General features: G+C 41.1%; 2 protein-coding genes and 1 long non-coding RNA gene across 3 annotated transcripts; 1 reads left to right on the top strand and 2 right to left on the bottom strand.

The window, feature by feature from the left end:
• Nucleotides 1-355: 355 nt before the first annotated feature.
• Nucleotides 356-32,489, top strand: ints4 (integrator complex subunit 4). The gene is made up of 24 exons (XM_051957513.1): nucleotides 356-508; nucleotides 1,354-1,548; nucleotides 1,932-2,049; nucleotides 5,139-5,245; nucleotides 6,030-6,144; nucleotides 6,353-6,435; nucleotides 6,529-6,579; nucleotides 8,029-8,117; nucleotides 8,385-8,505; nucleotides 8,748-8,819; nucleotides 8,937-9,111; nucleotides 9,652-9,857; nucleotides 9,950-10,092; nucleotides 13,977-14,092; nucleotides 14,350-14,483; nucleotides 19,195-19,361; nucleotides 24,291-24,384; nucleotides 24,633-24,713; nucleotides 27,166-27,296; nucleotides 28,791-28,850; nucleotides 30,773-30,932; nucleotides 31,022-31,165; nucleotides 31,409-31,529; nucleotides 32,167-32,489. Exons 1-24 carry the CDS (start codon nucleotides 455-457, stop codon nucleotides 32,340-32,342), a joined length of 2,913 nt encoding a protein of 970 aa, XP_051813473.1. The 5' UTR covers nucleotides 356-454; the 3' UTR covers nucleotides 32,343-32,489.
• LOC127536655 (uncharacterized) lies at nucleotides 6,829-7,537 on the bottom strand. Its single transcript, XR_007945734.1, has 3 exons — nucleotides 7,232-7,537; nucleotides 7,106-7,195; nucleotides 6,829-6,853 (listed from the first exon to the last, which is right to left on the bottom strand). It is a non-coding gene; the product is annotated as an uncharacterized LOC127536655 (long non-coding RNA).
• On the bottom strand, nucleotides 32,486-42,838 carry aamdc (adipogenesis associated, Mth938 domain containing). Its single transcript, XM_022217838.2, has 4 exons — nucleotides 42,562-42,838; nucleotides 40,902-41,033; nucleotides 40,465-40,560; nucleotides 32,486-33,339 (listed from the first exon to the last, which is right to left on the bottom strand). Exons 2-4 carry the CDS (start codon nucleotides 41,031-41,033, stop codon nucleotides 33,199-33,201), a joined length of 369 nt encoding a protein of 122 aa, XP_022073530.2. The 5' UTR covers nucleotides 42,562-42,838; the 3' UTR covers nucleotides 32,486-33,198.
• Nucleotides 42,839-72,089: the final 29,251 nt, after the last annotated feature.

The raw sequence follows: 72,089 nt of genomic DNA on the forward strand, positions 1-72,089 counted from the left end.
TGTTCTACTGAGAGTGTTACTGTGTGTTTTGGCTTAAGTTCAATGTCAAAAATAAAGCAAAAATAAAAACATTAAAGCCAAAATATTAATGAGTGCTGGGCAGAATATTAATTTAATAATCAATTAGTTATCAAGATAAAATCTAAATCTTCTCCAAGTCATCCTGCTAATTCTGATTCCAAACCTCTGAAAGATAAAATAAATGTTTATTTAACAGAGAGTTTACCAGATAACTGAAGAATGGGGGTTTGAATTCTAACTAATTCTCCCGAAACTGATACAGAAGTTTCATGAAGGTTGAAACGCAGACGTGCTGATCTAAACTCCACCTGCTGGGGGCGCTGATGATGCTCCACTAAACCACGAAGAAGAAGAAGGACGGGAATCGCGAAGGGACAATTTAGTGTCGGTGCGGCTGAATGGGAGCTAAGCTAAGCTAACTGTTTCCTTTAAAATGGCGGCACATCTGAAAAAAAGGGTTTATGAGGAGTTTTCTAAAGTTGTCCAGGTGAGAAAATATAAGTGTTTAAGTTGGAGAATCAGATTAAATCAGATTAAAGGCCAAAGTTACGCTTCGGTAGCTCGTTAGCTGATGCTGAGCGGCTAGGCTAACACGCTAGCTTATTCTAAGCGGCTAGGCTAAAACGGCTGATTAAAATCTGCTGTTTGACGTTTGGAGCCTGAGTGAAGCTGCTGGTTGTTGTTGAACCAGATTAACTCCGTCTGTGTCACGAGTTAGAGTTAAATCAGCGATTAGAAGAAGATAAAGATCGATTGTTTTATTCTATTAAACGCTAATCCGAGGCTTAGCTGCATGAAGACACTAATAGACAATAAAAATCAAACCTGGTTCAACTTTTTATCCAACTGCTTCTGTCAGTTTTCATCCTCAACTAAAGTCCTGCAGAATACCTCACAGCAGTTAATCAGCAGATGATATTACAGTTAATTTTACATTATTATTGTGTTTAGATGCTGAATGATGGTTTTAGTTTTAGTTTGTATGTTATTCAGCTGCACTTTAAATCTGCAGATATAATAAGTTTAATAGTAATAAATACAACACATGTAAAAGTACAAGAAATTAAAATTAAACAAGATGAAATTAAAAAAACTATAAAAGAAAATTAAACATCTTTTTGACCTGAGCTAGAACATTGAAATGTTCCTCGTTTTTTTTAACATCAGCTGATCTCTGATCTGTGGAATAAAGTGTTAAAAGTTCAGAATGTAGAGAAGAACCAGAACGTGCAGATTTAAACGGAACCGACAACATCTGAAACAGACCAGAACAATCAGTAAATTAACAAAATGGGTTAATTCAATGGTTTTATGTGTTCTTCGTTCTCACAGGTTCCTCATGAAGAAGCTCCGGCTAAAAAGCTGCGTTTGTCCAAACCCAGCAAATCTGCAGCGCTCCACGTGGACCTCTGCAAGGCCTCCAGCTCCACCGACGCCCTGCAGTACCTGCTTACGTTCTCCAGGAAACCTGTGGAGGCAGAGAGTGTGGAGGGCGTGGTCCGCATCCTGTTGGAGCACTACTACAAGGTAAGGAACCCTCGGAGAACTCGTGTTTCACTACTATGAGGTAGAGAACCTGGAACATTGCGGGTCCTTCTCAGGTCTTTTAAGTCTTTCATCAGATGTTCCATGTTTTTCTCCACGTTCTTAGACTTTATTAATGATAATTATTACGTTCTCTGTGAATCTTGACATTCTCCATCCAGTAAATGTTTGTGTTACTCTATTAATGATAGTTCTGTAGAGCGGTTCCACTTCCTGTTTATCAGACCTTTGGTTCTTCCTGTCTTTTTAAATCTTCTGAAACTCATCAGCGTTTCCTGTTACCCAATCAGATTCATCGTCTGTGAAAACTACTTGGTGATGAAACTAATGATGATGATGTTGTTGTTTTCGTTGTCGTGTCCTAGGAGACGGATAACTCTGTGCGGCTGAAGATCGCCTCTCTGCTCGGTCTGTTGTCTAAAACTCCAGGATTCACTCCCGATTGCATCGTCGATGACGCCATAAACACACTTGGCAGCGAGAGTAAGAAACATCTGGATTCATTCACATTAGAGTCTAACATCTGGATTCATTCACATTAGAGTCTAACATCTGGATTCATTCACATTAGAGTCTAACATCTGGATTAATTCACATTAGAGTCTAACATCTGGATTCATTCACTTTAGAGTCTAACATCTGGATTCATTCACTTTAGAGTCTAACATCTGGATTCATTCACATTAGAGTCTAACATCTGGATTCATTCACATTAGAGTCTAACATCTGGATTCATTTACATTAGAGTCTAACATCTGCATTCATTCACATTAGAGTCTAACATCTGGATTCATTCACATTAGAGTCTAACATCTGGATTCATTTACATTAGAGTCTAACATCTGCATTCATTCACATTAGAGTCTGTAACATCTGGATTCATTCACATTAGAGTCTAACATCTGGATTCATTCACATTAGAGTCTGTAACATCTGGATTCATTCACATTAGAGTCTAACATCTGGATTCATTCACATTAGAGTCTAACATCTGGATTCATTCACATTAGAGTCTAACATCTGGATTCATTCACATTAGAGTCTAACATCTGGATTCATTCACATTAGAGTCTGTAACATCTGGATTCATTCACATTAGAGTCTAACATCTGGATTTATTCACATTAGAGTCTAACATCTGGATTCATTCACATTAGAGTCTAACATCTGGATTCATTTACATTAGAGTCTAACATCTGCATTCATTCACATTAGAGTCTAACATCTGGATTCATTCACATTAGAGTCTGTAACATCTGGATTCATTCACATTAGAGTCTAACATCTGCATTCATTCACATTAGAGTCTAACATCTGGATTCATTCACATTAGAGTCTGTAACATCTGGATTCATTCACATTAGAGTCTAACATCTGGATTCATTCACATTAGAGTCTAACATCTGCATTCATTCACATTAGAGTCTAACATCTGGATTCATTCACATTAGAGTCTGTAACATCTGGATTCATTCACATTAGAGTCTAACATCTGGATTCATTTACATTAGAGTCTAACATCTGCATTCATTCACATTAGAGTCTAACATCTGGATTCATTCACATTAGAGTCTGTAACATCTGGATTCATTCACATTAGAGTCTGTAACATCTGCATTCATTCACATTAGAGTCTAACATCTGCATTCATTCACATTAGAGTCTGTAACATCTGGATTCATTCACATTAGAGTCTAACATCTGGATTCATTCACATTAGAGTCTGTAACATCTGGATTCATTCACATTAGAGTCTAACATCTGCATTCATTCACATTAGAGTCTGTAACATCTGGATTCATTCACATTAGAGTCTAACATCTGGATTCATTCACATTAGAGTCTAACATCTGCATTCATTCACATTAGAGTCTAACATCTGGATTCATTCACATTAGAGTCTAACATCTGCATTCATTCACATTAGAGTCTAACATCTGGATTCATTCACATTAGAGTCTAACATCTGGATTCATTTACATTAGAGTCTAACATCTGCATTCATTCACATTAGAGTAACATCTGGATTCATTCACATTAGAGTCTGTAACATCTGGATTCATTCACATTAGAGTCTAACATCTGCATTCATTCACATTAGAGTCTAACATCTGGATTCATTCACATTAGAGTCTGTAACATCTGGATTCATTCACATTAGAGTCTAACATCTGGATTCATTCACATTAGAGTCTAACATCTGCATTCATTCACATTAGAGTCTAACATCTGGATTCATTCACATTAGAGTCTGTAACATCTGCATTCATTCACATTAGAGTCTAACATCTGGATTCATTTACATTAGAGTCTAACATCTGCATTCATTCACATTAGAGTCTAACATCTGGATTCATTCACATTAGAGTCTGTAACATCTGGATTCATTCACATTAGAGTCTGTAACATCTGCATTCATTCACATTAGAGTCTAACATCTGCATTCATTCACATTAGAGTCTAACATCTGCATTCATTCACATTAGAGTCTGTAACATCTGGATTCATTCACATTAGAGTCTGTAACATCTGCATTCATTCACATTAGAGTCTGTAACATCTGCATTCATTCACATTAGAGTCTAACATCTGGATTCATTCACATTAGAGTCTAACATCTGGATTCATTCACATTAGAGTCTAACATCTGCATTCATTCACATTAGAGTCTAACATCTGGATTCATTCACATTAGAGTCTGTAACATCTGGATTCATTCACATTAGAGTCTAACATCTGCATTCATTCACATTAGAGTCTGTAACATCTGGATTCATTTACATTAGAGTCTAACATCTGGATTCATTCACATTAGAGTCTAACATCTGGATTCATTCACATTAGAGTCTAACATCTGCATTCATTCACATTAGAGTCTAACATCTGGATTCATTCACATTAGAGTCTGTAACATCTGGATTCATTCACATTAGAGTCTAACATCTGCATTCATTCACATTAGAGTCTGTAACATCTGGATTCATTCACATTAGAGTCTAACATCTGGATTCATTCACATTAGAGTCTAACATCTGCATTCATTCACATTAGAGTCTAACATCTGGATTCATTCACATTAGAGTCTAACATCTGCATTCATTCACATTAGAGTATAACATCTGGATTCATTCACATTAGAGTCTGTAACATCTGGATTCATTCACATTAGAGTCTAACATCTGCATTCATTCACATTAGAGTCTGTAACATCTGGATTCATTTACATTAGAGTCTAACATCTGCATTCATTCACATTAGAGTCTAACATCTGCGTTCATTCACATTAGAGTCTGTAACATCTGGATTCATTCACATTAGAGTCTAACATCTGGATTCATTCACATTAGAGTCTAACATCTGCATTCATTCACATTAGAGTCTAACATCTGGATTCATTCACATTAGAGTCTAACATCTGCATTCATTCACATTAGAGTCTAACATCTGGATTCATTTAAACTCAAACTCATTTTTCTGCATTTAGGACAGTAGTCCAGAACTGATGCTACAAAACACCGAAACTAAAAAATCAGCTGATTGTTGTGTGTTTAGTTGTGTTGTTGTGTCTCCAGAGTCTCACCAGGTTCTGGCCCAGCTCCTCGATACTCTCCTGGTCATCGGATCTCAGCTCCCTGAGAGTCCAGCGGTGAGACTGAGACTCATAGAGGTGGCTTATAAGGTAACACAGACACGCGCACACACACACACACACACACACACACACACACACACACACACACACACACACACACACATGTTTGTACTTCTATCTTAGTGAGGACATCCATAGGCGTAATGCATTTCCTAGAGCCTTACCCTAACCTTAACCATCACAACTGATTGCCTAAACTTAATCCTTACCCTAACCCTAACCAAACCTCAATTCATACCTGTTCTCTAAAAACAAGTCTTCACCCTCAAACATGGCTGTTTCAAAGTGAGGACCGGCCAAAATGTCCTCACTTTGTAAAAATGTCCTCACTTTGATAGTTAAATGCAGAAAATGGTCCTCACAATGTAGCAAGTACAAGAACACACACACACACACACACACACACACACACACACATACACACACACACACACACACACACACACACACACACACACACACACACACACACACGTCTGTCTTTCTATCATTGTGGGGACTTACCATTGACTCCCATTCATATCTAACCCTTACCCTAATCCTAACCTTAACCAACACCAAATCAATGCCTAACCCTAAAGAAACGTTTTTGCACTTTTACATTTTTTAGAAACAACATGGCCAAGAAAACGCTGTTGCCACCCGTGGGGACCTCATTATAGGTCCCCACCGATATAGCAAATAGTCAGGTTGACGTCCCCACCGGTATAAATAAACAAGCCCACACACACTAATGTTGTGTATTTCTACTGAATATATTTATATGCTGTAGACTCCTTCAGTCTGATCTTCTGACTGTCTCCTCTTCCAGAACCTCTCCGACTCGTCTTTTGGGGTGAGGACCAAGTGTCTCCAGCTGCTAGGCTGTCTGGGTCTGCTGGAGGCTCCTCTGGGTAAAGACAGTGATGGACCTGGACCTTCTCTGGGTTTGGAGCTTCACTCTGTTTAAAATGAAACATTAATTATATGTGATGAATACTGAGATGAATATATGTTTATAAAATCACCAACATGACACCATTTATCAGCCAGAACCTGCAGAAACAGAACCCTTCACCTGGTCTCTGAAATTCAGAGGACAATGTGATCTTCTAGACCTTGGTGATGTTTTGGTCTGTTCTGTTGCTCCAGCAGCTGTGAGGGACGTTCAGAGCATCATCAGTGATTATTTTGGAGATCAGGACCCCAGAGTTCGGACTGCTGCCCTCAAAGCCATGGTAGGACTGACCAGAACACGACCTGAACCCGGCCAGAACCACAGTCAGCAGATGATCGCCAGTTTATGAATTCTGTCTTCTGTTTGTGTTCAGCTGCACCTGCATGAGAGAGGAATGAAGATACACCAGATCATCTATGATCAGGTACAAACTGTTAATACAGATAGATGGAGTGGTGACAGGAACTCTGCTGAGATCTTTCAAGAAGCTAGTCCTGTTGATGCAACTTTAAACCTGAAACCAACCTGCTGTCAGTCTGAGTTACTTCAGATACCAGGAACTCTCACTGCATCTAGACCTCTGTGAACATCTAGACCTCTATGAAGATCTAGACCTCTGTGAACACCTAGACCTCTATGAAGATCTAGACCTCTATGAACACCTAGACCTCTGTGAACACCTAGACCTCTATGAACACCTAGACCTCTGTGAACACCTAGACCTCTATGAACACCTAGACCTCTGTGAACACCTAGACCTCTGTGAACATCAAGACCTCTGTGAACACCTAGACCTCTATGAACACCTAGACCTCTGTGAACATCTAGACCTCTGTGAACACCTAGACCTCTATGAACACCTAGACCTCTATGAACACCTAGACCTCTATGAACATCAAGACCTCTGTGAACACCTAGACCTCTGTGAACATCTAGACCTCTGTGAACACCTAGACCTCTGTGAACACCTAGACCTCTGTGAACACCTAGACCTCTGTGAACATCTAGACCTCTGTGAACACCTAGACCTCTGTGAACATCTAGACCTCTGTGAACATCTAGACCTCTGTGAACACCTAGACCTCTGTGAACACCTAGACCTCTGTGAACACCTAGACCTCTGTGAACACCTAGACCTCTGTGAACACCTAGACCTCTGTGAACACCTAGACCTCTGTGAACATCTAGACCTCTGTGAACACCTAGACCTCTGTGAACATCTAGACCTCTGTGAACACCTAGACCTCTGTGAACATCTAGACCTCTGTGAACACCTAGACCTCTTTGAACATCAAGACCTCTATGAACACCTAGACCTCTGTGAACACCTAGACCTCTGTGAACACCTAGACCTCTATGAACATCTAGACCTCTATGAACATCTAGACCTCTGTGAACACCTAGACCTCTACGAGCATCTAGACCTCCATGAACATCTAGACCTCTATGAACTCCAGGTTCTGGTTCCACATCATCATTTAGTCTAAACATCTAAAAACTTTCCTCCATCAGGTTCTACTAAAGTTAGTGAAATGTGGACCAAAGACTGTATTTTAGTAGAAACATGGATCCATCCAGATATAAACACTGACAGGATCTTTATGGAGACCATCCTGGATTGGAGGTTTTAGACTTTCTTCCATCTTCAGGTCCAATAATGAAAGTGATCCTCTGCTGGATCCATCCCATCATTCTGGTCTGATCAAACTTTTCTGTTTGAAGTTTTATGTTGATACTGACCTCAAAGTTCAGATATGTTTCAGGGCTGTAGGTCCTAAACAACAGATGAACAAGCCATGAACAGAATCTGAGATGGAGGAACATCTCTGCTGTCTGAGAAGACCCTGACTGATTCTGGTTTTTCTGTTTTCAGGCCTGCAGGCTGCTGTCAGACGACTATGAGCAGGTCCGATCTGCAGCGGTTCAGATGGTTTGGGTTCTCAGTCAGCTTTACCCTGAAAGGTGAGAAGATCCAGATGTTCAGACTGATGTTCTGATTGACTGGATCTCTGAAAAAACAGAAAAAATCAAGTTTTGCTCAATGAAAAGCAGAAACTCTGATCAGATCTTCTCATGATGCTGCAGGTTTTAATCTTCATATTATTACTTTTCTTCAAATATTAAAATCACTCAGTGACACTTTCCATGTTGAAGTTATTTGCTAACTAGTTAGCTTAGCATTAATTAGCGTCAGCCTGAACTGTAGTTTGTTTTTTTCTGTCCAATCAGCATCGTGCCCATTCCGTCGTCCAATGAGGAGATCCGACTGGTGGATGATGCTTTCGGTAAGATCAGCCACATGGTCAGTGATGGTTCCTGGATGGTCCGAGTCCAGGCGGCCAAAACCTTGGTGAGAAACAGAACCGGGCTTATGGTCCACATTAAAACAGGTTCCTTAAACTAGAGCTGATCTGACGACAACAGAACCTCATGATTTAATGTGAAATAAAGTCAGTTTGTTCACAGGGATCCTCAGATTTGTTGGAAACAATTTTATAGAGTCATAACTTTAGTAATGAAATTTAGTTAATCTTTGAAGCTGTTCATCAGACCTCCTGAGAAGAACTAAAATAAGAACCTTCCTGGTTTCAGGGTTCCATGCTGCAGGTCAGTCCTCACTTTCTGGAGCAAACGCTGGATAAGAAGCTGATGTCTGATCTCAGGGTGAGTAACAAAATTTCTTACAGAATTTCGACAGTGATCTGGAGGAACATCTCCTCACGTCTGTCAGGTCCATCACGTCTACGTTCTAACATTAAATGTTGTTTCTGCTGCGTCCAGAGGAAGAGAACAGCTCATGAACGGGCCAAAGAGCTCTTTGCTTCTGGAGAATTCTCCTCTGGCAGGAAGTGGGCCGACGATGCTCCCAAGGAGAAGCTGGACACCAACACCGTCAACCTGATCGCCTCTGGAGCCTGTGGAGCCTTCGTCCACGGCTTGGAGGATGAGATGTTTGGTACTGGAGGCCCATGATAAGGATCTGGTTCATTTACAGTTGAAGGATCATTACCTGAAAAAAATCAACCAGAACCTCCTCAGAACCTCTTGGTTCTTCATCTTCATCTAGTAACTCCATTAAAGATCAGAGTTGCACCTTCAGACTGTGAATATTTCCAGAGTTCCAGGTCCTTGAAGTCCATAGAGGTGGGTCCAGATTTCATGATGCATCCCATAATACTGATGCTCAGAGTTGGTTACAGAGAAAACGACCCTGGATGGATGTAAAGCTGGTCTGGTGTCAGTTTTTATCAGAACGCGTTAGAGTTCTGGTTAAAACTGACACCAGATCAGTCACATTCTGAACCCTCCTCTATGGACTTCAAGGACCTGGACCTCTGGAGGTGTTTGGTTGATTTTACATGAAAGGATCTGGGAAGCAGAAGATTGTCTGTTCATCGTCTGTACATTAATATATGATGTCATAGTTTGGATCTTCTACCCCTGGTCGCTCCAGGTTCTCTTCAGGGTGACCTTTTTCCATGTTCTCCTCCCTCAGAGGTCCGTATCGCGGCTGTGGAGGCTCTCTGCCAGCTGGCTCGGGCTTCTCCCAGCTTTGCAGAGAAATGTCTGGACTTCCTGGTGGACATGTTCAACGATGAGATCGAGGAGGTCCGGCTGCAGTCCATCCATGTCCTCAGACAGATCTCCACCCACATCACCCTGAGGGAGGACCAGCTGGACACGGTTCTGGCTGTTCTGGAGGTAAAACCCAGCAGAGAACCAGTGAACCAGTAGACCAAAAAAAAAACAGTAGAGCAGTAGACCAGTAGACTGATGGACCTTCTGTCCTCCAGGATTCATCTCGAGACATCAGAGAAGCTCTCCATGAGCTGCTGTGTTTCACCAACGTCTCCACCAAAGAGTGCATCCAGCTGGCCCTGCTGGAGCTGTTGAAGAACCTGAACAAGTACCCCACGGACCGGAACTCTGTCTGGAAGTAAGATTAATATTATTAATCTTTATGTTTTCATGTCTTCCTGTTTTCATGTGCCACCAATAGACCTTTTCCCAGTGACGTCAGAGTCTGGGACACGTACCTTCCTTAGCAACGCACGCCGCCATTAAAAGAGGGGGCAACAAAGTCCTTAGCAACCGTGATTTGACCGCCGAAACCACGCGGTTTTGACCCGGAGAAAAACGTCTGGTGATTATTTTGGAAATCTTGAGCCAAAAGCCAAGCTGCGGTATAAAGAAAAAATAGAACTGGTTGGTTTGCAGTCATGTCCGTACCAAATTGCACTGGGATCATGGGAAAACGACCCTACTACGTGTCCAGATCTTCATTGGCACTCCATTTACGAGTACCTTATCAACAGCCCAGGCATCCACACAATGGAGAAGATGAAAACTTATAAAAGCCTGGACTCAAATGTTTTCTTTGAGGTATGCTTATATTTATACGTTTTTGTGCATACAGGTCAATGTCAGAATGATAAATGCCTTGTAAGATATGGCTACACCAGCTCCGCTATGCTAAGCTAATGTTAAGCTAACGGGGTGAGCCATTACACCTTTTAATTTCAAGTGGAAGTAGTTTATGTATATTAGTTAGATGTGCATTATCAAAACTAAGAGTCAGATACCTGTAAATGAGCTCTACCCACCCTAGGCCCAAGGGTATGAGGTGCTAACAATAATGAGGACAATGCTGCTGATTACAACATAGTAGTTAGCAGAACGAAAGGGAGGAGAGAAGGGAGACTTGTTTGTTCAGTATTGAGTTTAGGAGTGTTTAAAAATAGCAGTGCGAGTAGAAAGACCCCTGACTTTTTGTGGGAAGCACAGCTAGCACTAGCCTAAGTTAAGTAGCTAGCCCTCAACATTTCAGATAATTATAGACATCATAAGCTTCAGTCAATTCCAGCCACTTTCAGTCCAAAAAATCGCTAATATTCTATTTGTAAATAAAAATATGATGAGAAATACAGGGAATATTGGACGCGCATCGCGAGGTGCATTTCCTTGAAAACCACCTATTCGTGGATTTTATACCGACTTCAAGACATGTTTTGGACAAAATATGTTACTGGCTTGTTTCGTGTGGAAGTCCAAGGTTGGATTATGGCCGTTTTTTGTGGAATATTTTCATCTGTGTGTAATAATGAACCCGGAAATGTGAGTCGCGCTGTGTACGTTAAAGCCGTGTACAGAGAACGGATGGATGGATATTCGTTGTTTGTCGGACAAATGTGTTTATATTACCGCTGTGGTAATCACATCTGAAAGTGGTTTATACCGTCGGATTCATGAGAATCTAAGCTTTCCATTGGCGTATAATGTTTATATAATCGTGTTTGCAGTTTCAGACATTTAGCAAATTGCTTATGCAGATCTCAAAGTGTACCGCGGGCGGGACACTGAAGCGCAACTGAAGCGCAACGGGTTAAGCTTATTAATTAATCATTTCAGAAAATCAGTTAAGGGGTAATAATTTCATGAAACGCAACATACCATTGACGAAATGCTGACTGCAAACATAGGACCATTTTGACTGTGGGCTCCATGTGGTTCCATCATTGTTAATCCGCCTCAATGCTTTGAGCCATAAAGTCCTTTTCTGGCCCTTTCCAGTCGGAATCCTGTAAAAGGAAATGTTCTTGTTGCTCCATGACTGAGAACTACAGCCAAAAACAGCGCAGGTTTTGGGCATATCTGCCTTTGGTCGTAAAAATCGGGTGGGAGAGGTGGGAAAGTAATGGTCGTCAAGGCAATAGCATACCCCTCTTAAAATGGCAGTATCGCGTTGCTAGGGGCGGTGACCGGCGGTGACGTTTGATGATGACGTTTCGGAAAAAGGTCTATATAACTTTATAACTATATATCTATGTATCTTTATAACTAATATAACTTTATAACTATATATCTATGTATCTTTATAACTAATATAACTTTATAACTATATATCTATGTATCTTTATAACTAATATAACTTTATAACTATATATCTATGTATCTTTATAACTAATATAACTTTATAACTATATATCTATGTATCTTTATAACTAATATAACTTTATAACTATATATCTATGTATCTTTATAACTAATATAACTTTATAACTATATATCTATGTATCTTTATAACTAATATAACTTTATAACTATATATCTATGTATCTTTATCACTAATATAACTTTATAACTATATATCTATGTATCTTTATCACTAATATAACTTTATAACTATATATCTATGTATCTTTATAACTAATATAACTTTATAACTATATATCTATGTATCTTTATAACTAATATATAACTTTATAACTATAGACCCTTTATTTGTTTACAAACATTGTGACGTTTTTTGTGGGCGGGGCTTATGCTGGAGGCAAAAGCGGAGCGAGAAGTCAAGCGGGACTGGGAGTATTTAGTTTGCGCTGGGAGTTTGTGCTGCAAACTCGAGCATTTTTAACCCGTTAAACTTCAGTGAACCGCCGGCGGTACACTTACTAATTTGCATAGGAATTTAAAGAATGTCTGAAGGCTGCAAACGCGATTATATAAACACTATACGCCGATGGAAAGCTTAGATTCTCATGAATCCGCCGGTATAAACCACTTTCAGATGTGATTACCACAGCGGGTAACGAATCGGTCGTTTTCAAGGAAATGCACCTCGCGATGCGCGTCCAATATTCCCTGTATTTCTCGTCATATTTAACGGGTTATTGTTTTTGATTGTATTTTTTTCTGTGTCTTGTTGTGTCCTTGTTCTTATGGTGTGTGTATTTGGACCCAGTGTCTGGAATAAAGCTGAATTGAATTGAATATTTTTTGTTTACAAATAGAATATTAGTGATTTTTTGTACTGAAAATGGCTGGAATTGAGTGCAGCTGATCGTCTCTGTCCAGTCTTTTCGCCTCAGTGCATTTAACCACAACTGTCTTCGTTCCCTCTGAGCACGAGTGTTCGGTGGAATCCTATAAAACTTTAATTTGCGTTCGCCAATGTCATTCCTCCTATTCTGGCATCCAAAAACACAGCAGGACGACATTTTAGAAAAGTTGATAGAGCCTAGTCCCTCAGTCTTTCGCCTTTCGGTCCGGCCGCGGGCTTCCTCTTTTGCCTCCAGCTAAAGCTGTGACGTCATTCGTGACGTGGGTCATTAAAGGGTCTATATATCTATGCCACAGCATGTTTTTTTTTCCGACTTGCTGCAATCACATGTAATGTTACAGCCAATCACAGGTTTGCTTTATCATAAATATGTGATAAGTACCGGAACATGTAATCCTTACAATCCGATGTGCCATATATATGGATCAGTATTGATTAACCATGGCTACCGTAGTCAGGGGGGTGTCGCAAGGCATCCAGCCTGCCGGAATCCCTGGTTTACAGACGCTTTTGTTATGACAACGAGGCACTAATGTGCGCAGGAGGGAAACACGCCAAGCACCTCCCTCCCTCCCAGACATTACAATCTACGGTCAGTCTTCTCTTCTCATTCACGATCAACACGTATCTCATGGGATGCTAAGTGCTAACGTTAGCTCACAGGCTGCGGCTGGCCCAGGCTTCTTCTCTTGTTTATTGTTAGAGCAATACAGCGCCCCCCAAAGGTCTGGCATGTGAGCTGATCTCTGGAAACGGCTCTGTGTGGACGGCAGAAACGGCTTCGTCTTGTAGCTTCTACGTATTCTATGCGCCATATAATGCGGTGCGCCATATATATGAAAACTGTTTTCAAATAGGCCATTCATTGAAGGTGCGCCTTACACTCCAGTGCGCCGTATAGTGCGGAAAATACGATATATATATCTATGTATCTTTATAACTAATATAACTTTAAAACTGTTTTGTGTGTTTCCTGTCAGGTGTCTGAAGTTTCTGGGTTCTCGACACCCGACTCTGGTTCTACCTCTGGTTCCTGAGTTGCTCAGTACACATCCGTACTTCGATACTCCAGAACCAGACATGGATGACCCGGCCTGTATCCTCTAATTACCTCATAAATACAACAAAAATGCTACATAAATACTACACAAGTACTGCAATAGTAACTCATAAATACTACATAAATATCACATAAGTACTACTCAAATTACTCATAGATACTGCACAAATATCATAGAAATACTACACAACTATCTTACAAATATTTCAGTGTTTCTGCTGCAGTTTAATATGTTTCTGTTGTAGTTTAATATGTTTCTGCTGTAGTTTAATGTTTCTTGACGCGGTTATCAGACATAGCGGTTCTGGTTCTGGTTTTTAACGCGGCCACTTCCTGTCCCACGATGCCGGCACTGTTCTCTGACCACACCTTCAGACATTACGCCTACCTGAGGGACAGCCTGTCTCACTTGGTGCCGCCGCTCAGGGTTAGGACTGATGTTTAACGAGAACTGTAACTTTAACTGTAGCTGTAACTGCTGCTCTAAGTATACCTGTAGCTGGAACTATACCTGTAACTGTAACTATAACTATAGGTGTAACTGTAGCTGTAACTATAACTGTAGCTGTAACTACAATTGTAACTATAACTGTAACTTTAGCTGTAACTATAACTGTAGTTGTGACTATAACTGTAGCTGTAACTGTAGCTGTAACTATAACTGTAGCTGTAACTATGACTAACAATAACTGTAGCTGTAACTATAACTGTAACTATAACTGCAGTTGTAACTACAATTGTAACTTTAACTATAACTGTAGCTGTAACTGTAGCTGTAACAACTGTAGCTGTAACTATGACTAACAATAACTGTAGCTGTAACTATAACTGTAGCTGTAACTATAACTGTAACAATAACTGTGGTTGTAACTATAACTGTAGCTGTAACTATAACTGTAGCTGTAACTATAACTGTAACAATAACTGTAGTTGTAACTATAACTGTCGCTGTAACAATAACTGTAACTATGACTAACAATAACTAGTTGTAACAATAACTGTAGCTGTAACTATGACTAACAATAACTGTAGTTGTAACTATAACTGTAGCTGTAACTATGACTAACAATAACTGTAGCTGTAACAATAACTACAGCTGTAACTATAACTGTAACAATAACTGTGGTTGTAACTATGACTGTAGCTGTAACTACAATTGTAACTTTAACTATAACTGTAGCTGTAACTGTAGCTGTAACAATAACTGTAGCTGTAACAATAACTGTAGCTGTAACTATGACTAACTATAACTGTAGCTGTAGCTGTAACAATAACTGTAGCTGTAACTATAACTGTAGCTGTAACTATGACTAACAATAACTGTAGTTGTAACTATAACTGTAGCTGTAACTATGACTAACAATAACTGTAGCTGTAACAATAACTATAGCTGTAACTATAACTGTGGTTGTAACTATGACTGTAGCTGTAACTATAACTGTAGCTGTAACTACAATTGTAACTTTAACTATAACTGTAGCTGTAACTGTAGCTGTAACAATAACTGTAGCTGTAACTATAACTGTAACAATAATTGTAGTTGTAACTATAACTGTAGCTGTAACTATAACTGTAACAATAACTGTAGTTGTAACTATAACTGTAGCTGTAACTATAACTGTAACAATAACTGTAGTTGTAACTATAACTGTAGCTGTAACTATGACTAACAATAACTGTAGTTGTAACTATAACTGTAGCTGTAACAATAACTGTAGCTGTAACTATGACTAACTGTAGCTGTAGCTGTAACAATAACTGTAGCTGTAACTATAACTGTAACAATAATTGTAGTTGTAACTATAACTGTAGCTGTAACTATAACTGTAACAATAACTGTAGTTGTAACTATAACTGTAGCTGTAACTATGACTAACAATAACTGTAGTTGTAACAATAACTGTAGCTGTAACTATAACTGTAGCTGTAACTATAACTGTAACAATAACTGTAGTTGTAACTATAACTGTAGCTGTAACTATAACTGTAACAATAACTGTAGTTGTAACTATAACTGTAGCTGTAACAATAACTAGCTGTAACTATGACTAACAATAACTGTAGTTGTAACAATAACTGTAGCTGTAACTATAACTGTAGCTGTAACTATAACTGTAACAATAACTGTGGTTGTAACTATGACTGTAGCTGTAACTATAACTGTAACAACTGTAGTTGTAACAATAACTGTAGTTGTAACTATAACTGTAGCTGTAACTATGACGAACAATAACTGTAGTTGTAACTATAACTGTAGCTGTAACAATAACTGTAGCTGTAACTATGACAATAACTGTAGCTGTAACTATGACTGTAGCTGTAACTATAACTGTAGCTGTAACTACAATTGTAACTTTAACTATAACTGTAGCTGTAACTGTAGCTGTAACAATAACTGTAGCTGTAACAATAACTGTAGCTGTAACTATAACTGTAACAATAACTGTAGTTGTAACTACAACTGTAGCTGTAACTATAACTGTAACTGTAGCTGTAACTATAACTGTAGCTGTAACTATAACTGTAGCTGTAACAATAACTGTAGCTGTAACTATGACTAACAATAACTGTAGTTGTAACTACAACTGTAGCTGTAACAATAACTGTAGCTGTAACTAAAACTAACAATAACTGTAGTTGTAACTACAACTGTAGCTGTAACAATAACTGTAGCTGTAACTAAAACTAACAATAACTGTAGCTGTAACTATAACTGTAACAATAACTGTAGCTGTAACTGTAGCTGTAACTATAACTATAACTGTAGCTGTAACAATAACTGTAGCTGTAACTAAAACTAACAATAACTGTAGTTGTAACTATAACTGTAGCTGTAACAATAACTGTAGCTGTAACTATGACTAACAATAACTGTAGTTGTAACAATAACTGTAGCTGTAACTATAACTGTAGCTGTAACAATAACTGTAGCTGTAACTATGACTAACAATAACTGTAGTTGTAACTACAACTGTAGCTGTAACAATAACTGTAGCTGTAACTAAAACTAACAATAACTGTAGTTGTAACTACAACTGTAGCTGTAACAATAACTGTAGCTGTAACTAAAACTAACAATAACTGTAGCTGTAACTATAACTGTAACAATAACTGTAGCTGTAACTGTAGCTGTAACTATAACTATAACTGTAGCTGTAACAATAACTGTAGCTGTAACTAAAACTAACAATAACTGTAGTTGTAACTATAACTGTAGCTGTAACAATAACTGTAGCTGTAACTATGACTAACAATAACTGTAGTTGTAACAATAACTGTAGCTGTAACTATGACTAACAATAACTGTAGTTGTAACTATAACTGTAGCTGTAACAATAACTGTAGCTGTAACTATGACTAACAATAACTGTAGCTCTAACTATAACTGTAGCTGTAACAATAACTGTAGCTGTAACTATGACTAACAATAACTGTAGCTGTAACTATAACTGTAGCTGTAACTATAACTGTAACAATAACTGTAGTTGTAACTATAACTGTAGCTGTAACAATAACTGTAGCTGTAACTGTAGCTGTAACTATAACTGTAGCTGTAACTATAACTGTAGCTGTAACTATGACAATAACTGTAGCTGTAACTATGACTGTAGCTGTAACTGTAGCTGTAACTATAACTGTAGCTGTAACTATAACTGTAGCTGTAACTATGACAATAACTGTAGCTGTAACTATGACTGTAGCTGTAGCTGTAACTGTAGCTGTAACTATGACTAACAATAACTGTAGCTGTAACTATGACAATAACTGTAGCTGTAACTATGACAATAACTGTAGCTGTAACTATAACTGTAGCTGTAACTATGACTAACAATAACTGTAGCTGTAACTATGACAATAACTGTAGCTGTAACTATAACTGTAGCTGTAGCTGTAACTGTTGCTGTAACTATAACTGTAGCTGTAACTATGACTAACAATAACTGTAGCTGTAACTATAACTGTAGCTGTAGCTGTAACTGTTGCTGTAACTATAACTGTAGCTGTAACTATAACTGTAGCTGTAGCTGTAGCTGTAACTGTTGCTGTAACTATAACTGTAGCTGTAACTATAACTGTAGCTGTAGCTGTAACTGTTGCTGTAACTATAACTGTAGCTGTAACTATGACTAACAATAACTGTAGTTGTAACTATAACTGTAGCTGTAGCTGTAACTATAACTGTAGCTGTAACTGTAACTGTTGCTGTAACTATAACTGTAGCTGTAACTATGACAATAACTGTAGCTGTAACTATAACTGTAGCTGTAACTATGACTAACAATAACTGTAGCTGTAACTATGACAATAACTGTAGCTGTAACTATAACTGTAGCTGTAGCTGTAACTGTTGCTGTAACTATAACTGTAGCTGTAACTATGACTAACAATAACTGTAGCTGTAACTATAACTGTAGCTGTAGCTGTAACTGTTGCTGTAACTATAACTGTAGCTGTAACTATAACTGTAGCTGTAGCTGTAACTGTTGCTGTAACTATAACTGTAGCTGTAACTATAACTGTAGCTGTAGCTGTAACTGTTGCTGTAACTATAACTGTAGCTGTAACTATGACTAACAATAACTGTAGTTGTAACTATAACTGTAGCTGTAGCTGTAACTATAACTGTAGCTGTAGCTGTAACTGTTGCTGTAACTATAACTGTAGCTGTAACTATAACTGTAGCTGTAGCTGTAACTGTTGCTGTAACTATAACTGTAGCTGTAACTATGACTAACAATAACTGTAGTTGTAACTATAACTGTAGCTGTAACTATAACTGTAGCTATACAGTGTTTCCCCTCCCATATAACCACCTCGTCGGTATAGGCCACCGCCTCATTAAAATTCTGCCGACATTGCCGCCTCACTGGTCCGCGGCAAAAACAACAACAAAAAAAGTGCAGTGCAAAACCCGCCAGACCGACGAGACCGTCCGCGGGGGGGGTGCGCGGCTGCGGTGGAGACAGCCTGATAGTATATATAATCCCCCCCTCCCGGTCAAAAGCTTTCAGCAGAAAGTGACCCCACCACCTCACAGCCATTTCAACCCAGGGGAAACACTGGCTACAACTATTCCTGTGACTGTAACTATAACTGTAGCTGTAACTATAACTGTAACTGTAACTTGTGCCTTCCAGCTGCCTGGCAGGAAGCAGGTCTACGGTCTGGACTCTGTGGATTGTGGTTCTGGTTCTAGTTCTGTGGAATCAGCTCAGCTTTTCCTCCAGCAGAGTCTGAACAGAGTCAGTACCATCCAGAACCTGGAGGCAGCAGGAGCCCCGGAGCTGCTGGACCTCACCATCAGGTAACAACCATTAGACTAACCCTAACCCTCGTCCTTGGGCCAGGACCCAAACTTTCAGATATCGGTACCACCCGAGGTGACCAATTCTTTTTGGTATTTTTAACTTGCTCTATGTCTCCAGTTTGCATTTTGATATGATAGCTCTTGCACACTCACAGCTAAATATATGTTATCACTGGTTTAATGGACATGACCCACGATGAAATGCATGGAGTCTGAGCCAGAAGTCCTATCAGCACGACAGGACAGTTTGATGGGATTTTTCTTTATTACAAAAAAAATGAAGCTCCACATGCTCCACATGACCTGAATAATAACTTTACAGCTCAGAACAATACCATAACAAACATGAGACTGAGAAAGATTTGGTTGCTATGGTAACAAGATTATCTGTAAGCAGAACGGAACAATAAAAAGTGAAAATTTGACAATTTCAAAGTTAAATTCTATTGAAGTTTTTTTTTTAAAAAAAGACAAACCATGTCTTGTGATTTGTGGTCAGTGTGAGACAGCAGACTATAATTTCCAGTTAAACAACAAAATACCTTTTAGATGGAGTCAAAACTGTCAGAATTGTGATGATAAGTTCAAAATATAACCCAGTTATAACAGACTGCTACCAGAATTCATCATATGTCAAAACACTATTGCAAAGACTATTTCCATTACGAAGCTGAATATTAAAATGCTTTGACAGTTTTTATTTTAATTTCTTCCATGTACCAGCATCCTATAAAATAAAGGCAGTCATTCAAGTTAATTCAAAGTTACTACTATTACAACAGTTAACTGATCTAATTCAGCTTAATTAACCTTAATTAGAACTGTTAAAGACAGCTTGCATAAGTGGACATCTCAGCAGTTTGTTTAAAGGACCTGAAAACAAACGAACACCTACCGACCAGTAACTCTTTCTAGAGGAAAAAACAAGTGAAGGCAAATACACAGTTATCAGATAAGCAGGAAAAGATGCATTCATTTGGGTCTGATGTTTAATTATTATAATAGATTATATGTACAATATATTTCTCACAGTTTTATTTGATTATTGAGTTATATTAAATGTGATCTTTGCAGATTTAACCCGCTGAAACCCACTGATGATATTAATATATATTGACCGTCAATAGAAGCTTTGAGGTATAAATGTAGGCAGAATTCTACTTGTAGGGGGGTTGTAATTATTCATTGTGGATTTACTGATGATCTAGTGCCCTGGTAGTTGAGATAATGATGAGTCGTCATTTTGTCATGATTCATTGCACATGGGTTGGTCACTTTGCAAAAGTGAACCAAATACACACCAACCAATACTCAGTGAGTATCTGCACAATGTGAGAATGGGTTTGAAGGCCTATATAAAGGCCCAAAAAAGGCCACCATTGTTAGTCCAGTGAACAGCATCATGCCGCGTCTATCACATGAACAACGTCTCCGGGCACTGGGTATGGTGGAGGCCGCTTTGAGCTACAGTGATGTATCCAGGCGTATGGGCTGTTCCCAACCCACAATCAGAAGCCTGGTCCAAAGCATGCGCCGACGGATTGCTGCCTGCATCCAAGCAGATGGAGGCCGTACTCGGTATTGACTGTTGTGACTTTGTGTTTGGCAGGTGCCGTTTTCTTTTGTGAAATTCTTTATTTTGAAATCATTCTTGAAACTTTAGATTTTTGTTTCTGTATGCCAATATGCTAAACAAATGATTCATATGAAGAAAATCCAGTTTGGGGCTTCAAAATAAAAATGATGTTGAAAAATATGGTCTCAAAGTTTTAATGACTGTCAGTGTAATTTATTTTCCTTTTAAAACTGTTTTAGCCTCTAATCAAGAAAACAGTGAGACTTTATCATTGTTTGAATTTGTCAGGATTTTGTGAAAACGTTACAAAATTGCAACAGCCGCTCTTACTGTATGCAAATATTCCAACTTAATTTTTAACAAAATCCACAGATGATCAGGCATTGACGATTCAATAGTATCAAAATATGTATCTAAAATGAATTGTATTGATATGAAATTGTTGAATACGGCACAATAAAATGCAAATTAATTGAACAAGTCAAAGCTCTAATTGCAGTCGATGTTAGAATACACCACCACTCAACAGAAAAGCCTTAAGAAAATTATCTTATTACAACTTTATTTTATTATTTTGAACTTACAAAAATGGAATTGTATTAAATCAGTCCTCCACTATTAGTTTCTATTTACATATTGAACATTCTAATGGTTTCTGGTGTCTGAGGACTCTAACTGGTGGATTTCATCCTCTGTGTCTCCTGATATGTGAAACTGAAGGCAGCAGTTTTTTTTTAACTGAAGCACAAACGAGCATCACACTGCTGTTGATGTGTGTACCTGCTAATATACTGTTAATCCTAGACTAAATTAACTGGGTAAACCTTTAAACTTGACCCCATAGGCCATGGTATACAGTACAGATACTGTATGTTATTATATAGATGGAATAACTGATTAATTTACTCCTGACCCAGTGATGAGTCCTTCTGTGTAAACAAGCAGCATCCATTAAAGCCCAGTGCTGCTTTTTGGCACCAAAGAAAGAAATTCCTAAAAATCACAAGTAGAGTTGAAGACAAAATTATTAGGCCTGCTATGAAATTTAAGATTTTTTTTTAAATTCTCAAGCGCTGTTAAACAGATCAAGGAATTTTTAACAACTTTTCCAAATATCCTGGTTTTATTTTGGAGCTTACAATATTTTATTTTGCACACAGAAACAAGATTATTTAATAAAAAACAAAAACTACCAGGGTCATTATCAGCCCCCTTGATGCTAACAGTCAGTCGTGTTTCCTTTTTGCTGGATAACAGCTTCCAGTCGTTTGTTGTAGTTTGTAACGAGTCTCTGACGTCTCCTGAGGAATCCCAGCCCGTTCTTCTTTGGTAAACCTCTCAGAATCCTCCAGATCTGATGGTCTTCTGGCATGGACTCTGGTCTTCAGTTGACCCCACAGATTTTCAGTGGGATCCCAGTCAGGGCTTTGTGCAGGCCAGTCAGTCACGTTCACTTGGTCTTCTGGAGGTAGATCTTCACCAGGAACGGAAGTTTTGGGTCGTTGTCATGTTGGAAGACCCAGACCCAGTTTAGCAGCTGACTGCTGGAGGTTTTCTTTCTAAATCTTCAGATATCCTTCTTTCTTCATGATTCCTTAAACCTTGACCAGATTCCCAGTTCCAGATGCACTGAAGCATCCAACAGCATGATACTGCCACCACCGTGTTTAACTGTGGAGACGGAGTTCTTTGGGTTCTATGCCTCTCCCTTCTTTCTCCAAACAGAAGCAACGTCTCTACGACCAAAGAGCTCTAGTTTGGTCTCATCTGAAGGACATGCTTCCAGTCCTCATAATCTTTCTCCAGGTTGTCCTCAGCAGACTTCAGTCTGGCTTTAAGGTTTCTCTTCTGGGGAACTGGAGGGTTCGGGTTCAGTCCATTTCTGTGCAGGGCTCTAGTGACCGTCTCCTTTGATGCTACAATTCCTGACTTCTCTAAGTCATTAACTAATGTTTTGGTGGTTGTTCTAGCATCTGTAGACACATCTCTCACAGGTTTTCTTTGGCTTCCTCCCTCTACCAGACTTGTTCTGTGCTGTGTGGCTCTCTCTGAATTTCTTGATGACACTTCTCACTCCACTTCTGGACACTTGGAAACGCTGTGATAACTTTGTAGACCCTTCTCCTGCTTTGTAAGCATCAACAACTCTTTTTCTCTTTTTGTTTTTGTCATGATGCTTACTCGAATAATAGCTCAAATCCTTAAGTTTTTATACTGTGTGTAAAGTGTAGGACAACCCCAGTTTTAACTTGATTGATTGATTGATTACAAGCTGTGAGCATTACAAAGTTAAAGCACATGATTGCACAACAGCGGTTTGTGGTTTGGATCAATAAAAAGGTAAATTCTTAAGGGGGTAATAATTTTGACCCTGGTAGTTTTTGGTTTTTGTTGAATTATTTTTTTCTTTGTCCAAAATAAAATGAAGTAAGCTTCTAAAATAAAACCAGGATGTTTGTGAAAGCTGAGATAGAAATCCCTTGATGTGTTTAACAGCACTTGGGATTTTCTTTTTAAAAAAAAAAATTTCATAGGGTGGCTAATAATTTTGTCATAAACAGTATTATACTTTTAAAAAAATATTTTGAGTTGTTTATCACTAAAAATCTTTAAATATGAATAAAGAAATACTACAGATCAAATATTTGTTTGGAAAATGATTGAAATTGTTCCTAAAGAGAGAGCTGGGGGTGTCAGTGGAAGACACGATTGAACTTGGAATGTGGTATGTCTCACACTATTAATATTTTCCTAAAATACATTCCAAAAATGTTGCAATTTTGCAGTTCAGAGTGTGGGGTGCTGGGATATGTAGTGTTTGTCGACATTCAGGCAGAGATAGGTACAGCTGGACAGCCTTAAAACATGTAATGTTGCAGCTGTGGGCCTCAGAGGGTTAAATGGATGCAATCCAGTGGTTATGGTGAATGTGAACGTTTCACAAAAAAGTGACTAAGCTGCCAGCGTGGAAAGGCGATCACGTCTTAATGCACTTATATTAACCCAACGTACATTTTAGTACCACTTTGGTTTGGTCACCTGAGGTGGTACCAACATCTGGTCTGGAACATGGACTTACAGGGTGACAACACGTTTATACCTTAATATTTAATGCTTTATTAACATTAAATACAGCTAATAGAGCTAATAGAGCTAATACAGCTAATACAGCTAATGGAGCTAATGGAGCTTATAGAGCGAATAGAGCTAATACAGCTAATACAGCTAATGGAGCTAATAGAGCTAATGGAGCTAATGGAGCTTATAGAGTTAATAAAGGAAATATGTCTGTGTGTAATGTTGCTGTTGCGTTATTATTGTGTTATAGTTGTGTTGTTGTTGTGTATCAGAGACCTCCAGAGGCTGGGTGAACTTCAGACTGAACTTGCTGGCGCTGCAGATTTCTGCGCTACGTTTCTACGCTGCCAGTTGCTGCTGCTGAAGGTATTATTGATGATAGATTTACAGTATTGATTACTGTCTGTTCTGATCAACCTGATTATTGATGAGGGTAAATTTTATCTTCATTGATCAGATCTTTTCTGACATATTTTAAAAATATCTCAAAACATTAATATTTTAAGAAAAACGTGAGATTTTGTCTTTTACTCATGTCGTTAAATCAATAATCAATCAATACATCAATCATGCGATCAGAGATAAACATTAAAAGTCTCCTCTTGGTTCTTCAGGCGCTGCAGGAGAAACTGTGGAACATCTCAGTTCCCCTGATTCTGAAACAGAACGTCACGGCAACAGCAGCCGCACAGCAGGTAACACAACAGACACACAGCAGACACACAACAGACGCACAGCAGACACACAACAGACGCACAGCAGACACACAACAGACGCACAGCAGACACACAACAGACACACAGCAGACACACAACAGACACACAGCAGACACACAACAGACGCACAGCAGACACACAACAGACACACAGCAGACACACAACAGACGCACAGCAGGTAACACAACAGACACACAGCAGACACACAACAGACGCACAGCAGGTAACACAACAGACACACAGCAGACACACAACAGACGCACAGCAGACACACAACAGACACACAGCAGACACACAACAGACACACAGCAGACACACAACAGACGCACAGCAGACACACAACAGACACACAGCAGACACACAACAGACGCACAGCAGACACACAACAGACACACAGCAGACACACAACAGACGCACAGCAGGTAACACAACAGACGCACAGCAGACACACAACAGACGCACAGCAGGTAACACAACAGACACACAGCAGACACACAACAGACGCACAGCAGACACACAACAGACGCACAGCAGGTAACACAACAGACACACAGCAGACACACAACAGACACACAGCAGACACACAACAGACACACAACAGACACACAGCAGACACACAACAGACGCACAGCAGACACACAACAGACGCACAGCAGACACACAACAGACACAATAGGTAACACAATAGGTAACACAACAGACACACAATAGGTAACACAACAGACACACAATAGGTAACACAACAGACACACAACAGACACACAATAGACACAATAGGTAACACAACAGACACACAATAGACACAATAGGTAACACAACAGACACACAACAGGTAACACAACAGACACACAATAGACAAACAATAGGTAACACAACAGACACAACAGGTAACACAACAGACACACAATAGACAAACAACAGGTAACACAACAGACACAACAGGTCACAGCAGACACACAACAGGTCACAACAGACACACAACAGGTAACACAACGCACACAACAGGTCACAACAGACACACAACAGGTCACAACAGGTAACACAGCAGACACACAACAGGTCACAACAGACACACAACAGGTAACACAGCAGACACACAACAGGTAACACAGCAGACACACAACAGGTAACACAGCAGACACACAACAGACACACAACAGGTAACACAACAGACAAACAACAGGTAACACATCAGACACGCAACAGGTAACACAACAGACACACAACAGGTAACACAACAGACACACAATAGACAAACAATAGGTAACACAACAGACACAACAGGTAACACAACAGACACACAATAGGTAACACAGCAGACACACAACAGGTAACACAACAGACACACAACAGGTAACACAACAGACACACAATAGGTAACACAGCAGACACACAACAGGTAACACAACAGACACACAACAGGCAACACAGCAGACACACAACAGGTAACACAGGAGACACACAACAGGTAACAACAGACACACAACAGACACACAACAGGTAACACAACAGACACACAACAGGTAACACAGCAGACACACAACAGGTAACACAGCAGACACACAACAGGTAACACAGGAGACACACAACAGGTAACAACAGACACACAACAGACACACAACAGGTAGCACAGCAGACACACAACAGGTAACACAGCAGACACACAACAGACACACAACAGGTAACACAACAGACAAACAACAGGTAACACATCAGACACGCAACAGGTAACACAACAGACACACAATAGACAAACAATAGGTAACACAACAGACACAACAGGTAACACAACGCACACAACAGGTCACAACAGACACACAACAGGTCACACAACAGACACACAATAGGTAACACAGCAGACACACAACAGGTAACACAACAGACACACAACAGGTAACACAACAGACACACAATAGGTAACACAGCAGACACACAACAGGTAACACAACAGACACACAACAGGTAACACAGCAGACACACAACAGGTAACACAGGAGACACACAACAGGTAACAACAGACACACAACAGACACACAACAGGTAACACAACAGACACACAACAGGTAACACAGCAGACACGCAACAGGTAACAGCAGACACACAACAGACACACAACAGGTAACAGCAGACACACAACAGACACACAACAGGTAACAACAGACACACAACAGGCAAACATAACAGTAACACAACAGGCAAACACAGCAGACACACAACAGGTAACACAACAGACACACAACAGGTAACACAACAGGCACACAACAGACACACAACAGGTAACACAACAGACACACAACAGGTAACACAACAGACACACAACCGGTAACACAACAGGTAACACAACAGACACGCATTAGCATCACGACACTTGTTGTATTGTGGGTAATGACTGTGTGTTGGTTCCATTGTTCTCTGTGTGTTTATTGTGTAGATCCTGGATGAATCCTATAAACTGGAGTTCCTGTACAGCGGTCTTGAGAACCGTCAGCTGGCAACCATTCATCACGTCAGACTGCAGGCCAAAGCTCTGCAGCTGATCCTGAGGGCCAGAACCAGACCCGGGTCGGTTCCTCTACAACATCTGGACACATCTGGAGACACACAACAGTCTTTAGACACACAACATTGTTAAATATGAAACTTGTTTCTGCTCTGACTCAGATTCTGTTCACAGTTTATTTGTTGTTTGGGACCGAAAACTCACATTTTTCTTGATGTGGGTGTTCATGGAGGTCTAGGTGTTCATAGAGGTCTTGTTGTTCATGGAGGTCTAGTTGTTCATGGAGGTCTAGGTGTTCATGGAGTTCCAGGTGTTCATGGAGTTCCAGGTGTTCATGGAGGTCTAGTTGTTCATGGAGGTCTAGTTGTTCATGGAGGTCTAGGTGTTCATGGAGTTCCAGGTGTTCATGGAGGTCTAGGTGTTCATGGAGGTCTAGTTGTTCATGGAGGTCTAGTTGTTCATGGAGGTCTAGGTGTTCATGGAGTTCCAGGTGTTCATGGAGGTCTAGGTGTTCATGGAGGTCTAGGTGTTCATGGAGTTCCAGGTGTTCATAGAGGTCTAGTTGTTCATGGAAGTCTAGTTGTTCATGGAGGTCTAGGTGTTCATGGAGGTCCAGGTGTTCATGGAGGTCCAGGTGTTCATGGAGGTCTCGGTGTTCATGGAGGTCTCGGTGTTCATGGAGGTCTCGGTGTTCATGGAGGTCGGTTCATGGTGTTCATGGAGGTCTCGGTGTTCATGGAGGTCTCGGTGTTCATGGAGGTCTCGGTGTTCATGGAGGTCCAGGTGTTCATGGAGGTCCAGGTGTTCATGGAGGTCCAGGTGTTCATGGAGGTCTAGTTGTTCATGGAGGTCTAGTTGTTCATGGAGGTCTAGTTGTTCATGGAGGTCTAGGTGTTCATGGAGGTCTAGTTGTTCATGGAGGTCTAGTTGTTCATGGAGGTCTAGGTGTTCATGGAGGTCTAGGTGTTCATAGAGGTCCAGGTGTTCATGGAGGTCCAGGTGTTCATGGAGGTCTAGGTGTTCATGGAGGTCTAGGTGTTCATGGAGGTCTAGGTGTTCATGGAGGTCCAGGTGTTCATGGAGGTCCAGGTGTTCATGGAGGTCTAGTTGTTCATGGAGGTCTAGTTGTTCATGGAGGTCTAGGTGTTCATGGAGGTCTAGTTGTTCATGGAGGTCTAGTTGTTCATGGAGGTCTAGGTGTTCATGGAGGTCTAGGTGTTCATAGAGGTCCAGGTGTTCATGGAGGTCCAGGTGTTCATGGAGGTCTAGGTGTTCATGGAGGTCTAGGTGTTCATGGAGGTCTAGGTGTTCATGGAGGTCTAGGCGTTCATGGAGGTCTAGGTGTTCATGGAGGTCCAGGTGTTCATAGAGGTCTAGGTGTTCATGGAGGTCTAGGTGTTCATGGAGGTCTAGGTGTTGGTGGTAGATGTTCAGAGCTAGAAGCTGCTTCATGTTTAATTGAACTTTTAATGATCCTGATTTACTGAATGTTTCAAACAGAAACTCTGACTAACGAGCAGCAGATTCTTCTGATGGTTCTCCTCGTTTCTCTTCAGGTTGGATTCACTGATCAGCAGCTGTGAAAAGTTTCTGCAAGACATTGAATCTTTTCAGAGGTAATATTTCATGTCTTTGTTTTTTTATCTTTCAAACCACGGGAAAACAGACAAACCTAGAACTTAGAATATACAATCTAGAACACAGATCCTAGAACATAGAACTTGTCCAAATTGTCAGAAGTGACTAAAAAGCTTTAGGTTGAGTCAAAGCTGCTCCAAGTAGAACATCTTGATCATGAACATCTTCACTTTGCAGCTGTAGAGACATACACAGGTGGCATACGATGGAGTATCATCACCTTCTGTCTGTACCTGGTATAAAGATGTAAAGACCAGTTATGATGTTTAACCCTTTAAGACCCACCATTGTGCAAGTCATGTTTTTTTTACATTTTTACATGCTGTAGTGCCATTTTTTGGAATATTTTTATTTGCTTTACATCAAAATAACCCTGATATCCCAAATTTTGATATGTATTGACTTACGCCTTGACTACTTACAATAAATTGCTTAAAAGTGCAATACACCTTAAAAAAAATGAAAAAATTTTTTTCACAAATATTTAAAAATACAGAAATTGCATAGCTAGATCCCTCAAATTTTCTGAATGTAAAGAAGTTGCACAATATCCTTTGGAACCACAGGAAATATATTTTGAGTCTGTACATCACTTGCTTTTTGAGATATGGTCAATTTTGTAACCTGAAAACCCCCAAAAATAAAGAACAGTGCAAAATTTGCAAAGACACAACATTAACATCAAAATAAACTTTACAATAGTACAATCAAATTTCTAAGTGTGCCAGATACTTAGGGACATACATATTTTATGTACAAAACCATGGTCAGACCATAAACAGTGCATTTGAAAACTAGACAAGCCCTCAGTAGAGGGCAGAACCACGCCCATGCATGATACTCTGTATCAATTTTGATCATCCTACATATATCCCTTCCTATACAAATGATGCAATATGCAGGAAATGTGCTAAACAACCCCTGTGACCTTGACCTTGATCTGCTGACCTCTAACTCCACAACTGAGCAGGGGACCTTAGACCGATCTTCAGTGCCAAGTTTGATTATCCTGACTTCAGCACTTGCAGAGATATCTGAACGGACACACACACACACACACACACATACATACTTACCTAGCCAGCCAGCCAGATACCGAAGCGATTGCAGTAACCCCGCTGACGTACACATCAGGCATGGTTAATAAAAGAAAATCGGTTTTACTGAGTTCAATCAGAAACAGTGTTTTGATGGCTGCCTGGTCCAAGTACTTGGACACTTTGATGGAGAAGGGTTGTCCACATTTTCTAACAGAGGTGGCTGGACACCTGGCCTCCTTTTGGGCAGGAAATGTGTCAGAGAAGGGAAGCTGTCAGGGTCCTTCTCAGTTTTCCAGCCAGCTGTAGGGAGTGTGTCTGTTTTAGTAAAATAAAGTAGGGGTGAAACCGGGGGAGAGAGTGTGCATCTGTGCAGGCTAAGTTTTTCCAGTTTGGCGGAAAAACTACAATTCCCGGCAAACACGTCACTTCCTGTTGTTGGGGGCAGGAGCATCTTGGGTATGGACACATAAGAATCATGTGACAGGTCGTTTATTTCAACTGGGAAGCTCTGCAAATACCCGCAGTCTCTGTTTATATAGATTTTTGTCGTGTGTGCTTTACTGTGTATTTTTACAAACCCATCACTGCATCGAAAAAATGCTCTGAGAACAGGTAAATGTGTGAAATGATAGTCTGACTCCCCAGATTTTATATGCAAAAAGAATGATCGATCTATCTTATCTGGTTTCAAATCTACAGCCAATCAAAAATCAATATGCAAAACGTAGCACCAGTACTACACTGGGTTCTAAAGGGTTAAAGTGCAGTTTTGATGGTTTTCAGACCGGTTTTGATAGTCTTTAGACTGGTTTTGGTGTTTAAAGACCGGTTTTCAGGTTGTGGACTCTTTCTGTTTCCAGGCTCTTCCTGACTGAGCTGCCTCACCTCCAGGACAGTTTTGTGGAGAAGCTTCTGGAGCTGCTGCCTCGGCTGTCGTCCTGTAAGCCGGTGGAGGTGGTCAAGATCCTGCAGACGACGCTTCGACAGAGTGGACTACTGCAGCTCCGACTACCTGAACAGGTAGGAAGACTAGAAGAAGGAGCTGAAGATGAGCGCCATGTTTCTACTGTCAACCGGTTGGATAAACTGGGTTCTTCATGCTCTAACAGATCCATCGGGCCACAGCCACCATCATAGAACCCACTGGGGAGTCTGACAACCCTCTGAGGTTCACATCCGGCCTGGTGGTGGCGCTAGACATCGACGCCACACTGGAGCACATCCAGGATCCTCAGAACTCTGTTAAAGTTCAGGTGAGTTTAAAGATGAACAGTTCAGGTTTGCTGCTGGTGTTGATTTCAGCTGCTTCACGTAAACAACTCTAAATATGAATGTTTCATGACCAACACCGAGACCTCTATGAGCACCAAGAAGTCTCCTGAATCCTGAAGAAGTAAATGTTTTCAGTGTTCAACGCCGACTTTAAGGATTTTAAAGAAGTCTTGTGTTGACGCTGAGGAGACCAACAGCTGTTCTCTCTGAACCAATCACTGCAGGTTCTGTATCCAGACGGTCAGAGTCATGTAATCCATCCTAAACCTGCAGACTTCAGGAAGCCTGGACCGGACCGACACCGACTCATCACACAGGTGTACCTGTCGCACACGGCATGGACAGGTGAGGCGTGTTTCCATCTGCAGCTGTTTGAAACATGTCTGGAGCTTCTGAACGTTTTTAGTCTCCAAGTTTGGTTCGTCTGGATTATATTGATTCTGCTCATCTGTTCTCGATATTAGAACACGATTTAACTGCAGAAGAAACCTGATCTAAAGAGATGATCCTGGTGTTTAATGTAGGTTGAAAAAGTCCATCAAAAAGTGATAAATCTGGGCCCACCTCTATGGACTTCAAGGACCTGGAATGTTCAAAGTGAGACTAAACTTAAAGATTGGAAGCAGGAAAGGAGAACGTCCCCTGGAGAAAGTTGTAGAGTAGACCTACTGACAACTGGAGAAAGTTCTAGAGTAGACCTACAAGGAACTGTCGAGTTCTCGGTAGGTCTACTCTAGAACTTTCTCCAGGGGACATTCTCCTCTATGGACTTCAAGGACCTGGTAATCTGGAAATATTCCCAGTTTGAAGGTAGAACTCTGATCATTGATAAAGTTGCTGGAGGTGAAGAACAAGATGTTCTGAGGAGGTTCTGGTTGGAGGACTGATGGAATGACTTAATACTAGTTAAGTCAGATCTGCTTTGAATCCTTCGAGGACGTATTTCCATTGGATCTGTAAACGTTTGGTGTTTCTCTTTCAGAACCATCTCAGATTGAAGTGCGCCTCCTGCTGGCCTACAGCTCCTCCTGCTCCTCCAGGCTGGGATGGACCGACGCCATGGATGGCCTCCCACCTGCAGAGGGCGCCGTCGAAGGAACCATCCCCTTCAGCAAACCTGTCAAAGTGTTCATCATGCCAAAACCTGCCCGACGCTAACGGAACACCTGAGAGAACCTGGGATGGTTCTGGTTCTGGACTGAAGGACGACCTCGGTTGAACTCATAAGTTTGTTTTGATAGTAAGAATTTGTGTTCAGTTGTGTTTAATCCTTTACTGCTGGAATAAAGAAACGATGAAGATTCATTTTCTACTTTTATTTAATGCGACAAACAGCAGAAACAACAAACGGTAGTTCCATTTTACTAACAAGTTTCACATCATCTCACCTTGTTTTAAAGTCCAGAAAATTAAAATCACATCTAATTATTGCACTTGTGGAACATTTTAAATCCAGATTCCATCCTCAGTAAAACACACAAAGGCTTCATGAAGGTCTGATCTGAACATGTTTAAGAACTTTAACTTTACAGAAACCAACGTTGAGGAAGTTTCTGAGCTCCAGCATCAAACAGGAGCTTTGGTTTGTTTACAGTGAAGACGTATAAATTATTATGATTCAGTTCTACTGAAAGTTTTGTCTGAAAACCTCAGAGTTTCTCTGAAAGTCGTCTTCTGTAAAACTGGACAGAAATCCTGATTTCATTAGAAAACATTTTCTAGCAGTGAAACACGTTCAAGTCTATACAATGCAGAAGATTCTACCTAAAGGATGTCAGTTAGAGAACACAGTGGCTCTTGCTGTAATGAAACTCAGGAAGTAGAACCAAGACTTCCTGTTGAGTAAGCTTCCTGTCTGGTGAACTTCCTGTCTAGTCAACTTCCTGATGCATAACTTGAACCCAACATTTAACATTCAGACTTAAGTCCCACCACGAGTCTCTGGTTTCTTCTGAGAAGCTCTGAACTATGCAGCTACATGGAAACAGACTCTGCCCCTGAGCTGGTGATGTCATCAACAAGTAGAGTGGAAGACTCCGCCCACCTTGGCACCCTGAATGGCCAGTTTGTTGTATTCAGCCACGGCTTTCTCCGTCTGCAGAACCCGAACCTCCACTCCTTTTTGCTGCACGAAGTCCAGCGTGGTGGAAGGAACCTGAGAACGGGACATACAGGCGTGTTGGGAGGCGTGTTTAGACGTATTGTAGGCGTGCTGTAGAGGTGTTGTAGGTGTGTTGTAGGCGTGTTGTAGATGTGTTGTAGGCGTGTTTTAGATGTGCTGTAGGTGTGTTGCAGACGTGTTGTAGAGGTGTTGTAGGCGTGCTGAAGAAGTGTTGCAGGCGTGCTGTAGAAGTGTTGCAGGCGTGTTTGTAGGAGTGTTGCAGGCGTGTTTGTAGAAGTGTTGTAGGCGTGCTGTAGAGGTGTTGTAGGCGTGCTGTAGAGGTGTTGTAGGCGTGCTGTAGAAGTGTTGCAGGCGTGCTGTAGAAGTGTTGCAGGCGTGTTTGTAGGAGTGTTGCAGGCGTGTTTGTAGAAGTGTTGTAGGCGTGCTGTAGAGGTGTTGTAGGCGTGCTGTAGAAGTGTTGTAGGCGTGCTGAAGAAGTGTTGTAGGCGTGCTGTAGAAGTGTTGCAGACGTGCTGAAAAAGTGTTGAAGGCGTGCTGTAGGAGTGTTGAAGGCGTGCTGTAGAAGTGTTGCAGACGTGCTGAAAAAGTGTTGAAGGCGTGCTGCAGGAGTGTTGCAGGCGTGCTGAAGAAGTGTTGTAGGCGTGCTGTAGGAGTGTTGCAGGCGTGCTGAAGAAGTGTTGCAGGCGTGCTGTAGAAGTGTTGTAGGCGTGCTGTAGAAGTGTTGCAGGCGTGCTGTAGAAGTGTTGCAGGCGTGCTGAAGAAGTGTTGCAGGCGTGCTGTAGAAGTGTTGCAGACGTGCTGTAGAAGTGTTGCAGGCGTGCTGAAGAAGTGTTGCAGACGTGCTGTAGAAGTGTTGTAGGCGTGCTGTAGAGGTGTTGCAGGCGTGCTGAAGAAATGTTGCAGACGTGCTGTAGAAGTGTTGTAGGCGTGCTGTAGAAGTGTTGCAGGCGTGCTGTAGAAGTGTTGCAGACGTGCTGAAGAAGTGTTGCAGACGTGCTGAAGAAGTGTTGTAGGCGTGCTGTAGAAGTGTTGCAGACGTGCTGTAGAAGTGTTGTAGGCGTGCTGTAGAAGTGTTGTAGGCGTGCTGAAGAAGTGTTGCAGGCGTGCTGTAGAAGTGTTGTAGGCGTGCTGAAGAAGTGTTGTAGGCGTGCTGTAGGAGTGTTGCAGGCGTGCTGAAGAAGTGTTGTAGGCGTGCTGTAGGAGTGTTGCAGGCGTGCTGAAGAAGTGTTGCAGGCGTGCTGTAGAAGTGTTGCAGGCGTGTTTGTAGGAGTGTTGCAGGCGTGTTTGTAGAAGTGTTGTAGGCGTGCTGTAGAGGTGTTGTAGGCGTGCTGTAGAGGTGTTGTAGGCGTGCTGTAGAAGTGTTGCAGGCGTGTTTGTAGGAGTGTTGCAGGCGTGTTTGTAGAAGTGTTGTAGGCGTGCTGTAGAGGTGTTGTAGGCGTGCTGTAGAAGTGTTGCAGGCGTGCTGAAGAAGTGTTGTAGGCGTGCTGTAGAAGTGTTGTAGGCGTGCTGAAGAAGTGTTGAAGGCGTGCTGTAGAAGTGTTGCAGGCGTGTTTGTAGGAGTGTTGCAGGCGTGTTTGTAGAAGTGTTGTAGGCGTGCTGTAGAGGTGTTGTAGGCGTGCTGTAGAGGTGTTGTAGGCGTGCTGTAGAAGTGTTGCAGGCGTGCTGTAGAAGTGTTGCAGGCGTGTTTGTAGGAGTGTTGCAGGCGTGTTTGTAGAAGTGTTGTAGGCGTGCTGAAGAAGTGTTGTAGGCGTGCTGTAGAAGTGTTGCAGACGTGCTGAAAAAGTGTTGAAGGCGTGCTGTAGAGGTGTTGTAGGCGTGCTGAAAAAGTGTTGAAGGCGTGCTGTAGGAGTGTTGAAGGCGTGCTGTAGAAGTGTTGCAGACGTGCTGAAAAAGTGTTGAAGGCGTGCTGTAGGAGTGTTGAAGGCGTGCTGTAGAAGTGTTGCAGACGTGCTGAAAAAGTGTTGCAGACGTGCTGTAGAAGTGTTGCAGGCGTGCTGTAGAGGTGTTGTAGGCGTGCTGTAGAAGTGTTGTAGGCGTGCTGAAGAAGTGTTGCAGGCGTGCTGTAGAAGTGTTGTAGGCGTGCTGTAGAAGTGTTGCAGGCGTGCTGTAGAGGTGTTGTAGGCGTGCTGTAGAAGTGTTGTAGGCGTGCTGAAGAAGTGTTGTAGGCGTGCTGTAGAAGTGTTGTAGGCGTGCTGAAGAAGTGTTGCAGGCGTGCTGTAGAGGTGTTGTAGGCGTGCTGTAGAGGTGTTGTAGGCGTGCTGAAGAAGTGTTGCAGACGTGCTGTAGAAGTGTTGTAGGCGTGCTGTAGGAGTGTTGCAGGCGTGCTGAAGAAGTGTTGTAGGCGTGCTGTAGAAGTGTTGTAGGCGTGCTGTAGAAGTGTTGCAGGCGTGCTGAAGAAGTGTTGCAGGCGTGCTGTAGAAGTGTTGTAGGCGTGCTGAAGAAGTGTTGTAGGCGTGCTGTAGGAGTGTTGCAGGCGTGCTGAAGAAGTGTTGCAGGCGTGCTGTAGAAGTGTTGTAGGCGTGCTGTAGAAGTGTTGCAGGCGTGCTGTAGAAGTGTTGCAGGCGTGCTGTAGAAGTGTTGCAGGCGTGCTGAAGAAGTGTTGTAGGCGTGCTGTAGGAGTGTTGCAGGCGTGCTGAAGAAGTGTTGCAGGCGTGCTGTAGAAGTGTTGTAGGCGTGCTGAAGAAGTGTTGTAGGCGTGCTGTAGGAGTGTTGCAGGCGTGCTGAAGAAGTGTTGCAGGCGTGCTGTAGAAGTGTTGCAGGCGTGCTGTAGAAGTGTTGTAGGCGTGCTGTAGAAGTGTTGCAGGCGTGCTGTAGAAGTGTTGCAGGCGTGCTGAAGAAGTGTTGCAGGCGTGCTGAAGGAGTGTTGCAGGCGTGCTGTAGAAGTGTTGTAGGCGTGCTGTAGAAGTGTTGCAGGCGTGCTGTAGAAGTGTTGTAGGCGTGCTGAAGAAGTGTTGCAGGCGTGCTGTAGAAGTGTTGTAGGCGTGCTGAAGAAGTGTTGTAGGCGTGCTGTAGAAGTGTTGCAGGCGTGCTGTAGAAGTGTTGCAGGCGTGCTGAAGAAGTGTTGCAGACGTGCTGTAGAAGTGTTGTAGGCGTGCTGTAGAGGTGTTGCAGGCGTGCTGAAGAAATGTTGCAGACGTGCTGTAGAAGTGTTGCAGGCGTGCTGTAGAAGTGTTGCAGACGTGCTGAAGAAGTGTTGCAGACGTGCTGAAGAAGTGTTGCAGGCGTGCTGTAGGAGTGTTGCAGGCGTGCTGAAGAAGTGTTGCAGGCGTGCTGTAGAAGTGTTGCAGGCGTGCTGTAGAAGTGTTGTAGGCGTGCTGAAGAAGTGTTGCAGGCGTGCTGTAGAAGTGTTGTAGGCGTGCTGAAGAAGTGTTGTAGGCGTGCTGTAGAAGTGTTGCAGACGTGCTGTAGAAGTGTTGTAGGCGTGCTGTAGAAGTGTTGCAGGCGTGCTGTAGAAGTGTTGTAGGCGTGCTGTAGAGGTGTTGCAGGCGTGCTGAAGAAGTGTTGCAGACGTACTGTAGAAGTGTTGCAGGCGTGCTGTAGAAGTGTTGCAGACGTGCTGTAGAAGTGTTGCAGGCGTGCTGTAGAAGTGTTGTAGGCGTGCTGTAGAGGTGTTGCAGGCGTGCTGAAGAAGTGTTGCAGACGTACTGTAGAAGTGTTGCAGGCGTGCTGTAGAAGTGTTGTAGGCGTGCTGTAGAAGTGTTGCAGGCGTGCTGTAGAAGTGTTGTAGGCGTGCTGTAGAGGTGTTGCAGGCGTGCTGAAGAAGTGTTGCAGACGTACTGTAGAAGTGTTGCAGGCGTGCTGTAGAAGTGTTGCAGGCGTGCTGTAGAAGTGTTGCAGACGTGCTGAAGAAGTGTTGCAGACGTGCTGAAGAAGTGTTGTAGGCGTGCTGTAGAAGTGTTGCAGGCGTGCTGTAGAAGTGTTGTAGGCGTGCTGTAGAAGTGTTGCAGACGTGCTGAAGAAGTGTTGCAGACGTGCTGTAGAAGTGTTGTAGGCGTGCTGTAGAGGTGTTGTAGGCGTGCTGAAGAAGTGTTGTAGGCGTGCTGTAGAAGTGTTGTAGGCGTGCTGTAGAAGTGTTGTAGGCGTGCTGTAGAGGTGTTGTAGGCGTGCTGTAGAAGTGTTGAAGGCGTGCTGTAGGAGTGTTGTAGGCGTGCTGTAGAAGTGTTGCAGACGTGCTGAAAAAGTGTTGTAGGCGTGCTGTAGGAGTGTTGAAGGCGTGCTGTAGGAGTGTTGAAGGCGTGCTGTAGAAGTGTTGCAGACGTGCTGAAAAAGTGTTGAAGGCATGCTGTAGGAGTGTTGCAGGCGTGCTGTAGAACTGTTGAAGGCGTGCTGTAGAAGTGTTGCAGACGTGCTGAAAAAGTGTTGAAGGCGTGCTGTAGAACTGTTGAAGGCGTGCTGTAGAAGTGTTGGAGGCGTGTTGAAGAAGTGTTGAAGGCGTGCTGTAGAAGTGTTGCAGGCGTGTTGAAGAAGTGTTGAAGGCGTGCTGTAGAAGTGTTGGAGGCGTGTTGAAGAAGTGTTGAAGGCGTGCTGTAGAAGTGTTGCAGGCGTGCTGTAGAAGTGTTGCAGGCGTGCTGTAGAAGTGTTGCAGGCGTGCTGTAGAAGTGTTGGAGGCGTGTTGAAGAAGTGTTGCAGGCGTGCTGTAGAAGTGTTGGAGGCGTGTTGAAGAAGTGTTGAAGGCGTGCTGTAGAAGTGTTGGAGGCGTGTTGAAGAAGTGTTGAAGGCGTGCTGTAGAAGTGTTGGAGGCGTGTTGAAGAAGTGTTGCAGGCGTGCTGTAGAAGTGTTGCAGGCGTGCTGTAGAAGTGTTGTAGGCGTGCTGTAGAAGTGTTGGAGGCGTGTTGAAGAAGTGTTGAAGGCGTGCTGTAGAAGTGTTGGAGGCGTGTTGAAGAAGTGTTGAAGGCGTGCTGTAGAAGTGTTGGAGGCGTGTTGAAGAAGTGTTGAAGGCGTGCTGTAGAAGTGTTGCAGGCGTGCTGTAGAAGTGTTGCAGGCGTGCTGTAGAAGTGTTGTAGGCGTGCTGTAGAAGTGTTGCAGGCGTGCTGTAGAAGTGTTGTAGGCGTGCTGTAGAAGTGTTGCAGGCGTGCTGTAGAAGTGTTGTAGGCGTGCTGTAGAAGTGTTGCAGGCGTGCTGTAGAAGTGTTGTAGGCGTGCTGTAGAAGTGTTGCAGGCGTGCTGTAGAAGTGTTGTAGGCGTGCTGTAGAAGTGTTGTAGGCGTGCTGTAGAAGTGTTGCAGGCGTGCTGTAGAAGTGTTGTAGGCGTGCTGTAGAAGTGTTGGAGGCGTGTTGAAGAAGTGTTGAAGGCGTGCTGTAGAAGTGTTGGAGGCGTGTTGAAGAAGTGTTGAAGGCGTGCTGTAGAAGTGTTGTAGGCGTGCTGTAGAAGTGTTGCAGGCGTGCTGTAGAAGTGTTGTAGGCGTGCTGTAGAAGTGTTGTAGGCGTGCTGTAGAAGTGTTGCAGGCGTGCTGTAGAAGTGTTGCAGGCGTGCTGTAGAAGTGTTGCAGGCGTGCTGTCGAAGTGTTGCAGGCGTGCTGTAGAAGTGTTGCAGGCGTGCTGTAGAAGTGTTGAAGGCGTGCTGTAGAAGTGTTGCAGGCGTGCTGTAGAAGTGTTGCAGGCGTGCTGTAGAAGTGTTGAAGGCGTGCTGTAGAAGTGTTGCAGGCGTGCTGTAGAAGTGTTGCAGGCGTGCTGTAGAAGTGTTGCAGGCGTGCTGTCGAAGTGTTGAAGGCGTGCTGTAGAAGTGTTGCAGGCGTGCTGTAGAAGTGTTGCAGGCGTGCTGTCGAAGTGTTGAAGGCGTGCTGTAGAAGTGTTGCAGGCGTGCTGTAGAAGTGTTGCAGGCGTGTTGAAGAAGTGTTGCAGGCGTGCTGTAGAAGTGTTGCAGGCGTGTTGAAGAAGTGTTGCAGGCGTGCTGTAGAAGTGTTGCAGGCGTGCTGTAGAAGTGTTGCAGGCGTGCTGTAGAAGTGTTGCAGGCGTGTTGAAGAAGTGTTGCAGGCGTGCTGTAGAGGTGTTGCAGGCGTGTTGAAGAAGTGTTGCAGGCGTGCTGTAGAAGTGTTGCAGGCGTGCTGTAGAAGTGTTGCAGGCGTGCTGTAGAAGTGTTGCAGGCGTGCTGTAGAAGTGTTGGAGGCGTGCTGTAGGAGTGTTGCAGGCGTGCTGTAGAGGTGTTGCAGGCGTGTTGAAGAAGTGTTGCAGGCGTGCTGTAGAAGTGTTGCAGGCGTGCTGTAGAAGTGTTGCAGGCGTGCTGTAGAAGTGTTGCAGGCGTGCTGTAGTAGTGTTGGAGGCGTGCTGTAGGAGTGTTGCAGGCGTGCTGTAGAGGTGTTGCAGGCGTGTTGAAGAAGTGTTGCAGGCGTGCTGTAGAAGTGTTGCAGGCGTGCTGTAGAAGTGTTGAAGGCGTGCTGAAGAAGTGTTGCAGAAGTGTTGTAGAAGTGTTGTGGAAGTGTTGTGGACGTGTTGCAGAAGTGTTGTAGGCGTGTTGTAGACGTGTTGTAGACGTGTTGTAGACGTGTTGTAGGCGTGTTGTAGGCGTGTTGTAGAAGTGTTGTGGAAGTGTTGTAGGCGTGCTGTAGAAGTGTTGTCGACGTGTTGTAGGCGTGTTGTAGACGTGTTGTAGGCGTGTTGTAGGCGTGTTGTAGGCGTGTTGTAGGCGTGCTGTAGAAGTGTTGTGGAAGTGTTGTAGGCGTGTTGTAGACGTGTTGTAGGCGTGTTGTAGGCGTGTTGTAGGCGTGTTGTAGGCGTGTTGTAGGCGTGTTGTAGGCGTGCTGTAGAAGTGTTGTGGAAGTGTTGTAGGCGTGTTGTAGACGTGTTGTAGGCGTGTTGTAGACGTGTTGTAGACGTGTTGTAGGCGTGTTGTAGGCGTGTTGTAGGCGTGCTGTAGAAGTGTTGTGGAAGTGTTGTAGGCGTGTTGTAGACGTGTTGTAGGCGTGTTGTAGGCGTGTTGTAGGCGTGTTGTAGGCGTGTTGTAGGCGTGTTGTAGGCGTGTTGTAGAAGTGTTGTGGAAGTGTTGTAGGCGTGCTGTAGAAGTGTTGTCGACGTGTTGTAGGCGTGTTGTAGACGTGTTGTAGGCGTGTTGTAGGCGTGTTGTAGGCGTGCTGTAGAAGTGTTGTGGAAGTGTTGTAGGCGTGTTGTAGACGTGTTGTAGGCGTGTTGTAGGCGTGTTGTAGGCGTGTTGTAGGCGTGTTTACCTGCAGAGCTTCACTCATTCCTCGGCCAATCACCAGCAGGTCCACTCCTTTCTTCAGAACCTCCTCCAAGTCTGCAGGCTGAACTCCTGGACAGTGCTGAAAAAATAAGAAACATCAGGTTCTAGGGAGGTTCCATCACAGGTGGAACCTCACAAGAACCCTCCTCATGTTAGATAAACATCAGGTTCTAAAGAGGTTCCATCACTGGTGGAAAGCTTTTATTTTTATCTCGTCAGAGTCCATGTGGGAAAAACTTCTGGTTCCAAAAATAAGACTTAGAACAGAAAAAAAGTTCCAGTCAGCAGAGAACCGATGGGTCCAGTCTGGAGGATTAACAGTAAACAGATTACATGCTGGTAATCAGATTACATGCTGGTCTGGAGTATTAAGAGTAATCAGATGATGTGCTGGTAATCAGATTACAGGTCTGGACTCACGTCAGTCCCAGTCTCCCTCCAATCCCAGGTCCGGCTGCCTCCAGGCCACACCTTACAGTCCTTATAGGGGGCGGAGCTTCCTTCCACCGTCATCAGGCCCCAGGACAGAGAACGGATCTGTGGGGAGGACATCTGAGGAGGACAGATCAAAGTTCAGACAGAAGACTGAATCATCTGGGTTCTAACTAACAAACTGTCTAGATGATGGAGAACATCTAACAGACGGGTTCTCTACTGATGAAGACTTTAAGTCCATCTCGTCTCTGATGGAACCTTCAGTTCCTTCAGACCTGGACCCGTGTTAACATCCCCTTCATAAACACACAGACAGCTTCATTTTAGAACCAGATCCTCAGAGAACCAAACCGTTCTATGGGTTCTAGACTGAACCTGTCAGACATGAACCCCTCATAGCAACAAGTTCCTCCCTCACCAGGACATAGAACCTCAACACACCACAGAACTTGATCAGGAGAACCCGGGGAACATGACAGAACTAAGCTGTTCATCTGGGTTCCACACTCCCAAGATCTAGATCTTATTGAGCATCTGTGGGTCCAGGATCACCCACAGGACATCAGAGGTCCTGGTTCCATAGAGATAAGATAAGATAGACTTTATTAATCTCACAAAGGAGAAATTTAGCACTGGATCAGAGGAGTTCTGGCAGCATAAATATTAGTTACATCCCATAATGTCAGACCTGATCAATGTGTATGTATAAATATATCTATATATGGGGGTGTGTACGTCTAAGAACCAGCTGAAATGAACATTACCAGCAGTAGTTAACAGCTAACTGCTAACAGCTAACAGCTGTTATTCTCAGACTGAATCTATTTTTAAAGTGAGTCTCAGGCTTCAAACTGAACCAATAAAAACAGCTGAGAGCTGCTTCAACAACAACTTGAAGAGCCAGAAAATAAATCAGCAGCTGACAGAGAAACAGAAAAACCTGAAGATAAAACCTGGTTGTACAGAAACACTAACGTTCATTGATTCTTTGGAGTCTGGAGCTGAATATTATTTCTTTCTTCAGAGGATTTAATATGAAGATGAACCATAACTAACTGCTGTAACATCATTATTGAGTTATTATTACTTTATTATAGTTTAATGTCATTATTGGATTATTATTATAACCTTATTATAGTTTAATGATATTACTGGATTATTATTATTACTTTACTATATAACCTATACCTGTGGACAGGTAATACTTGGGCCAGTTTATTTATTAAATACATATTATATAAGCTATATAATATTTAAAAGATCACAAATCTGTGAATATCTGTGAATTTTTCCAGTTTTCACAGTGTGATCAGAAGAATAAATTAAAGTCTCAGTTGATCAGATTAATATTAAATATTGATCAGAACATGGAACGTTCTCCTACTGAGGTTCTGTTCACAACAGAACTAAGATCTGCTCCTTCTAAACTCCTCTTTTCTTCCTTATATTTGGAGATGTTTAATTTTTTGTGGTCAACTTTAAGCTGTAAAACTGATCCACACTTCTTCTGAGGTTCTGTAGGTCTGACGTTCTGTAGGTCTGACGTTCTGTGTTTCTTCACAGAACTCTAAATGCGTTCTGATATAAATCGTAAATAATAAAGTTCTGCGTGTGTAAACAACATAAATGAAGTTCTGGTGTTTACCTGCAAACTGATGGCAGCTCCGTGTTCGTCTCGGCGGGACTGTTTCCGGTTCCGGTTGGCTAATGCTAGTTAGCTTCCGCTAGCCAGGCTAAAGTTTGAAAGCAGCTGAAGTTTTCTTCCCTCTGTGGTCTGAACAGGATCTAACTAACCATCTATGACAGTGTGGGACTAGTTAGACGGTTTAACTCGTTAGTTTAACCCGTTAATTAGTTTAACTCGTTATTTATTAACTTTAACCCGCTGCAGCTTTAAGCTAACAGATGTCAACTTCTTCTGCTTCTTTAGTCCAACAGTCAGAACTCCACTGCAGCTGCGCCTCCTGCTGGCGGGATGTTGTTACTACAGACAGTTTAATTATTACTATTATTATTATTATTATTATTATTATTTTTACTCCGCCAAGGAACAGCTCATTTATGTGATGATCAGTGTACGTTTGTCTGTCTGTCTGCCTGTGTGAAACATGACTCATAAACAGACTTAGAATAGAATAGAATAGAATAGAACTTTATTTGTCATTGCAACAAGTACAACAAAATTGCAAAAGCCCTTCAGTCAGTGCAAAACAGTGTGAAGAAATACGATAAAATACAGAGTAAATAAGATAAGAAGATAAAAATAAAATAACATAAAGATATAATAAAATAAGGTAAGGTGCAAAATAAAATAACAAATTAAGTAAGTGTCTGTCTGTGTGAAACATTACGATTTGGATAAAATTTTGAGGGGAAGTCGATGTCAATGACACAAGGACCAGCTGATTAAATTTTCACAGTGATGCGGCTTATAGTCTGGATCCATGACTTTGTTGTTTCCCATTGCCAGATATAGCTGTAACCATGACAACAAGTGAACACTGTGTCAGTTACCTGCTGACCATCGCATGATTGATCCGATGACAAACTGACTGATTTATCAGCTGGAAATCACACAAGGAACCAATAATTAAACTGTGGGGTGTTTCTGAGTCCCGCTACATATTTAGGTCATGTATGTAGCAAACCCCAGCCAGACAGTGAAGAAGCTCCTTATGCTTCACAAAGCCTTTATTTACGTTCAGCCGTCAGCCTTATTTTGAACACAAATTCACCTTTCTGTCCTTCACTCCTTTCTTCAGGAAACACCGTCAGAGCTTGTCTCCATTCCAGCTGTTTCTAAGTTCAGACAAAGGATGATTGTATATATATATATATATATATATATATATATATATATGTATATATATGTATATATATATATGAATCTCTCCATGATTCTATTTTGCACCCAGTGATGTCCAACTGGAACTCATTGATCTGCAGTCTGATAAACTACTGTCAGAGCACTTTAAGTCAGGATCACTGCTGACTTTTTGTTCTTCTCTCAAAGAGGAGAGGTTTCCAAACTTGATGAAGCATGCTCAGAAGATATTGATTCTCTTTGGATCCACTTATTTATGCGAACAAACATTCTCAGTGACGACGTTCAACAAATCCAGATACACATCCTCTCTAAGTGATGATGGTCTGTGTATATTTTGGCTATTGGATTTCCCGTTCTGAAACGGGTTTTGAAAATCAAAAAACAAGTGGTTAATTGATTTTTGTTTTGAAATACAAAAAAAAACAAAATTAAAATACAAGGCATTTTTCATTTTCATGATCAAAAAGGGATATACGAAATTTAAAAATGCTTTGATTTTCATTTTCATTTAAGAGATAGAAACAAAAAAAAGTCAGTTTTTTCATTTTCTGGGACTGGAAGTGGTCATCAGCAAGGGTGGAGCCAATCAGAGTACAGTGCATAGACTGTATATAGTAATGGATTAGATTTATATAGCGCTTTTCAAGGCACTCAAAGCGCTTCACAATGGATCCATTATTCATTCAGTCACACATTCTCACTCTGGTGGTGGTAAACTACATTTGTAGCCACAGCTGTCCTGGGGCAGACTGATGGAAGCGTGGCTGTTAATCCACGTCTACGGCCCCTCTGACCACCACCAACATTCACACACCAGTGTGAGAGCAGCACTGGAGGCAAGACAGGTAAAGCGTCTTGCCCAAGGACACAGCAGCACATGACTAGGTGAGAGCGGGAATCAAACCGCCGACCCTTCGATCATTGGACGACCCGCTCTACCACCTGAGCCACAGCCACCCCGCTATAATGTTTTTCGTTAGTTTTCATGGTCATAATGAGAGATCAGGTGGCTGATCTTAAAATAAAACAATACTTAATTTTTTATAGAGCTAATTAATTCAATGTTAGATCTGATTAATCTCTCTCTAGTAACAGGCTATGTACCACAGGCTTTTAAGGTTGCTGTCATCAAACCTTTGCTTAAAAAGCCCACTTTAGATCCAGATGTGTTAGCTAACTATAGACCGATATCCAACCTACCATTTCCCTATAAAATTCTGGAAAGAACAGTTGCAAATCAATTATGTGAACACTTACAAAGGAATAATTTGTTTGAAATGTTTCAGTCAGGCTTCAGAGTGCATCATAGCACAGAAACAGCTCTAGTGAAAGTTACTAATGACCTTCTCATAGCATCAGATAATGGACTAGTCTCTATACTTGTTTTGTTAGATCTTAGTGCAGCGTTTGACACAATCGACCACAACATTTTATTACAGCGTCTAGAACATTCAATTGGCATTAAAGGGACAGCACTGGACTGGTTTAAATCCTACTTATCAGATAGGTTCCAGTTTGTGCATGTCAACAATAACTCTTCTGAGCATACTAAAGTTAATCATGGAGTTCCTCAGGGTTCTGTCTTAGGACCGATACTTTTCACATTATACATGCTTCCTTTAGGCAATATTATTAGGAAGCATTGTATTAACTTCCATTGTTATGCAGATGACACACAATTGTATTTATCTATGAAGCCAGATGAAACTGATCAGTTAGCTAGACTGCAAGATTGTCTTAAGGACATTAAAACCTGGATGACTTTTAACTTCCTACTGCTAAATTCAGACAAAACCGAAGTCATTGTATTTGGCCCCAAACATCTTAGAAACTCGCTTTCAAAGCAAATAGTTACTCTGGATGGCATCACATTGGCCTCCAGTACTACTGTGAGGAATCTTGGAGTTATTTTGACCAGGACATGTCCTTTAACTCACACATAAAGCAAGTCTGTAGGACTTCCTTTTTCACCTGCATAATATTGTAAAAATCAGGAACATTCTGTCTCAGAGTGATGCAGAAAAACTAGTTCATGCTTTTGTTACTTCCAGGCTTGACTATTGTAATTCCTTATTATCGGGTTGTCCAAATAGTTCTCTCAAACATCTACAGTTGATCCAACACGCTGCTGCCAGAGTACTGACAGGAGTTAGCAAAAGAGATCATATTTCCCCTATACTTGCTTCTCTTCACTGGCTTCCTGTTAAATCCAGAATAGAATTTAAAATCCTTCTTCTGACATATAAAGCTCTTAATAACCAATCTCCATCATATCTTAAAGATCTGATAGTACCTTATTATCCTAGTAGAACTCTTCGCTCTCAAGCTGCAGGCTTACTTGTTGTTCCTAGAATTTCTAAAAGTAGAATGGGAGGCAGAGCCTTCAGTTATCAGCTCCTCTCCTGTGGAACCTGCTCCCAGTTTGGGTTCTGGAGGCAGATACCCTCTCTATTTTTAAGACCAGGCTTAAAACGTTCCTTTTGACAAATCTTATAGTTGGGGCTGACTGGGTGACCCACAGGGGTTCGGCTTGTGTCTTCATTCCACAGCTGACTCCCTCTTGGACGTCCCTTCGTTCTGCCTCTAGTCATGCTGCTATAGGCCTATAGGCTGCTGGGGGACTTTTCTTGACGCACTGAGCCCTTCTCTATCTACCTTTACATTTAATATGTATACCGTTATTGCAGTACATTCACTCTGTTTCCCCCTGTGCTATTTCTCTGAGTGTCCCTGGTCCCAGAGCTGGATGCTTCAGATCTGTGGTTGATGTTCCACCAGCTGGTCCAGTCTCCATCATGTCCACTGTGGGATGCTGCTGCTGACCTTCCTCCAGCCCTCTGCTTCCAGCTCCCCTTTTCCACCAGTCAACTCTGCATCGCCTTCACTATACTTGTTATGCTAACTTACATACTGTTTGAATTTTACTGCTAGCTATATATGGAGTATGTTTAATGTCAGAGCCGTACATCATCAGAGTAAACTATGAGTCAGTTTTCAATGTTAGCTTATACTTTGTCTGTGTCACATATCCTGTCATGCATGTATCCAAATGTGTGTTGTGTTTTCCTTGCTTTCCCACCCCTCCCTCTCCTCCCATCCCTCCCCCTTGCCCTCCTCTGTCCCTCTCAACCCCCCAGCCAGCAGGCAGATGGGTCCCCCCTATATAGAGCTGGGTTCTGCTCGAGGTTTCTTCCCTGTTAAAAGGGTGTTTTCCTGCCACTGTCTCCTTTGGGCTGCTCTGGGGGTCAGGCATTTGGGTTCTGTAAAGCGTCTTGAGACGATTTGACTGTAATTGACGCTATATAAATAAAATTGAATTGAATTGAATTGAATCGTTAAAGTTTTGCAAAGCCAGGGGGTGGGGCTACTTGAATAACAGTCGGGTCTGGAATGATTGACAGGTCCTATGGAGGAGACAGACCAGACTCTGCTCTCCTCGTTTGGATTAATTCTGATATAATAACTGTTGGTTTATTTATCGGTGGAGCAGCAGAACCTCTCCCACAAACAGTTTTTCTGCCTGTTGGCTTGTTTTAACCAGTTTTCTGCCTTCGGCTGATTCTACCAGCAGACACTGAAAGGACTCTGATAGTTCAGTAAGTGTTTATTTTCTTATCGGTGCCGCTTTTAATGTAATTTATATGCAGCTGTAGCGTCAGATCTAATGTTTGCCATGCACTCCAGATGTTGGTGGAGTTTATTTCAGTGTGTGCTGACCAGAGAAGAAAGTTAGCATCCAGTAAATATAAGCTTTAATGTTAGCGATGCTAACCAAGCTAGCTGCTCAGTCGTAGCCTGATTAAAGCTAACGTAGCATTAAGCTAACGATTTTTGTGTTGTATTTCATGTAAATAGCTGAAGTGTGTTGTGTTAGTGTACTGTGGTGCATTTAGTTAATAGAACTGTGTGGAGACGCTGGTTCTCATTAATGTAATGTTTAGAAAACCTAAATGTGATTAAAACAGTAAGGTTAAGGTTCTGTGTTGTCAGTAGTCCTGAATATCTACTGAGTCTCTAAAGTTAAACTGAAGAAAATAGTAATTCTACTCTCTAATGATTAACATTGTTTAATTCACATGTTGTAGTACGTATTCCTGCAGTGTAGACTGGAAAAATAACCTCCCAGAATGTGTCCAAAGTTCAATTTAATTCAATTTTATTTATATAGCGTCAATTTCAGTCAAATTGTCTCAAGACGCTTTACAGAACCCAAATGCCTGACCCCCAGAGCAGCCCAAAGGCGACAGTGGCAGGAAAACACCCTTTTAACAGGGAAGAAACCTCGAGCAGAACCCGGCTCTATATAGGGGGGACCCATCTGCCTGCTGGCCGGGCGGGTTGAGAGGGACAGAGGAGGGCAAGGGGGAGGGATGGGAGAAGAGGGAGGGGTGGGAAAGCAAGGAAAACACAACACACATTTGGATACATGCATGACATGATGATTACATCTAAATTACAGCACAGATAAGCTGGATAATAAAATCCTCTCCTAAAGCTAAAGTGATTGCAGGCCTTTTTGTCTTTCAGTGCTTGGAAAATAAATATGACAGAGGAAATCTCTCCAGGGTCACTTTAAAATGAACCTCTGCTGTTGATGCTGATACTGTGACGTCTGTCTTCATCTCAGGTGTCTCATGTTCACTGTGAGGATCTTCTGAATGAAGCAAACAGAAGGAAAACCTCATCTGGATGTGAAGAAGAAGACCGAATGGACGACATCCTCAGTGAACCACTTCCTGTCTAGATTTCACTCACAGAAGGACAGACCAACTGTTTCAGAAGTTTATTATTCTTTGTTCAGCAGACAGGTGCTCTGCTTTGGAGTGTGACGATGTCATCGGTTATGTGGAGACTGAAGTTTCTGTTTCACCCACAGCGAGCTTTAGGACACCCAGGTCTGACTGATGTTTGAAATACTGACCGACAGCTCAGATTTAACTGTCTGCAATTCTGTTTTGATAGATGTTAAATTTTCACTCAAAGCCTCCAGGAGCTGGGTCTTTAAAATAACCACCGTTATTGTGATAAAATTGTGATACCTGTTCTGTCTGTGTGTTTGGTTTAACTTTCCTCTGCTCTATTTCAGTTTATTAACCCTCCAACTCTCAAAGATTGATAGAACCATGGACTTTAAGGCCGTGTGCATGCACTGGTGGTATACTTTCCCTATTGTTCCCGGGGTTGCTTTCTGGCTCTGCGGGGTCGGGGTGGCTCGGGCCCCTCGCCCTGGGGGTGGGTGTCTCCGGTGTCTCCCCCTTTGAGCTCTGGGTCTGCACGCTCTCCCGGGGCCTCGAGGGTGTCGGCGGCTGATCTCTTCTGGGGTGTCTGACTGGTCCTGGGGTTTGGGGTGGGTCGGTCCCTCCGTAGCTCCCCTGTCCCTTCCTGCTCCGCTTCCCTCCTCCTCCCTCCTCTCCTGCCTGCCCGCTCCTCCTTGCCCCTCTCCCCCCCAGGGGAGGCCTGGGGTCCTCCGCGGCCAGGGGGTCTGGCGTGGGGGCTGGGTGGTCTCTCTGGAGGGGTGGCTCTGGCTCATCTGGACACAGGCCTTGATCCTGGCCTGCGTGCCGCCACTGGAGTCCAGTTTCTGCTGGCTGGGGGCCTCCGTCCGGGCCTGGTGCTGTCCTGGGGTGTGGTGAGGTGGGTGGGGTCTTGGGGGCACTGCGGGATGGGTGCCTCGCGTCCTTGGCGTGCCGGCTCCTGGGTGGGCATGGCAGCTTGTGGCCCTCGCTTCCTTGTGGCGCGGCCTGGTCCCCCCTTTGGGGTGGGGTGCTGCATGCAGCTGGCCCGTGTTGGGGCTATGGTGCCTGCCGGGGCGCTGCTCTGATCTGCAGCTTCTGGGGGTTGTTGTGCTGGCTGGGCCAGTTGGTTCGTGTGGGCTCTCCCTGGCCCCTTGCCTCTTGGCTCTGGGGGCCCTCTGCATCAGTAACAGTGATCTTGCTACCTGTCTCCCCCACTGCTCTGTCCTCTTGGGCCGGATCCACACCAGACTGCCTCTTATTGTGCACTTCACACTTTTCACACCTCACTGTAAATAGCAACCTCTAGGCACATATAGGGACACAACAGTTAGGGCCCCGAGGGCAGGTGGTGGCGGGAACGATGGGCACTGTGGTGGGGCGGGTGGCAAGGCTATACGGCCCTGTCTCCCCCTCATCACCCTTTTACCTGCCTCCCCTGCTCTCCAATCTTATTTTTTTAATGCACCACCCACACTCACCTTTGGGGTAGGTCTGGGATGGCTGATGCCTTGCCCAGCCTCCCCACTTTTAATGCACCACATGACACTCAGGGTTACACTATCACGGTGGTGGGATAATGTTTCCCGTCAGGGATCGGAAAACGTATTAATAGGGGAGTAATGGGTAGGTTTCACAGCTATGGCCTCTCTGGTGGGATCCGGCCCCCTTACGGCTATGGGGCGGTGGGGTGTACCATCGTCCGTGTTGCTGTGGCTGGGGGTCCCCGGGGCTGGTGGGTTGTGGCCTGTGGGGGTTCTCCTGCGTGCCTGACGGGTCCCGGCTGGTGCGGTGGCTCTTGGTGGGCTGCGGGGTCTGGATCAGCTGTTCTGGTCGGCGTGGTGGCTGTGACGCGGGCTAGTGGTGTGTGGTGGCTCTGTCCTGGTGGGGGGGTTGGTTCGCGTCGCGGGATGTGGGGGCCTCGGGTGTGCTGTGCTCGCCCGGGGGCTGGTGCGGGGGGTATGCGGGGTGCCTCCCCGTTGGTGTCGCCAGGCCCCACCGCTCTGTCCATTTTCGCCCTCTGGACTCGCATTGGAACCCGGCTCCAGTTCCCTCTGGCCAGCCTCTGGTGGCGGCCTGCCCAGTGATGGGCTGGTTGCCGTCCCTTCGGTGGGGCGCTCTGCCCCTGTGTCTGGCTTCCTGGCTGCGTGGGACCGTCAGGCCCCTTGGGGGTGGGGTGTGGGTGGGGTGGTGAGGTGTGGGATCCTGGTGGGGGCTGGGGCGGGCGGGGTTGGGGCATGAGTGGCAGGTGGGTCCTCCTGCCCTGGGCTGCCTGGGTCGGTTCTGGCGTGCTGGGGGTGTCGGTAGCTGCTCCCTCTTGTCTTCAGGGTCCGAGTGGTACACGGTGGCCCCGGTTGCTCTCTGGGGTGACGCCCCACGGCTCCTGTCAACCTGGCCCTGCCTTGCCTTGATAGCTGTTCTGGGCTTCGGGGTCCTTCACATTTGTATGTGCATGTTTGTTCAGGTCCCACCAGCTCCTGTTGAGTTCCACTGTTGAGCAGTGATGGGACCCGCCAGAATGTGCTGAGACTCTCTCCACACTAAACCCACTCTCCTTTTCTCTAGTATCTTCTTCTGGCCTATTCCACTCTATACTGACATGACACCCACAACTATGGTGTTCAGTATGTTAGAACGGATTCTTTGTTACTGTTAATGAGGAAAAACACGAATGCAAGGAAGACTCAGAGTCAAAATATTCATTTAAGAATATTTAGTAAAAATGCATTGGATAGTACAGAAATGCATGCATGCAGACTCCCTGTTGTTCTAGCTGACAGCAGATTGACGAGACGAAGACAATATTCCTCTGCATGCAGCTGTTCGCAACAGAGAGTGAATTCTAAACTATTACATGAGTTTTTAATCTAAGTATTTGCTGTTGTCTGATTGGTCCATGCTGAGGAAGGCCTTCCGGATGTCTTCAGTCTTCGTCCAATCCCAGCCGTCTTTGCCCTGCAGAGAGTCCCTCTGTATGTGTGTGTATTGTGACAGCTCCCTGTGACCTTTGCACAGACTTTAAGAGCCCTGCTCTCTGTGATCAGAATTCTACAATTCTACAATTCTACAATTTCATTTAGCAGACGCTTTTGTCCAAAGCGACGTACAACACAAGCAAGAATTCAGACATAAGGAAAAACCTGTAGTAAGTGCAAAAAGTGCTTCAAGTGCGATTGGTCAAAGGTGTTGCCATCAAGTTGCAGAAGAATTGCCAACCCCCCCCCCCCCCCTTTTTTCAACTTTGTCAGTGCTAAGTAAGTGCTGGGTTTTGGACCACCTGACTTATTCTACCCCTGAGGTGGAGTCAGATTAAGTGCCTAGGTGTTCTCTGAACAATTGAGTCTTCAATTGTCTCTTAAAAGTAGATCAGAAGTCTCTGTTCCAATTGTCCATCCATCCATCCATTCTCTATCCACCGCTTTATCCTCACTAGGGTCATGGGGGGTGCTGGAGTCTATCCCAGCTGACTCAGGTGAAGGCAGGGGACACCCTGGACAGGTCACCAGTCTGTCACAGGGCTACATATACAGACACACAATCACACTCACATTCACACCTACGGACAATTTAGAGTAACCAATTAACCTCAGCATGTTTTTGGACTGTGGGAGGAAGCCGGAGTACCCGGAGAAAACCCACGCATGCACAGGGAGAACATGCAAACTCCATGCAGAAAGATCCCAGGCCCAGGCCGGGATTCGATGTTCCAATTGTGCTGAATTAAGCATTTCATTGATTTAGTTTTATCCAATTTATATTTTAATAAACAATTTAATAATTTAATCACACATATATGGCAAATTAGGATGATTCTATCCCCCTAGTTGATTTACTTTTGGATCCTCATTTGGATAATATAAGATTCCTATGCTTATCCCCATTTTATTGTAAATTTAAGACATTGCTGATTCCAGTTCCTTTTAAGTATTTTATCATGAACATTATATTTCAATCTTAATTCCCCAATATTGTTTTATGGTTTAATACTTTAACTTTTATTCTTGTTTGAGCAACTGGCCTTTGTTTGAACCTTTCCGCCCTTTCTCTGTCCTCCTATGCGTACGTGACACTCAGCACATCTCTGAAACCACAGACCCCCCTGTTCTTCAAGGTGTTCCATTTGGTTTAACGGATGTTCTACCTTTTTCTCTTAAAATCGTCAGTCTGTGTCTTATTTTTGTCTCAACTTGTCGAGTTGAGGCGAGGAGGTAACTTTCCCCCAGCCTTCTTCCTAAAGGTCAGATGAAACCGCAGGCCTTTCGCTAAACAGAGCGTGAAGTATTTACCTTAAGTCAACATTTTCCTTTAGGTTAGAAGTTAAAGCTTAAACATTCTGCTTAGATCAACACTTCTTTTTTCAGGTTACAAGCTAAAGCTCAAACATGCATTCATAAGCACTCTAGTATATTTGATTATAGGGTTAATACAAGTTACAAGCACACTGATATATGATTGATTACATGATATGATTAAATGAAGATTAATGATGATTATATAAGTAATAACTAAAAGAGTAATTAAAGCATGATAGTTTAATAGAAATTAATATTCCCCACAAGTACCGTTTGGCTATTTATTCATTTGTTTATCCTTTTTGTTTGTTCGGTTTTTCTGGGGGTTTTTTTTGTGTGTATTTGTTTTTCTTATTGATGGGTAATTAATAGTCGGGAATAACACAGCATCTGATATTCTTCAGATGTAATAGCACCGCTTGCTAGTCCCTGTCCCTGTCCGTCCTGTTTTGTCCTGTCCACCCTTTGTTTCCCCTCACATCACCACTGAGGTGTAGCACTGCCCTCCTGGCTCTTAACAGGGAATTGTAATAAAGAGTGTCAGCTTAGCTTTCAGGGAGGGCTGGTGATGGTCACACGCATGCACTAATTAATAAAATATTTGGCTGCAAGACTAAAATATGCATTAATCTCATAAAGTGTTGACACCCCTTCTGTGGAGTTTAACACTGAGAATAAATGCAGACAAAAATTAAAAAAAATTTAAAAAACTAAAATAACCACCGTTTGGTTACAGAGTGAAAGCAGCAGTTCCTCCTAAAGGTCAGAGATTGCAGCATCTGACGGCCTTTTAAAAGGTTTAATAATTTAATTAAATGTTTTGTATTTTTAAATGTTTAATTATGTAAAATATTTAATTTTCAAGGTTTAGTATTTTTGACTAAAAATGTTTAATTTCATAATTACATGTTTTGTATTTTCTGTTTAATGATCTAATTAAATATTTTGTCTGTTTAAAATGATTTAATTGTATTTAATGTTTAATTTTCTTTTTTAAAAGTTTTATTGTATTAAATGTTTTTTTCCTTTGATTTAATTACTTTTTTAATGTAGTTTATTTATTTAATCTTTTTTCTGTCAAGATTTTAACCCCAACCTTAAAAATGAAACAAACCCTTTAATCACAATAAAAATACTTCTATTGTCACAATCATGAATTAGTCAGTTATTCAGTTTATCAATTCAACTTTATTTGTTTAGAACCTTTCACACAGATGACAAAACTACACAAGCAAAGAGAAAAAACTATGATTAAAACTCAAAAACATTAAAAAAAAGATTAAACATGGTAATAAAGTGTGTTGTGTTCAGGGGATGGAGGGAGTTTATTGAAGTCTTCTTGGGCTCACACAGTAAATCATTTAAAATAGAAACTTGATATTCAGTCTAAGGAAACTGCAGAGCGACAGAAGAACCAACAATATCTCCTGTTTTCTCCTTTAATGAGTAGACTCTTCTGGTGCTTTCAGACCAAAGAACTACAGACTCTTCACAACCTGCTCAAACTCTTGGTACAGGACCTCACCACACGGGTCAACAAGGTTTCCTTCTCATTTCTACTCTGAAGCTCACCTTCTCCTGCTCAAACTGCTGACAAATGTTTGTGCTGCTCTAAAGTCTGGTCTCCAGAACTTCCTAAAAACTCTCAAAGTCTCTTCTGCAGCAGGTTGCTTTGTAGAACTGTTCCAGAAAACCTCACTAAACCACATGGAGGGGCCTCAAGATAGTCGTCCAAATGAAACCGTACAAAAACCAAACTAGCACAACCCAAACGCTAAAGTCTCCTGCAGCCTACCAGAGAAGCTCTTTAAACAGAGAATCAGGGTTAGGGTCCATGGGGTGTAGACACGCTGGGCTTCTGGGCCGATCCTGGTCAGTCCACCTGGGTAACTGCTGTTAGCAATGGAGCTAACTTCGCTGTACTAAAGGCTGACAGTCCCGCAATGGAGCACTGAGACCTCCCGTTTAGAGCCAGAAATACGTGGAGACACTCACCCACCGGCAGTTGGAGATCCGGGCTCGGTTCTGTGTGTGTTCGGCGGAGCTGCAGAACAGCGGCAGCAACATCAAAGGGGCTCCAGCCGACTGTGCCCACGTGGGGGGTGAGTTCTTTCTGTCGCAGACAGCCAATCATAGGGAGATTGTGGCGAGCACTGGTATCCGCCCACAAAGGGTCAAAAATGTTCTCCCCGCGCGCGTAAATCAGAGCTCCATGGACAATTATGGCACCATACACGGACGAGTAGCAATGTCTCCACGTGCGTAAGAGGCTCCTCGCGCGGAGACATTACTGTCATAGCCGTGGAGACTTTTTTCCGCTCGCGCGGGGTACGTGTTTCGCGCGCGCAACACTCTCACGCGCGCGACTTTTGACCCAAATTTGACGCCATACTCACACAGCTGAACACCTGAAGGAGACAAAGAGCACTCTTTTACGTTCATGGGGGATCGAGAAGAACATTACATGCTTAGTCACTGATAATGCTGCCAATATGATAGCTTGTGCACAACGTTTGCAGGTACGTCATGTGCCTTGTTTTGCTCATACATTGAATTTGGTGGTGAAACAAGCCATAGAGCAAACTCCTGCACTGCATGCTCTGCGTCTTCAATCTAGGCAGATACTAGGCCTCTTCCGATCGAGTGCCAGTGCTAAGCAGAAGCTTTCGGACATCCTTGAATGAGGTTGTAATTGTTTTCCATTCATATTTATTGTTATATAACTGATACAGTATCTTACTCTCCAGGTTCAGCGCTATCTCTCAGCCCCATACCTGTCCAGAAGAGATGACCCTTTGGATTTCTGGAATTGACATGCAGCTGTATTCCCTCATCTTTTTGAGCTGGCCAAGACATATCTCTCCATTCCTGCCACATCAGTCCCGTGTGAGAGAATCTTCTCAAAAGCAGGAGAGATATTAAACAAGAGAAGAAACCGTCTCAGTCCAAGCACTGTTGAACAGATCGTCTTTCTGAATAAAAATGCTTGAATGTACACAAGCATGCCCTACAAATACTGACTAATGTCTATATTGTACACAAGCACACCCTACAAATACTGATAGATTGAAACAATATATCCTTTCATACAAATAATACTACAAACCCTAACAAACAAAACATAAGTTAAGTGACAACAAGATACACAAAAACACTCTACTGCAGTGTTGACAATTTGGTGACCCTCTGCAAAATTTGGCAACTTTCCAAATCATCTTGGCATCTGTGTTGTCAAAAGCGGATGACTGCTCAATCGCAAATGTGTCAATATGTCTCTTTTGGGTCACTTTCTCGTCTCGAGATAATGGAGGACTGTTGCAGGTAGAGCTAGTAATTCCACTCCACATCAGTCTTTTGAGTAAATGTGATATTCTAACACGTAACAAGAGATGAGAAAATTGATTTATGCAATGTGGATTGAGACAAAGCATTTGAGCCATGAAGTTATTTTGAGAAGTGACGGCCTATTGCAAAGGCAAAATTTAAATCACACAAACCAAGAATCAACAGGAGACAGTTAATTTGTATTGCTAAAGATATTTAGGGTGTTTTTTACTCACTTTCTCTCCCCCACTATGTTATTTCTCTCTCTTACACCTTAAAATACAATTTGGAATGGCAACACGACTGTACTGTTTGAGCGTGTTATTTTGAGATTGGCCACCAGATGTCGCTGTGGGGAGATGTTTTGAGCGTTTCATAGGATCGATTCTTTTTCTGAATCAATTGTTCCAAATGATTCGATCACTTGATTGTTCCATTTTTGCCATTCCAAGCTGTGGCTAAAGAACCACATTTACCAAGACAACTATCCAGTACAAAGCCCTAAAACACACCAAGAAACACATTAAAGAGGATTTTACTGCTGGAAGCTGCAAGCCAACGCCGAAAGAACAAACTAAAGCAACGGAACCAAACCCGGTTCAGTGAAGAGAAGCAGAGGAAATGTTTGACTGCAGACATAAAGCAGGAAGACACTGAGCTGCTCAGGTGTTCCTGATGACACCAAGCAGCCACCTGGACAGCCAATAGGAACACAGCTTACTGGAAGTCCAGAGGGCTGGCTTAGTGAAGGAAATTTAGTTTAAAGTTGAAGCAGAAAGTTAACAGAGAAAGTTAAAAACCACCTTCTAATCCCTGAAATCTCTGAGTTTTCACACAAAGAACACCTGAACATGTCAAACTGGTTCCATAGTAGAACCACCATTGTAAACAGGGCTGTGCAGAGACCTTTGGAGGGGCAGGTGCTCAAAGTTAAAAGGGGGCACATGGAGCATGAACTTGAAACACCGTACAGAAACATACCTTACAGTATAACTGGCTGAATTCCAGGAACCCATATTCAGGCAAACTGACAGATGGACTCAGTAGTATAGTGGTTAGGTCTCTGGACTGCTGATCTGAAGGTCAGTGGTTCAAACCCTGCAGTGGTCACCATTGGGTCCTTCAAGTTATGACTACTCTGAAGCTGGATTTAGATCACTATTAGACACTAGACAGTTTAACTGTGGTTGGACTTCCTGGAGTCCTTGCTTCTCGATTTCATACCTTCTCCAGACATGTACTGTGTAGCCACAGATTTGCTCCATGGTCCTGATTCATAATCTGTCCTTCATTATTTGGAATGCTTATAATATTGTAAAAAAAAAAAAAAAACAGAAGTCATGTATTTAAATGTATTTGTGCTTTTATTGAGTTTGACTATCCACTTTGCGCAAGACAGCAATTAATTTGTCTATATATACAAGAGTTATAAACAAGTACTGATATCTTTAAATGAGAGGTTGAGAAAGTCACAATTCTAATTCTTGTAATTATTGTTATTGTATTTATACTGAAAAACGTCATAGTTTAGTATGTCGTCCAGAAAATGACAAAAACATCATAGTTTAGTATGTCGTCCACAATATGACCAAAAACGTCATAGTTTAGTATGTAGTTCAAAATATGGCAAAAACGTCATAGTTTAGTATGTCGTCCAGGGTATGTGAAAATTGTCATAGTTTAGTATGTCGTCCAGGATGTGTCAAAAACGTCATAGTTTAGTATGTCGTCCAGGGTATGTGAAAATTGTCATAGTTTAGTATGTCGTCCACGATGTGTCAAAAACGTCATAGTTCAGCATGTCGTCCAGGAAATGACAAAAATGTCATAGTTAATATGTCGTCCAGTATATATCAAAAACGTCATAGTTTAGTATGTCAAAAACGTAATAGTTTCGTATGTTGTCCAGGATATGACAAAAACGTCATAGTTTAGTATGTTGACCAGGATATGACAAATTGCATAGTTTAGTATGTTGTCCATGATATGACCAAAAATGTCATAGTTTCGTATGTCGTCCAGGATATGACAAAAAAATCATAGTTTAGTATGTCGTCCACAATATGACCAAAAACATCATAGTTTAGTTTGTCGTCCACAATATGACAAAAACGTCATAGTTTAGCATGTCGTCAAGAATATGACAAAACGTCATAGTTTAGCATGTCGTCAAGAATATGACAAAAACGTCATAGTTTAGTATGTCGTCCAGGATATGACAAATTGCATAGTTCAGTATGTCGTCCACTATATGACCAAAAATGTCATAGTTCAGTATGTCATCCAGGATATGACAAAAATATCATAGTTAATTATGTCGTCCAGTATATATCAAAAACATCATAGTTTAGTATGTCAAAAACGTCATAGTTTCGTATGTCGTCCAGGATATGACAAATTGCATAGTTTAGTATGTCGTCCACGATATGACCGAAAATGGCATAGTTTAGTATGTCGTCCAGGATAAGTCAAAAACGTCAAAGTTTAGTATGTCGTCCAGGATATGACAAATTGCATAGTTTAGTATGTCGTCCACGATATGACCAAAATGGCATAGTTTAGTATCTTGTCCAGGATATGACAAAAACGTCATAGTTTAGTATGTCATCCAGGATATATCAAAAACGTCATAGTTTAGTATGTCGAAAACGTCATAGTTTCGTATGTTGTCCAGGATATGACAAAAATGTCATAGTTTAGTATGTTGACCAGGATATGACAAATTGCATAGTTTAGTATGTTGTCCATGATATGACCAAAAATGTCATAGTTTCGTATGTCGTCCAGGATATGACAAAAAATCATAGTTTAGTATGTCTTCCAGGATATGACAAAAACGTCATAGTTTAGTATGTCGTCCAGGATATGACAAAAACGTCATAGTTTAGCATGTCGTCCAGGATATGAGAAAAACGTCATAGTTTAGTATGTCAAAAACGTCATAGTTTAGTATGTCGTCCAGGATATGTCGAAAACGTCATAGTTTAGTATGTCAAAAACATCATAGTTTAGTATGTCGTCCACGATATGACCAAAAATGTCATAGTTTAGTATGTCGTCCAGGATATGATAAAAACGTCATAGTTTAGTATGTCGTCCAGGATATGACAAAAACGTCATAGTTTAGTATGTCGTCCAGGATATGATAAAAACGTCATAGTTTAGTATGTCGTCCAGGATATGACAAAAACGTCATAGTTTAGTATGTCGTCCAGGATATGACAAATTGCATAGTTTAGTATGTTGTCCATGATATGACCAAAAATGTCATAGTTTCGTATGTCGTCCAGGATATGACAAAAAATCATAGTTTAGTATGTCGTCCACGATATGACCAAAAATGTCATAGTTTCGTATGTCGTCCAGGATATGATAAAAACGTCATAGTTTAGTATGTCGTCCAGGATATGTCAAAACGTCATAGTTTAGTATGTCGTCCACGATATGACCAAAAATGGCATAGTTTAGTATCTTGTCCAGGATATATCAAAAACGTCATAGTTTAGTATGTCAAAAACGTCATAGTTTCGTATGTTGTCCAGGATATGACAAAAACGTCATAGTTTAGTATGTCGTCCACAATATGACAAAAACATCATAGTTTAGCATGTCGTCCAGGATATGATAAATTGCATAGTTCAGTATGTCGTCCACTATATAACCAAAATGTCATAGTTCAGTATGTCGTCCAGGATATGACAAAATATCATAGTTTAGCACGTCGTCCAGTATATATCAAAAACATCATAGTTTAGTATGTCAAAAACGTCATAGTTTCGTATGTCGTCCAGGATATGACAAATTGCATAGTTTAGTATGTCGTCCACGATATGACCGAAAATGGCATAGTTTAGTATCTTGTCCAGGATATGACAAAAACGTCATAGTTTAGTATGTCATCCAGGATATATCAAAAACGTCATAGTTTAGTATGTCAAAAACATCATAGTTTCGTATGCTGTCCAGGATATGACAAAAATGTCATAGTTTAGTATGTCGTCCAGGATAAGTCAAAAACGTCAAAGTTTAGTATGTCGTCCAGGATATGACAAATTGCATAGTTTAGTATGTCGTCCACGATATGACCAAAAATGGCATAGTTTAGTATCTTGTCCAGGATATGACAAAAACGTCATAGTTTAGTATGTCATCCAGGATATATCAAAAACGTCATAGTTTAGTATGTCAAAAACATCATAGTTTCGTATGCTGTCCAGGATATGACAAAAATGTCATAGTTTAGTATGTCGTCCAGGATATGACAAAAACGTCATAGTTTAGCATGTCGTCCAGGAAATGAGAAAAACGTCATAGTTTAGTATGTCAAAAACGTCATAGTTTCGTATGTCGTCCAGGATATGTCGAAAACGTCATAGTTTAGTATGTCAAAAACATCATAGTTTAGTATGTCGTCCACGATATGACCAAAATGTCATAGTTTAGTATGTCGTCCAGGATATGACAAAAACGTCATAGTTTAGTAAGTCGTCCAGGATATGACAAAAACGTCATAGTTTAGTAAGTCGTCCAGGATATGACAAATTGCATAGTTTAGTATGTTGTCCATGATATGACAAAAACGTCATAGTTTAGTAAGTCGTCCAGGATATGACAAATTGCATAGTTTAGTATGTCGTCCACGATATGACAAAAACGTCATAGTTTAGTAAGTCGTCCAGGATATGACAAAAATGTCATAGTTTAGTATGTCGTCCAAATGTGACAAAAACGTCATAGTTTAGTATGTCGTTCAGGATATGACAAAAACGTCATAGTTTAGCATGTCGTCCAGGATATGACAAAAACGTCATAGTTTAGTATGTCAAAAACGTCATAGTTTCGTATGTCGTCCAGGATATGTCGAAAACGTCATAGTTTAGTATGTCAAAAACATCATAGTTTAGTATGTCGTCCACGATATGACCAAAAATGTCATACTTTAGTATGTCGTTCAAAATATGACAAAAACATCATAGTTTTTTATGTCGTCCAGGATATGACAAAAATGTCATAGTTCAGTATGTCGTCCAGGATATGACAAAAATATCATAGTTAAGTATGTCGTCCAGTATATATCAAAACCGTCATAGTTTAGTATGTCAAAAACGTCATAGTTTCGTATGTTATACAGGATATGACAAAAATGTCATGGTTCAGTATGTCAAAACGTCATAGTTCAGTATGTTGTACAGGATATGACAAAAACGTCATAGTTTAGTATGTCGTCCAAAATATTACAAAACGTCATAGTTTAGTATGTCGTCCAGGATATATCAAAACGTAATAGTTTAGTATGTCAAAAACATCATAGTTTCGTACATCGTCCAGGATATGTCAAAAACATCATAGTTAGTATGTCGTCCAGGATATGTCGAACACGTCATAGTTTAGAATGTCGTCCAGGATATTACCAAAACATCATAGTTAGTATGTCGTCCAGGATATGTCGAAAACGTCATAGTTTAGTATGTCAAAAACATCATAGTTTAGTATGTCGTCCACGATAATGACCAAAATGTCATAGTTTAGTATGTCGTCCAGGATATGATAAACACGTCATAGTTTAGTATGTCGTCCAGGATATGACAAAAACGTCATAGTTTAGTATGTTCGTCCAGGATATGATAAAAACGTCATAGTTTAGTATGTCGTCCAGGATATGACAAAAACGTCATAGTTTAGTATGTCGTCCAGGATATGACAAATTGCATAGTTTAGTATGTTGTCCATGATATGACCAAAAATGTCATAGTTTCGTATGTCGTCAGGATATGACAAAAAAATCATAGTTTAGTATGTCGTCCACGATATGACCAAAAATGTCATAGTTTCGTATGTCGTCCAGGATATGATAAAAACGTCATAGTTTAGTATGTCGTCCAGGATATGTCAAAAACGTCAAAGTTTAGTATGTCGTCCAGGATATGACAAATGTCATAGTTTAGTATGTCGTCCACGATATGACCAAAAATGGCATAGTTTAGTATCTTGTCCAGGATATATCAAAAACGTCATAGTTTAGTATGTCAAAACGTCATAGTTTCATATGTTGTCCAGGATATGACAAAAACGTCATAGTTTAGTATGTCGTCCACAATATGACAAAAACATCATAGTTTAGCATGTCGTCCAGGATATGATAAATTGCATAGTTCAGTATGTCGTCCACTATATGACCAAAAATGTCATAGTTCAGTATGTCGTCCAGGATATGACAAAAATATCATAGTTTAGCACGTCGTCCAGTATATATCAAAAACATCATAGTTTAGTATGTCAAAAACGTCATAGTTTCGTATGTCGTCCAGGATATGACAATTGCAAGTTTAGTATGTCGTCCACGATATGACCGAAAATGGCATAGTTTAGTATCTTGTCCAGGATATGACAAAAACGTCATAGTTTAGTATGTCATCCAGGATATATCAAAAACGTCATAGTTTAGTATGTCAAAAACATCATAGTTTTCGTATGCTGTCCAGGATATGACAAAAATGTCATAGTTTAGTATGTCGTCCAGGATAAGTCAAAAACGTCAAAGTTTAGTATGTCGTCCAGGATATGACAAATTGCATAGTTTAGTATGTCGTCCACGATATGACCAAAAATGGCATAGTTTAGTATCTTGTCCAGGATATGACAAAAACGTCATAGTTTAGTATGTCATCCAGGATATATCAAAAACGTCATAGTTTAGTATGTCAAAAACATCATAGTTTCGTATGCTGTCCAGGATATGACAAAAATGTCATAGTTTAGTATGTCGTCCAGGATATGACAAAAACGTCATAGTTTAGCATGTCGTCCATGAAATGAGAAAAACGTCATAGTTTAGTATGTCAAAAACGTCATAGTTTCGTATGTCGTCCAGGATATGTCGAAAACGTCATAGTTTAGTATGTCAAAAACATCATAGTTTAGTATGTCGTCCACGATATGACCAAAAATGTCATAGTTTAGTATGTCGTCCAGGATATGACAAAACGTCATAGTTTAGTAAGTCGTCCAGGATATGACAAAAACGTCATAGTTTAGTAAGTCGTCCAGGATATGACAAATTGCATAGTTTAGTATGTTGTCCATGATATGACAAAACGTCATAGTTTAGTAAGTCGTCCAGGATATGACAAATTGCATAGTTTAGTATGTCGTCCACGATATGACAAAAACGTCATAGTTTAGTAAGTCGTCCAGGATATGACAAAAATGTCATAGTTTAGTATGTCGTCCAAAATGTGACAAAAACGTCATAGTTTAGTATGTCGTTCAGGATATGACAAAACGTCATAGTTTAGCATGTCGTCAGGATATGACAAAAACGTCATAGTTTAGTATGTCAAAACGTCATAGTTTCGTATGTCGTCCAGGATATGTCGAAAACGTCATAGTTTAGTATGTCAAAAACATCATGTTTAGTATGTCGTCCACGATATGACCAAAATGTCATACTTTAGTATGTCGTTCAAAATATGACAAAACATCATAGTTTTTTATGTCGGTCCAGGATATGACAAAAATGTCATAGTTTCAGTATGTCGTCCAGGAATATGACAAAAATATCATAGTTAAGTATGTCGTCCAGTATATATCAAAACCGTCATAGTTTAGTATGTCCAAAAACGTCATAGTTTCGTATGTTATACAGGATATGACAAAAATGTCATGGTTCAGTATGTTCAAAAACGTCATAGTTCAGTATGTTGTACAGGATATGACAAAACGTCATAGTTTAGTATGTCGTTCCAAAATATTACAAAAACGTCATAGTTTAGTATGTCGTCCAGGATATATCAAAAACGTAATAGTTTAGTATGTCAAAAACATCATAGTTTCGTACATCGTCCAGGATATGTCAAAAAACATCATAGTTTAGTATGTCGTCCAGGATATGTCGAACACGTCATAGTTTAGAATGTCGTCCAGGATATTACCAAAACATCATAGTTTAGTATGTCGTCCAAAATGTGACAACAACGTCATAGTTTAATATGTCATACAGGATTATGACAAAAATGTCACAGTTTAGTATGTCGTCCAGCATATGACAACAACGTCATAGTTTAGTATGTTGTCCAGAATATGTAAAAAACGTCACAGTTTAGTATGTCAAAAATATCGTAGAGTATGTCGTCCAAATGTGACAAAAATGTGATAGTTTAGTATGTCATCCAGGATATGATAAAAACATCATAGTTTAGTATGTCGTCCAGGATATATCAAACACGTCATAGTTTAGTAATGTTCAAAAACTCATAGTTTTCGTTATGTTGTCCAGGATATGACAAAAACGTCATAGTTTAGTATGTCAAAAACATCATAGTTTAGTATGTCGCCTCCACGATATGACCAAAAACGTCATAGTTTAGTATGTCGTCCACAATATGACCAAAACGTCATAGTTTGTATGTCATTCAGGATATGACAAAAACGTAATAGTTTTAGCATTCGTCCAAAATGTGACAAAACGTCATAGGTTTAGTATGTCGTTCAGGATATGACAAAAATGTCATAGTTTAGTATGTCGTCCAGGATATGACAAAAACGTCATAGTTTAGCATGTCGTCCAGGATATGTCGGAAAACGTCATAGTTGAGCATGTCAAAAAACATTCATAGTTTAGTATGACGTCCAGGATATGACAAAACATCATAGTTTAGCATGTCGTCCAGGATATGACAAAAACGTCCATAGTTTAATATGTCGTCAAAACGTCATAGTTTAGTATTGTCATCCAGGATATGTCGAAAACGTCATAGTTTAGTATGTCGTCCACGATATGACCAAAAAATGTCATAGTTTAGTATGTCGTCCAGGGATATGACAAAAACGTCATAGTTTCGTATGTTGTCCAAAATGTGACAAAAACGTCATCGTTTAGCATGTCGTCCAGGATATGACAAATTGCATAGTTTAGTATGTCGTCCACGGATATGACCAAAATGTCATTAGTTTAGTATGTCGTCTAGGATATGACAAAAAACGTCATCGTTTAGTATTGTCGTCCACAATATGACCAAAAACGTTCATAGTTTAGTATGTCGTCCAAAATGTGACAAAACGTCATAGTTTTAGTATGTCGTTCAGGGATATGACAAAAATGTCATAGTTTAGTATGTCGTCCAGGATATGACAAAAACGTCATAGTTTAGCATGTCGTTCCAGGATATGTCGAAAACGTCATAGTTGAGGCATGTCAAAACATCATAGTTTAGCATGTCGTCCAGGATATGACAAAAACGTCATAGTTTAATATGTCGTCAAAACGTCATAGTTAGTATGCTCATTCCAGGATATTTCGAAAACGTCATAGTTGAGCATGTCAAAAACGTCATAGTTTAGCATGTCGTCCAGGATATGACAAAAACGTCATAGTTTAATATGTCGTCAAAAACGTCATAGTTAGTATGTCATCCAGGATATGTCGAAAACGTCATAGTTAGTATGTCAAAAATATCATAGTTTAGTATGTCGTCCAGGAATATGACAAATTGCATAGTTTAGTATGTCGTCCACGATATGACAAAAATGTCATAATTTAGTATGTCAAAAACGTCATAGTTTTGTATGTCGTACAGGATATGTCGAAAATGTCATAGTTTAGTATGTCCAAAACATCATAGTTTAGTATGTCGTCCACGATATGACCAAAATGTCATAGCGTTTAGTATGTCGGTCCCAAGATATGACAAAACGTCATAGTTTGTATGTTGCCAAAAAGTTGACAAAAACGTCATCGTTTTGCATGTCGTCCAGGATATGACAAATTTGCATAGTTTAGTATTGTCGTCCAACGATATTGACCCAAAAATGTGCATAGTTTTAGTATGTCGTCACAAATGCCTGAACAAAAACGTCATAGTTTAGTATGTCGTTCAGGATATGACAAAAATGTCATAGTTTAGTATGTCGTCCAGGATATGACAAAAACGTCATAGTTTAGCATGTCGTCCAGGATATGTCGAAAACGTCATAGTTGAGCATGTCAAAAACATCATAGTTTAGTATGACGTCCAGGATATGACAAAAACATCATAGTTTAGCATGTCGTCCAGGATATGACAAAAACGTCATAGTTTAATATGTCGTCGAAAACGTCATAGTTTAGTATGTCAAAAATATCATAGTTTAGTATGTCGTCCAGGATATGACAAATTGCATAGTTTAGTATGTCGTCCACGATATGACCAAAAATGTCATAGGTTAGTATGTCGTCCAAGATATGACAAAAACGTCATAGTTTTGTATGTTGTCCAAAATGTGACAAAAACGTCATCGTTTAGCATGTCGTCCAGGATATGACAAATTGCATTGTTTAGTATGTCGTTCACGATATGACCAAAAATGTCATAGTTTAGTATGTCGTCCACAATATGATCAAAAAACGTCATAGTTTAGTATGTCGTCCAAAATTGACAAAACGTCATAGTTTAGTATGTCGTTCAGGATATGACAAAAACGTCATAGTTTAGTATGTCGTCCAGGATATGACAAAAATGTCATAGTTTAGTATGTCGTCCACAATATGACAAAAACGTCATAGTTTAGCATGTCATTCAGGATATGACAAAATGTCATAGTTAGTATGTCGTCTAGGATATGAACAAAAATATCATAGTTTAGTATGTCGTCCAGGATATGACAAAAACATCATAGTTTAGCATGTCGTTCAGGATATGACAGAAATGTCATAGTTTAGCATGTCGTCCAGGATATGACAAAAATGTCATAGTTTAGTATGTCGTCCAACCAATATGACAAAAACGTCATAGTTTAGCCATGTCATTCAGGATATGACAAAAATGTCATAGTTAGGTATGTCGTCTAGGATATTGAACAAAAATATCATAGTTTAGTATGTCGTCCAAAATATTACAAAAAACTCCATAGTTTAGTATGTCATCCAGGATATATCAAAAACGTAATAGTTTAGGATGTCAAAAACATCATAGTTCGTACGTCGTCCAGGATATGTCAAAAACATCATAGCTTTAGTATGTCGTCCAGGAATATGTCGAACACGTCATAGGTTAATATGTCATCCAGGATATGACAAAAATGTCACAGTTTAGGCATGTCGTCCAGCATATGACAACAACGTCATAGTTTAGTATTTTTCCAGGATATGTAAAAAAAACGTCATAGTTTAGTATGTCAAAAACGTCCATAGTTTAGTATGTCCGTCCACGATATGACCAAAAAATGTCATAGTTTAGTATGGTCGTCCAGGATATGACAAAAACATCATAGTTTAGCATGTCGTCCAAAATGTGACAAAAACGTCATAGTTTAATATGTCGTCCAGGATATGACAAAAACGTCATTAGTTTTGTATGTCGTCCAAAATGTGACCAAAAACGTCATAGTTTAGTATGTCGTCCAGGATATTACAAATTGCATAGTTTAGTTATGTCGTCCACGATATGAACAAAAATGTCATAGTTTGGTATTGTCGTCCAGGATATGAACAAAAATGTCATAGTTAGTATGTCGTCAGGATATGAACAAAAATGTCATGTTTAGTATGTCGCTCCAGGATATGACAAAAAACGTCATCGTTTAGTATGTCGTCCAAAATGTGACAAAACGTCATAGTTTGTATGTCGTTCAGGATATGGACAAAACGTCATTAGTTTAGCATGTCGTCCAGGACATGACCAAAAACATCCATAGTTTAGTATGTCGCCCACGATATGACCAAAAACGCCATAGTTTAGTATGTCGTCCAGGATATGACAAAAACGTCATAGTTAGTAATGTCAAAAACATCATAGTTAGTATGTCGCCCACGATATGACCAAAAACATCATAGTTTAGTATGTCGTCCACAATATGACCAAAAAACGTCATAGTTTAGTATGTCGTTCAGGATATGACAAAAACGTCATTAGTTTAGTATTGTCGTTCAGGATATGACAAAAAACGTCATAGCTTTAGCATGTCGTCCAGGATATGACAAAAATGTCATAGTTTAGTATGTCGTTCAGGACATGACAAAAATGTCATAGTTTAGTATGTCGTATAGATATGAACAAAAATGTCATAGTTTAGTATGTCGTTCACAATATGACCAAAACGTCATAGTTTAGCATGTCGTTCAGGATATGACAAAAACGTCATAGTTAGTATGTCGTTCAGGATATGACAAAAATGTCATAGTTTAGTATGTCGTCGAGGATATGAACAAAAATGTCATAGTTTAGTATGTCGTTCACAATATGACCAAAAACGTCATAGTTTAGCATGTCGTTCAGGATATGACAAAAACGTCATAGTTTAGTATGTCGTTCAGGATATGACAAAAACATCATAGTTTAGTATGTCGTTCAGGATATGACAAAAATGTCATAGTTTAGTATGTCGTCTAGGATATGACCAAAAACGTCATAGTTTAGTATGTCGTCCAAAATGTGACAAAAACGTCATAGTTTAGTATGTCGTACAGGATATGACAAAAACGTCATAGTTTAGTATGTCGTACAGGATATGACAAAAACGTCATAGTTTAGCTTGTCGTCCAGGATATGTCCAAAAACGACATAGTTTCGTATGTGGTTCAGGATATGACAAAAACGTCATAGTTTAGCATGTCGTCCAGGATATGACAAAAACATCATAGTTTAGTATGTCAAAAACATCATAGTTTAGTATGTCGTCCAGGATATGACCAAAAACATCATAGTTTAGTATGTCGTCCGCAATATGACCAAAAACGACATAGTTTCGTATGTCGTTCAGGATATGACAAAACGTCATAGTTTAGCATGTCGTCCAAAATGTGACAAAAACGTCATAGTTTAGTATGTCGTTCAGGATATGACAAAAACGGTCATAGTTTAGTATGTCAAAAATATCATAGTTTAGTATGTCGCCCACGATATGACCAAAAATGTCATAGTTTAGTATGTCGTCCAGGATATGACAAAATGTCATAGTTAAGTGTGTCGTCCAGGATATGATAAAAACGTCATAGTTTAGTATGTCGTCCAAAATATGACAAAAACATCATACTTTAGTATGTCGTCCAGGATATGTCAAAAACGTCATAGTTTAGTATGTCGTCCAGGATATGATAAAAACATCATAGTTTAGTATGTCGTCCAGGATATGACCAAAATGTCATAGTTTAGTATGTCGTCCAGGATATGACAAAAACGTCATAGTTTAGTATGTCAAAAAACATCATAGTTTAGTATGTCGTCCACGATATGACCAAAATGTCATAGTTTAGTATTGTCGTCCAGGATATGACAAAAACGTCATAGTTTCGTATGTTGTCCAAAATGTGACAAAACGTCATCGTTTAGCATGTCGTCCAGGATATGACAAATTGCATAGTTTAGTATGTCGTCCACGATATGCAGCCCGATCTCACGAGGATTCGTGAAACTGTTACGTAAGTTTTAGTTTCGGTTTCGTGCGCACCAACACGATTTCGTCATGTTTTTCGTGCCGCTCACCACGAAATGCGCACCAATGTATTTTAAACGGCGGACTTTTCGTGCCACTCAGAACGTATTTCAAAAGAATGTGTATATTATATTTTTAATGTAAAACCGTGGCGAATCCAACGCTATATTTTGCATGACATCGTTCCTAAACATAACCCTAACCATAACCATAACCATAACCTAACCATAAGCCGTGGTACACTTACCAATTTGCATAGGAATGTCAAGAATGTCCGGCGGCCGGCGGCCGCAAACGCGATCACACAAGCAGTATACGCCGATGGACAGCTTAGATCGTCATGAATCCGCCGGTATAAACCACTTTCAGATGTGATTACCACAGCGAAAAACATTTCGTGGTGAGCGGCACGAAAAACATGACGAAATCGTGTTGGTGCGCACGAAACCGAAACTAAAACTTACGTGACAGTTTCACGAATCCCCGTGAGACCGGGTTGCGATATGACCAAAATGTCATAGTTTAGTATGTCGTCTAGGATATGACAAAAAAACGTCATCGTTTAGTGTGTCGTCCAAAATGTGACAAAAACGTCATAGTTTAGTATGTCGTTCAGGATATGACAAAAACGTCATAGTTTAGTATGTCGTCCAGGATATGACAAAAACGTCATAGTTTAGCATGTCGTCCAGGATATGTCGAAAACGTCATAGTTTAGCATGTCAAAAACATCATAGTTTAGTATGACGTCCAGGATATGACAAAACATCATAGTTTAGCATGTCGTCCAGGATATGAGAAAAACGTCATAGTTTAGTATGTCAAAAACGTCATAGTTTAGTATGTCGTCCAGGATATGTCGAAAACGTCATAGTTTAGTATGTCAAAAACATCATAGTTTAGTATGTCGTCCACGATATGACCAAAAATGTCATAGTTTAGTATGTCGTCCAGGATATGACAAAAACGTCATATTTTCGTATGTTGTCCAAAATATGACAAAAACGTCATCGTTTAGCATGTCGTCCAGGATATGACAAATTGCATAGTTTAGTATGTCGTCCACGATATGACCAAAAATGTCATAGTTTAGTATGTCGTCTAGGATATGACAAAAACGTCATCGCTTAGTATGTCGTCCACAATATGACCAAAAACGTCATAGTTTAGTATGTCGTCCAAAATGTGACAAAAACGTCATAGTTTAGTATGTCGTCCAGGATATGACAAAAACGTCATAGTTTAGCATGTCGTCCAGGATATGTCGAAAACGTCATAGTTTAGCATGTAAAAAACATCATAGTTTAGTATGACGTCCAGGATATGACAAAAACATCATAGTTTAGCATGTCGTCCAGGATATGACAAAAACGTCATAGTTTAATATGTCGTCAAAAACGTCATAGTTTAGTATGTCGTCCAGGATATTTCGAAAACGTCATAGTTTAGTGTGTCGTCCAAAATATGACAAAAACGTCATAGTTTAGTATGTCGTCCAGGATATGATAAAAACGTCATAGTTTAGTATGTCGTCCAAAATATGACAAAACATCATACTTAGTATGTCGTCCAGGATATGTCAAAAACGTCATAGTTTAGTATGTCGTCCAGGATATGATAAAAACATCATAGTTTAGTATGTCGTCCAGGATATGACCCAAAATGTCATAGTTTAGTATGTCGTCCAGGATATGACAAAAACGTCATAGTTTAGTATGTCAAAAACATCATAGTTTAGTATGTCGTCCACGATATGACCAAAAATGTCATAGTTTAGTATGTCGTCCAGGATATGACAAAAACGTCATATTTTCGTATGTTGTCCAAAATGTGACAAAAACGTCATCGTTTAGCATGTCGTCCAGGATATGACAAATTGCATAGTTTAGTATGTCGTCCACGATATGACCAAAAATGTCATAGTTTAGTATGTCGTCTAGGATATGACAAAAAACGTCATCGTTTAGTGTGTCGTCCAAAATGTGACAAAAACGTCATAGTTTAGTATGTCGTTCAGGATATGACAAAAACGTCATAGTTTAGTATGTCGTCCAGGATATGACAAAAACGTCATAGTTTAGCATGTCGTCCAGGATATGTCGAAAACGTCATAGTTTAGCATGTCAAAAACATCATAGTTTAGTATGACGTCCAGGATATGACAAAAACATCATAGTTTAGCATGTCGTCCAGGATATGAGAAAAACGTCATAGTTTAGTATGTCGAAAACGTCATAGTTTAGTGTGTCGTCCAAAATATGACAAAAACGTCATAGTTTAGTATGTCGTCCAGGATATGTCGAAAACGTCATAGTTTAGTATGTCAAAAATATCATACTTTAGTATGTCGTCCAGGATATGACCAAAAATGTCATAATTTAGTATGTCAAAAATGTCATAATTTAGTATGTCAAAAACGTCATAGTTTTGTATGTCGTACAGGATATGTCGAAAATGTCATAGTTTAGTATGTCAAAAACATCATAGTTTAGTATGTCGTCCACGATATGACAAAAACATCATAGTTTAGTATGTCGTCCAGGATATGATAAAAACATCATAGTTTAGTATGTCGTCCAGGATATGAAAA

This window comes from Acanthochromis polyacanthus, chromosome 13, assembly GCF_021347895.1.
Source record: "Acanthochromis polyacanthus isolate Apoly-LR-REF ecotype Palm Island chromosome 13, KAUST_Apoly_ChrSc, whole genome shotgun sequence".
Lineage (NCBI taxonomy): Eukaryota > Metazoa > Chordata > Actinopteri > Pomacentridae > Acanthochromis > Acanthochromis polyacanthus.

Bases quoted from the DNA above. Each gene is read 5' to 3' on its own strand.
- ints4 (XM_051957513.1), top strand. From the start codon at position 455: ATGGCGGCACATCTGAAAAAAAGGGTTTATGAGGAGTTTTCTAAAGTT. The intron at 14,093-14,349 runs GTATCCTCTAAT...CGCGGTTATCAG, and splicing joins AGACATGGATGACCCGGCCT to ACATAGCGGTTCTGGTTCTG. The intron at 28,851-30,772 runs GTAATATTTCAT...TTCTGTTTCCAG, and splicing joins GACATTGAATCTTTTCAGAG to GCTCTTCCTGACTGAGCTGC.
- aamdc (XM_022217838.2), bottom strand. From the start codon at position 41,033: ATGTCCTCCCCACAGATCCGTTCTCTGTCCTGGGGCCTGATGACGGTG. The intron at 40,561-40,901 runs GTGAGTCCAGAC...TTATTTTTTCAG, and splicing joins GGAGGGAGACTGGGACTGAC to CACTGTCCAGGAGTTCAGCC. The intron at 33,340-40,464 runs GTAAACACGCCT...TCCCGTTCTCAG, and splicing joins GAATGAGTGAAGCTCTGCAG to GTTCCTTCCACCACGCTGGA.